This window comes from Triticum aestivum, chromosome 3D, assembly GCF_018294505.1.
Source record: "Triticum aestivum cultivar Chinese Spring chromosome 3D, IWGSC CS RefSeq v2.1, whole genome shotgun sequence".
Taxonomy (NCBI): Eukaryota; Viridiplantae; Streptophyta; class Magnoliopsida; order Poales; family Poaceae; genus Triticum; species Triticum aestivum.
The window spans coordinates 188,883,352-188,955,440 of record NC_057802.1 but is presented as its reverse complement, the minus strand read 5'-3'; the positions used below and the strand labels follow the sequence as shown (position 1 = coordinate 188,955,440).

The 72,089-nt window shown below is 48.3% G+C and overlaps 2 protein-coding genes across 4 annotated transcripts; one reads left to right on the top strand and one right to left on the bottom strand.

Moving 5' to 3' along the window:
- Positions 1-36,696: 36,696 nt before the first annotated feature.
- On the top strand, positions 36,697-38,333 carry LOC123078207 (eukaryotic translation initiation factor 6-2). Of its 3 annotated transcripts, none has more exons than XM_044500626.1 (5): positions 36,697-36,863; positions 36,969-37,061; positions 37,127-37,257; positions 37,339-37,580; positions 37,671-38,333. In XM_044500626.1, the coding sequence occupies exons 3-5, from the start codon at positions 37,185-37,187 to the stop codon at positions 38,016-38,018; spliced, it is 663 nt and encodes a 220-aa protein (XP_044356561.1). In that variant the 5' UTR covers positions 36,697-36,863; positions 36,969-37,061; positions 37,127-37,184; the 3' UTR covers positions 38,019-38,333. The 3 variants fall into 3 exon arrangements, with proteins under 3 accessions (XP_044356561.1, XP_044356560.1, XP_044356559.1); XM_044500625.1 differs by having other exon boundaries at positions 36,698-36,863; positions 36,969-37,035; XM_044500624.1 differs by having other exon boundaries at positions 36,698-36,863; positions 36,969-37,057.
- A 417-nt stretch (positions 38,334-38,750) lies between these two features.
- Positions 38,751-42,057, bottom strand: LOC123078206 (pentatricopeptide repeat-containing protein At1g80270, mitochondrial). The gene is made up of 3 exons (XM_044500623.1): positions 41,797-42,057; positions 40,616-41,171; positions 38,751-40,192 (listed from the first exon to the last, which is right to left on the bottom strand). Exons 1-3 carry the CDS (start codon positions 41,829-41,831, stop codon positions 38,942-38,944), a joined length of 1,842 nt encoding a protein of 613 aa, XP_044356558.1. The 5' UTR covers positions 41,832-42,057; the 3' UTR covers positions 38,751-38,941.
- Positions 42,058-72,089: the final 30,032 nt, after the last annotated feature.

Here is a 72,089-nt window from a genome sequence, read left to right as displayed (position 1 = left end):
TTGATCCATCTATTCTGGAATTGCTCCTTTTTTCTCAACTGCTGGTTCCATTTGCTACCCACCAAACAAAGAGGTATATCTGCATATGATGAGATTCTGCTGACCTTGAGCAAACTTTCTAAATACATTGCTATGGAGATCATAATTACAGGGTGCTGGTGTATATGGATGGTAAGAAACGATAAAATCTTCAAATCGGCAACACCACACCTAAACTCCTAGAAGTTTTTACCTGAAAGAACGGCTTCAGAATGTCAAGCTAAGAGCCAAGCAAGTCAAGGCAGAACAGATTGATCAGAATGTCGGCGTCCTGGGAACGGGGTTACCCAGACCTGCCTGCCTGCGGCCCACGACACGGCTCCACCAATGGCCTGGTACGGCCCATCTTCAGCAGCAACCACTCAAGACCCTCGCGAGGGGCGAAGCCTCGTGAGGTGGACGACACCAAGGCCTCCTCAGGGGCAGCCTCACTAGACTGGCTCCCGAGGAGCGGAGATATCTATGCAAGGGGCACCTCGCGAGGTTCGCGTGACGTGAGCCATGGCGACCAAGGTCAGGCGGGCGCCAGCGGGCGTAGAGTACCAGTTTCCTCTTTGGTGCTAAAGAGGCAGGCGCAGGCGAGGAGTCCCGAGGCGTCAGGCAAAGGTTTCCATATCGGTGCAACGAGACCAAGACCAGCAGGACGGCAGGACAGAGGTCATCGCGGAGCCCACAGCTACATCAACACCAGAGCCTTTCGCAGGAGAAGACCATCTTTTGTCAGGATAGCTTGTACTAGTTGTCTCCCTTCGAAATTGGCCGTTGTGGGATCCCTTCCCGCCTAACATTTGGGAAGAGGACCGGGGCCTCTATAAATAGGACTAGCCACCACCATAGGAGGCAACTCATCTTGGACGGGATCCATTCCGCCAAGGCCATCCCATCAGCTCACCAAGCTCAAGAACTCCTCTCCTCAGGAGGTTGTTCTTACCTTGTACTTGTTCATCCTTGGCCTGCGAGGCAATCCACCACACACACTCGAGTAGGGTATTACACCGCAACGGTGGCCCGAAGCAATATTAACCCTCGTGTCTCTTGTTCTTGGGTTCGTCAAGCTAGGCCTTAAGATCGTTATGCGAGCGAGCTAGGGAGAGAGAGTTCTTCGTGTGCACCCCAGTGTTCAAACCTCAAGGGTTTGCCGGAACCCATGATCCGACATTTGGCGCGCCAGGTAGGGGTGCGCTGAAGCCTTTCCCCCGTTGATCCACGCTCTACTGCTCCGCCGCATTCATGGCCGACGCTCGCCGAGCCCGTGCTGAGCGCCAGGGCGTCCTCGCTGCTCGCGTCGCTCAGACGGCGCCCGTTGGCGGGCCTTCCCACAGTTCTCCATCACCCGAAGCCAACGCTGCCACCGGCCCGACGGGGAACGAGCAGCAAGCTTCATCGTTGCACCCCTCCATGCGGCGGGATGGACGCACCGCCACCCCGTCGCTGACTCCGGCCGGCTCGTCGTCCCACGCTCGTCGCGCGCCCACGGACGCGCAGGCCGCGCTACTCATGGCACGTGAGTTCCTGTGTTACCGCCCGGTCGACGACCTCTACGAAGATTGGCTGGACCGCATCGCCGAGTTCGTCAGCACCGCTGGAGGCTCTCCTGCACCGTCCCTCTCGCTACCTCGCCCACCTCCAGCTGCGGACGACGTTACGGAGCGCCTCCACCACCTCCGCATCAAGACGCCGCCCTCGCACCAAGACACGCGGCCCCGCAGCGCGATCCACCATGCAAGGCACCCGCGCATGAAGAAGGAAGCTGCCAAGAAGTCCCTCGGCCGCAAGAAAACGCTCCTGCACTCCCAGCACCACCGCGTACCGCCTGCGGTGGTGGTGCGTGGATACCAGGACCAGGCTCCACTTCCACGACGGGCTCCGGTGACTACAGCAGGCTGCCGTGCCTTCACTCCCGAGCTGCGCAGCGTCATCTGGCCCGGCAAGTTCAAGCCAGACCTGCCTCCGCGCTACGACGGCACCCCCGACCCTGTTGAGTTCCTGCAGCTCTATGAGCTGAGCATCGAGGCGGCCAACGGCGACGAGAAGGTCATGGCGAACTGGTTTCCCATGGCCCTCAAGGATGGCGCGCGCTCGTACCTCCTGAACCTGTCCGCAGGATCGATCTCCTCTTGGGGCGAGATGCGCGAGCGTTTCGTCGCCAACTTCCAGGGCAATCGTGACCGCCCGCCTGCCGCAGGTGACCTGCGGCGTATCAAGCAACAGCCAGGGAGACCCTGCAGAAGTACATCCAGCGCTTCAACGGTGTCCGCCTCAAGATCCCCAAGGTGACGGACGAGGCCATCATCTCCGTGTTCTCCGATGGCGTCCGCGACGTCAAGATGATGGAGGAGCTCGCCATCCACGAGGACCTATGCACGGCCCTAGAGATGTTCAACATGGCAACCAAGTGCGCAAGGGCTGAGGAAGGGCGCCTTTCTCTCCTCGAGCTCCCAGCTGCCGACCAGGAAGACAAGAAGGCCAAGATCAAGGACGTGAAGCGCAAGGGGGCTGCCATGCTCGCGGCGGAGCCAGAGATGAAGCGCGGCCGTGACCACCCTGAGTCATCCAAGGCCAACCGCCCGTTCTGCGCCTTCCACAACATGCACAGCCACAACACCAACGACTGTTAGGAGCTCAGGGCCATCCGCGATGGATGCTTCAGTCGGCGCCCCGAGCGCAACGACCGGGGCTACGGTCGAGGAGGGGGACGAAGTGGAGGACGCTGGGATGACCGCGGCCCCCGTCAGGAGTGGCGCGACCGACCTCGTGAGGACCGCTGGCAGGACCAGCCTCGCGAGGGCGCCTGGAGAGACCAGCCTCGTGAGGACCGCCCCCAGGGCAACGCTGGCCTCCCTCCGCTGCCGCCTCCACCAAGAAGGAACGCCGGCCATCATTAGGACGAGGGGGCTGGGGGCTTCCAGGAGCCGCGTGCCATCGCCTGCATCTTGGGTGGCGCCCAGGCCCCAGCCTCTCAGCGTATCTTCAAGCAGTTTGCTCGTGAAGTGAACGCGGCCCTCCCCAGGCTCGAGGCCACGCGCCCGCTCAGGTGGTCCAAGTGCGCCATCACCTTCAGCTCGTCAGACCAGCTCAAGTGCGTGGCAACTGTAGGCGCCCTTCTGATGCTCTGCTCACCCATCATTAGCAATGTCCAAGTCACCAAGACCCTCATCGATGGCGGCACAGGGCTCAATGTTCTGTCCGTTGAGACGTTCGACCGCCTCCAAGTGCCATACGATCAGCTACAGCCTACCAAGCCCTTCTCGGGAGTAACCGACGGCTCCACCACCCCGATTGGGCAGGTCCGCCTCCCTATCACATTCGGCCAGCGCGACAATTACCGCACCGAGCTCATTGACTTCGACGTCGCCCACATCCGCCTACCATACAATGCCATCCTTGGGTATCCAGCCCTGGCCAAGTTTATGGCGGTGACCCATCACGGCTACAACGTCCTCAAGATGCTAGGGAGCGGCGGCATCATCACGATCGCCTGTGAGGAAAGGGACGCGGTGTGCTCTCTCGAGCGCGCTTACCAGGCGGCAGCAGCCAAAGACCCAGATAGCGAAGGCGCCCTGCACCCTCCTGAGGCCATCCCCAAGAAGAAGAAGCAACTACTCCACCAAGGGCCTCAGGAGAGCGGCGTTTCCAGCGGCACCACCTCAGGACTTGCGCCCATGGACGGGGTGCCTCCCTCCCTCACATAGGAAGGCGCGCCCGGCGCCCTCCTCAGGCTGGGCTTGGGGGCTCTCTTCTGGAGGGCCTCAGACTTAGCCAACGTCACGAGGGAGGCGCTCGGGCACCACGTGGAGGCGTGCTTCGCAGCATGTTTCCCTCAAGAGGGCACAAGGCGTGGAGCGCCAGGTGCTCAGGAGTTCATCACCAAGGTGACCCAGGAGCTTCAAGAGGCAAGGACCATACGTGGCGACCGCCACCCACCACCCGGCGCAGCTCCCCATCCTGGTGAGGACGGCGGGCTGCGCGTCTGCATCGACATTCCAGGGCTCAACAGGGCCGCATCTTAGGGACGTTTCTGGCCTTCACACGTTGGACGGTGCGAGGGTCCACCTCACAGCTATGTTCGCATGCCATTCAGCTTGCCAAACGCGGCTGTCACCTTCCAGCACCACTTGCGGAGCATTCTGGCGGCTCAGGAGGCCAGGCATCACGTAGTCCTGGCAGAGAGGGCGACAGTTCTTCATGAGCCGCCCGGGCCCCCAGAGCCTCCCAAGGCTCAAGACCCTGGCAACTCGTGAGGAGCAACTTCTCCAGCACGCACCTTCAGCTACTCCAACACCACTCCAGCAACGATATCGGGTGACCCTTTCCAGTTCATTCAGTTGGGGGCGCCCCTCGGACAGCATTATCCCCAAGTAGCACGGGCCTGTCCCTGCGACATGTATCCTTTTAGATCTTTAGCTTACTCTGTTGGGGCTGCCCCTCGGGCTGCATTATCCCCAGGCCGCTCGGGTCCGTCCCAGTGGCATGTATCGCTCTTGCATCTATCTAAACTAGCTTGCCTACTTGCATGATTTACCTTATGATCATCACCTGCTTGTCCGTAACCCCCCGCGGCCACCCGCGTTGCTGACCGGCCTCCTACTCATCCCACAATTACACATGCTGGCACGGCTCTTGTGCTCACGTCCGTCCCTGCAACGCTGACAAACCTGAGTGGTCGAGCTCTGGCTCGCGGCACGCCCCGTGCACGTCACCTCACCAGGCCCTCAGTGCCTTCATCTTCTTGCGGAAAGACTAGTGGCAGGCCAGCAAACGCGATTGCAATCTGTATTCCTCCCTCGCACTAACCTGTAGGAATCCCCGGAGCCTGACAACGGGCAGTGCCGCAGGCTCCTTCCTTTTCTCACGCAATTCGCTTGCGCGTTAAAGGGGGGCTCCTGAGCATCGCGTCTCAGGAGCTCCTACCGACTCTCCAGCCCTCACCCCTTGGCCTTGACCACGGCATCGCGACCTGGCATACCAGCGGCGGCTGAGCTCGCTCGAGGGTCGGGACCCGAGGACGCAGAGCACCTAGAAGGGCGTGAAAAAGAGAGGGAAGCTGGCGCAGGCCTAACCCAGCCATACCACCACCACTGACGCACGAATCAGGCGCTGCACAAGGAAACCGCCTCAGGCTTGATAAGATAAGTCACGCATTCAAGTCAAGCACATCACGTGACTCTAGATTTTTGGCTCCTGCAGCCTTGCTCCAGCAATGTCGCCTTCCTTTTCTACCTTTAGGAAGCTGTTTGCACGCCAAGGGGGACCTCTTGAGCATCGCGCCTCAGGAGCTCTTACCGGACCCTGGGCCGCTCACCTCCTGGCCTTGACCACGGCATCGCGACCTGGCATACCAGTGACGGCTGAAGCCTGCCTGGGGACTGGGACCTGTCGGCGTAGAGCGCTAAGCTGCCGCGGGGACGAAAAGGGGGAACGATGTTGCAGCAAGACGTGCAATCACAAATTTCATAATGGGAATAACATCGCTGCAACAGCACTACAGATTCCTTACACACCCCCACGGGGTTCATCTCGATTCCTCGCAGGGAAAAAAAGAAGAAGGCCTCCAGGAGTCATATCTACAGGCACCACCGTCGACGCCATCATCAACAGTGGGCCACGGGAGGCCGACGCCAACCCCATCCAGATCAGCGACGACGACGAGCAGGCGCCGCTGCAGCGCTCCGGGCAGGGCGAGAGCTTGGGGGCACGTAGCTGTCGTCGCTCATCTCCGGAGTCTCGTCAGGCTCGGGAGAGTCGCTCGACTCCCAGGCGCCGTCGCTGTTGCTGGGGGAGCCGTCGGCAGGACCAAGGGCGGGTCCAGCGCCTGCCCCTGCGCCGTCTTGGTGACCCCCTCCTGGGCAGCACTCCATACGGCGGCCTTCCTCATCGAAGACCTTGAAGAACATCGTGGAGGCATCGTCGTACTCGAAATGGATGGCGAGGGCCCCCTCCGCGCGGCAGGCGAGGGCGACCTCACCCCATCCACGGGTCATGAAGATCTTGCCCGGGGAGACGACCTCGACCTGTGCTCCCGTCGCCGGGGTGCCACACTCGGGGTGCTGCAGTCACAGCTCAAGTGGCCCCCTCGACGGCATCTCTTCAGCGAAGAACAGTGGGAATCTAATCCACGTCCGCGAGAGCAATGCCGCCCACACCACGAATTCACGCGAGGAACCCTCTGTGACACCCAGATAATTAAGCGACAGTAAAACTCTGCTAACGATGCCACGTCACCTCCGTTACTGTTGCTAATCTCGCGTTAGTTCGAAACCAATTCAAATTCAAATTCAAAATCAAGCAAACAATAAAAGTTTTCAAATATTAAACCTAAAATGTTCGGAGTGAACCAAATATTGCATAGGTAATTATGGAGGAGAAACCACACCTTTATAAAATATTTCAATACTATAAGATGAATAAAACAGTAGCGAAAACTATTATTTAAATATTAAATAATTACGAAACTATTTTAGATTGGGTAGCAAGTTAGTGTGGTAGTGGCATATTTGGTAACATCAAAATAGGTGCCATTTTGGTATTTTGCTAAAACAAAATTAAAAGGAACCTAAAAGAAAACAAAAAAGAAAAAAATAAAAAGTAAAAACAAAAGAAAGGAAAACCCCCGGCTCCCCATGGGCCTTGGCCCATCCCACCCATCCGGCCGACCCTACCGAAACGGGCCCCCCGACCCTCCTGCTTAACCCCCTCCCCCAACCCGAACCCTAGCACCACTCCCATGTTCCCCCACTCCCCCCCCCCGCCCCCACGATCTGGAGCGGCCCGACCCTGATCCCTTCGCCGTCCACCGTCGTCGAGGTCCCCGTCGGCGCCGCCTCCTCGCCCTCTCCATCAACGGCCACCTCATCGCCACGCCGGTCGCCTAAACCGACACCTCGCCGGAGCTGCCCCGTCGTCGACCTCGTCCCCGTCCTCCTCCTCGACAACCGCTGCCTTAGTCCCTACGCTCCTGCGGTGAGGCCCTCGGCCTCTTCTCTCCATGTCCCCATACACACGCGCTCACGGCCATGGCCTCCTTCCCGCGCGCCTGGACCGGCGCCCCGATTGCGCACCCCTCCTGCTCGCCCCGGCAAGCCGTTGCTGCTCCCTCGCGCTGCCCGCGCGCCTCCCCCTGCTCTGGCCGCCGAGGCCCGTGCCCGCCATGGTCTCCTCCGGCCTCCCCTGTCCGCCACGCCAGCGCCTGTCGTGTTGCTTCCCGCTCCCCGTGTCGCTGCCCCGCTAGCCCCACCGCACCAAGCCGCGCCCGCGCCCGACACTGCCGGTGCCCACTGCCGCCCACGCGTCCCGCGCCCCCCTGCTCGTTGCTGCGTTGTTGCGCGCCCCTCCTACCGCCTGTTGCCGGCCGCCGACCGCCCCGCCTTCGGCCAACCTCCCCCTGCCGCGTCGTGGCCGCGAGCTCGCGCCCGACCGGCCTCTGCGGCCGCTTGCCTGCTGCGCCCAGTGCCCCGCGCCCATTCGGCCGCTGGTGCTCGCCCGTTAGGGCTCCCCTAGGGCCAATGACAAGTGGGGCCCCGCCCCTAGAACGTTTTAAAAAAAGAGAATTAAAAATAATAATAATATTATTGTTATTATTAATTAGTTAATTAATTAACCTAATCACTTAGTTAACTAATTAATCATGATTAGTTAGTCTAGTCTATGACGAACGGGACCCACACGTCTGTTGACCCAGTCAACAGACGGTTGATTGCTGACATCATGCTGACAACACGCTGATGTCATAATTGCATTTTCTAAATAAATTAATTCTGTTAATTAGAAAATGATGTAAAAACTTTAAAAAATAATATAAAATAAACCGTAGCTCGGATAGAAAAACTTTGTACATGAAAGTTGCTCAGAACGACGAGACGAATCCGGATACGCAGCCTGTTGGCCCTCCACACATCCCTAGCATAGCAAACACGCAACTTTCCTCCTCCGGTTCATCTGTCTGAAAACGTGAAACACTGGGGATACTTTCCCGGATGTTTCCCCCCTTCGTCGGTATCACCTCCTACCGCGTTAGGGCATACGTAGCACCGCGTATTGCCTTGTTATGTTTTGTGATGCTTTGTTTGCTCCGTATTTACTGTTTCTTCCCCCTTCTTCTTCCCCGGTAGACCCCGAGACCGGCGCTGATGCCACCGAGTATGACTACGTCACCGACGACCCTTCTTCTTGTGCAACAGAGCTTCCAGGCAAGCCCCCCCTTTGATCACCAGATATCGCCTATTCTCTCTCTACTGCTTGCATTAGAGTAGTGTAGCATGTTACTACTTTCGGTTAATCCTATTCTGCTGCATAGCCTGTCATTGTTGCTACAATTGTTGATACCTTTACCTGCTATCCTAATGCTTAGTATAGGATGCTAGTGTTCCATCAGTGGCCCTACACTCTTGTCCGTCTACCATGCTATACTACTGGGCCGTGATCACTTCGGGAGGTGATCACGGGCATATGCTATATACTATATACTGTTACATTACTTATGATACTGTTCGGAGATGGGGGCTGAAGGGGCGGGTGGCTCCATCCCGGTAGAGGTGGGCCTGGGTTCCCGACGGCCCCCGACTGTTACTTTGTGGCGGAGCGACAGGGCAGGTTGAGACCACCTAGGAGAGAGGTGGGCCTGGCCCTGGTCGGCGTTCGCGGATACTTCAAATAACACCCTTAACGAGATCTTGGTATTTGATCTAAGTCTGGCCACTGGCTTATACGCACTAACCAACTACGCGGGAACAGTTATGGGCACTCGACGTCGTGGTATCAGCCGAAGCCTTTGTGACGTCAGCGACTCAGTGGCGCGCGCCGGGTTGGATCGCGTAACGCAACTTCCTTTGAAATGGAGGTTGCTAGGTCTGCTCTCCGGCCGCATACGCAACGTGCAGGTGTGCAATGGGCGATGGGCCCAGACCCCTGCGCGCATAGGATTTAGACCGGCGTGCTGACCTCTCTGTTGTGCCTAGGTGGGGCTGCGACGTGTTGATCTTCCGAGGCCGGGCATGACCCAGGAAAGTGTGTCCGGCCAAAGGGGATCGAGCGTGTTGGGTTATGTGGTGCACCCCGGTAGGGAAGTTTATCTATTCGAATAGCCGTGTCCCTCGGTAAAAGGACAACCCGGAGTTGTACCTTGACCTTATGACAACTAGAACCGGATACTTAATAAAACACACCCTTCCAAGTGCCAGATATAACCCGGTGATCGCTCTCACACAGGGCGACGAGGAGAGGATCACCGGGTAGGATTATGCTATGCGATGATACTTGGTGAACTTACCATCTACTCTCTTCTACATGCTGCAGGATGGAGGCTGCCAGAAGCGTAGTATTCGACAGGATTAGCTACCCCCCTCTTACTCTGGCATTCTGCAGTTCAGTCCATCGATATGGCCCCTTTACACATATACCCATGCATATGTAGTGTAGATCCTTGCTTGCAAGTACTTTGGATGAGTACTCACGGTTGCTTTGCTCCCCCTTTTCCTTTCTTCCTGGTTGTCGCAACCAGATGCTGGAGCCCAGGAGCTTGACGCCACCGTCGACGACGACTCCTACTACACCGGAGGTGCCTACTACTACGTGCAGGCCGCTGACGACGACCAGGAGTAGTTTAGGAGGATCTCAGGCAGGAGGCCTGCGCCTCTTTCGATCTGTATCCCAGTTTGTGCTAGCCTTCTTAAGGCGAACTTGTTTAACTTACGTCTGTACTCAGATATTGTTGCTTCCGCTGACTCGTCTATGATCGAGCACTTGTATTCAAGCCCTCGAGGCCCCTGGCTTGTATTATGATGCTTGTATGACTTATTTTATTTTTAAAGTTGTGTTGTGATATCTTCCCGTGAGTCCCTGATCTTGGTCATACACGTTTGTGTGTATGATTAGTGTACGATTGAATCGGGGCCGTCACAAGTTGGTATCAGAGCCGACTGCCTGTAGGAATCCCCCTTCCACACTCCTTGGCCGAAGTCGAGTCTAGACATTACAAAACTTTTACTAACATGGTTGTGTGCCTTACGGGCCCACGTCGCCATTGGGTGGTATTATGATCTTTTATTCCCTCGTCTATACTCTGGGACTCTAATCTCTCTTCTATTTGGGTTAAATGAATTTTGCTAAATCTAGACAATAGGATCTCATGGTCACTTTCACCCGGAGAGCACCTTATTACCGATGATCGTCTGCTGCACCAGAAGATTCCGAGGATACTCTATGACGTTCTCTCGAGACTTTGTGCCATCGCTTTTGCAATTCCCTTCCATCGATAAACCTCTAGGGATAACCACATACACTTGCCATTCATACAATCATTCCCCGTTGATCTTGTTGTTACGAGATACCTCGAAATCCTCTCTATTGTTCCGAGAATACTTTGTGCCTACTGCCTTGTAGTTCTTTGCCACCTGAATACCCCTACGGATAATTTCTCGCACTTATCGAGTATCCGCTCATCCCTAGTTGATTCATGTATTTCACAAAAGTCTTCAAAATACCACTCGATCTTCTGAAAATCCTCAAAAGCCTATTGCTCTTGAAATTCTTGCTTGCTTGCCTTATGGTTAATCCCATAAGGCTAATAATCTTATTGGTATCCTTTACCATTGTCATTTTGAGTATGTTGATTCAATATGTGCGAATGCACGTAATCATCGGTTGATCCTTTTAAATTATCTTTCCGGCTCAGATGCCATTTTGAACATGAGCTGGTTCTCGACCAACCGAATTGCCGTCGGTTGTACCCCTAAGTCTACTCAACTTATCCATCCTTAATCAGAGTGTTTGCTTATGATCCCTTGATTTGGAAATCGCAATTCCTTTGCATTTGAGATTTAAATTAGTTAGTTGTTTCCATAATCGGATCTTCTTGCACTCTTTCTTCCTCTGGTTGAGTACTGATGCTCACATCAGATCCCTTGGGGACCACCAGATCCTTTGTTGGATTTTGTCCGACACCGTCCTTCATATTCATTAAACTTGTGAGCTTTTCATCGGATACATAATGCCTTTGGTAAAATTGTATCCTCTGCTTTCTCAAGCATGCTCTACTATCGAGCTTGTGTTATTTATTCTTGAAATTTATGGTATATGCTCCTAAGATGCCCCGATGGGTTGAACTTATACCTTCTCTAAAACCATGTGAACCCGAAAGTTTTCACGAGTCATACTCTTCTGGTGCTTCACCGGATAAAATTTCAACACTGCAACTTCTTCGAAGACGAGAAGTGAATGAAAGGTTATGCATTAAAGAAGTGGGAGTCGACCTTGAACTTTGTGTTCATGCCCATGGACCCGATGTGGAACTTATCATGGAAGCTTCTTGTAGTAATAACTATTTCCTTGATATAATATCCTTTGGTATTGGTGAATTTATCCTTTTGCAATCGTGGTTCCGAACATGTTCTCCTTTAAATACCATTTCTCGTGCAAGTTTAAGCACTTGTCTTCTGCAGAGCAATACCCCAGTCCAACCTCTACTTTGATCTGTCGTCGAGTATTACCCCCTGGTATCTCGAGATTATCACGAAACTGCATAACTTCTTATGAGTTCTTCATCAAGTACTACAGTCTCACTGATTCCAATTTTTTCACGGGCTCTGAGTTATTAAACACTCAAAGACACGGATAACTGAATCGAGTTCGCACCACAATTAAACAACTCTTGGTAACCTTCATTACTTACGAATTTGAACTCGATCACGTAAGTCCTAGCATGCTCGGCTATATCATTATCATGCCGATTTTAACTGTGCTACCTGGTCCTTAACCCTGGAGCACAACTTTCGATGATGATCTAAGCTTACGCCGATCTTCCTCGTCATACCATTTCGCCTTGAACAACAAGCTTGATTTCAAGTTTGTGTCGTATCCATGGTTCAAATAACCCTTGCTTCATCATCCCTTTGACTTGATGTCATCGCTGATCGATTACATCCTCATGAAATCTCTCGACAAAATTTGCCGTGATCATCATCAACATTTGACTCCCTTCAGGATATCGATCGAATTCATGATGATAAGTACCATCCTCGTCCCTTGGTAATTTGAGTTGCCACCGACAACATCCTTACTCCCTTTCATCACAAACTTTTTCAGGTTATGGATGCAAGTTTCTTTCCTGCTTGTATTATGTTCTACCTTGAAGTAGTACTGTATTTTATGTCAAGGATGTTGTGAGGATTGCTCCACCTCTTAAGAATTCTTGGTATAGTGATACTTCTCACCATCACCATTCTTTCTTGGTCCCCGTGTTGATTCCAACAAGTGAACGGTGTTGTTTGGATTCTTTCCTTCTAGCAACCCTATTGCTTTGAAGTTAATGGTCGACATTTCATTCTTAGACCATTGGTTATCGAATCACCATTATAGCACCGGTCATGCTACCTAAGCTCATATTTCGGGTGCACCTTTCAACCAATGTTTAACTGTGTATGGTTTCCTCGAGCATACCTCATTATATCATTTGATCTGACAAATGTTATCTCCTTGTTCACATAAGTGTGGAAATTCATCTTTTGAAAATCTCAATGAATTGTCGCTGAGTTCATCAGCCACCTCCTCGTCCTCTCCTTGGTTGAATGATGAACTCATGATTCAGAACTTGCTTCCATAGTTCATTGCCCGAGAATCTTGAAACTCCATCTCGTCAAATTGTGTTGCACCCCTTCCTTCTCAGGCATCATGAGTCTGAGGTATCCTGACACCAATCAGAACTGAATCTCGGCCAAAGATGATGGTTGGGAAATTTTCCAAAAGCCGTAACATTGGACTTTGTATAGCCCAGCAAGGTGATGTCATGCCTAGCGCACCGGGCCGGAGGACCCATTGTTATAGTTTTCATTTTTAGCAAGGTTATCCATTCTTTCCATGAGGAAATTGTAAGAATTATTCTAAAAGTTATTCCTAATGGATCCTTTGTGTTTCCAAAGTCTGATCTTCACCTAATGACCATGTCAATGCTATCTCGAAGCATGCCTATGGTACTCCGATTTTCAATAAGAACATTTGAAGCACAATGTTAAATTTCCTTATCAATTATCCAAACACCTTTGTATGGCATGTCATGAAATTTCTCTCCTCTTACCTAAAGGGTTTTCTATATTATATCCTATCATGGATATCATGCCCTGCTTGTCCTTGGGAAGGATATACCACTGAAATATGTGTTTAAACACATTTTCCCTTCCATTGTTTTGTTTAATCTGATAATCATATTTTCATTTCCATTGTTTGATTTAACCTTTCTGGTGATCTATACTATTTAAGCAGTAATATTCTCCTGCTTATGTAAACACCTCGTTGTACAATTCTGTCAGCAAGACCATGTTAGTATTGTTGATGACATTCCGGTAACCACCGATGGACGAGAACTTGCCTACTGGTCCGCCTCGTTTCAATGAGCAGGAAAATGGTTCTCTTCGTCCCTCGCCCTTGGTACCGACATTGTTGCCGACATAACTGATAGGCTACCCTCTGACATGTCTTTCATGACCGTGCAAGATGTCAATGCCCTTCCTACTTTCAACCACATGGTGGGCCCATAACCCACAGTTCCACAGGATCGAAACCTGACTCTCCTGTACACCCCCTGTTCCCAAAGTTATTCCTCGTGCGTGGCCTCGTATGTAATTCACGGGCCACCGTCCTAGTGATCTATTCTGGTAACAGACGCAATACTCAATCTCGTTGCTCTGGACCCCTTTCGCATGTTGTTTCAGACATCGAAAGATTGTCTATCCGCTCGAAACTTCTCATGATACCTCCTCACTTTGCTCTCGATAATGTCTAAAGTTTCAATTCGAGAGTTACTTTCCGCCACCTTCCCTGATGTTAACTGCTAGATAAGCAAACATTGTAGCGGTCCGTTCTTCCGTAATACCCCATTATCCTTTCGTAAGTACAATGGAGTTCCCGAAGGAAGACAACTTCATCATGATGCATTGGAATAAGGAATTGAAGGCATCAACGAAAGGGATTAACTTCTTCGAGAAGATCCGTTAGAATATCGTAACCAGAACTTTCCCCCTTACTCCCCTCTTAAATCTCGGGACAAGATTTCTTGTAGTGGAGGAGAATTGTGACGCCCGGATAATTAAGCGACAGTAAAACTCTGCTAACGATGCCACGTCACCTCCGTTACTGTTGCTAATCTCGCTATCGTTCGAAACCGATTCAAATTCAAAATCAAGCAAACAATAAAAGTTTTCAAATATTAAACCTAAAATGTTCGGAGTGAACCAAATATTGCATAGGTAATTATGGAGGAGAAACCACACCTTTATAAAATATTTCAATACTATAAGATGAATAAAACAGTAGCGAAAACTATTATTTAAATACTTTTAAATATTAAATAATTACGAAACTATTTTAGATTGGGTAGCAAGTTAGTGTGGTAGTGGCATATTTGGTAACATCAAAATAGGTGCCATTTCGGTATTTTGCTAAAACAAAATTAAAAGGAAACTAAAAGAAAACAAAAAATAAATAAATAAATAAAAAGTAAAAACAAAACAAAAGAAAGGAAAACCCCCGGCTCCCCATGGGCCTTGGCCTATCCCACCCATCCGGCCGACCCTACCGAAACGGCCCACCCGAGCCTCCTGCTTAACCCCCTCCCCCAACCCGAACCCTAGCACCACTCCCACGTTCCCCCACTCCCCCCCCCCCGCCTCACGATCTGCATCGGGCTCGACCCCGATCCCGTCGCCCCTGACGCCCTGCGGCCGACCTTCGCCGTCCACCGTCGTCGAGGTCCCTGTCAGCGCCGCCTCCTCGCCCTCTCCATCAACGGCCACCTCATCGCCACGCCCGTCGCCTGAACCGCCACCTCACCGGAGCTGCCCCGCCATCCTCCCCGTTGTCGACCTCGTCTGTAACGCCCCGAGACCGACACTCTAGATGCCTTCCATGTTTTGCGTGGCCGCCATGTGTTTCATTTGTATGTTGCATTTCATCATAGCATCATGCACATTGCATCTGCATGTTTTCATAAAGTTTGCATCCGTTCGTAGTTGTCGCGTCCCTCCTCGGCTCCGTTGACCTTTCTCAGTCCAACCATTCTTTTGTTGTCCGACCATTTGACCCTCTCTACACAATGCACTGACCCCCTTGCGCGCGCCCGGAAGTTGTCCCTAACCCGACCCGCTGTCATGACCAATGGGTCCGGATCATCCCCTAACATCTACAAAATATCTCTGGCTTCTTATTTGGGCTTCCCTAGCCTATTTTTCTCGACCGCCCGATCTAAATCAGAGGGTCCAATTAGACCTCTATCCAAAAATCCACTTGCTATATAAAGACCAACCCTAAAATCTAGGGACATGTCCCATCGATCCCTCTCGGCCGCCGCCACTGTCTTCCTCGGGATCTCATCCCGATCCAATCCACCAACCAGCGCTCCCCCATGTCCCTCCTCGATCCCCTCGCCCAGCCAACCACCGAAGCCTGCAGCCTCCTCCCACTTTGGGATCATCTGCCGGCCAACCCGAGCCCCTCCTGCGCCCGAGCCCTCCGGCCTCGAGCTCCACCATGCCTCCTGCTGTGCCGAGCACACGCGGGACTCCTCGCTCCTGTCGTCAGCCATGAGCCCCGTCCCTGAGCTCGTACAGCCCCATGGCGCCCCGACCTCCAGATCGAGATGATCTCGATCCTGAGTCGCCAGGCCACACTCCCTCACCCTCTCTCCTGCTCTCCTTCCCTTTCTTCCCCATCTCTCTCCCGTGTTTCACCCTCTCTCTCTCTGTCTCGTTGAAACAGAGAACTCCCGCAGGTTCCCGTCGCCAACGGCCGCCATGGATGCCTCCCGAGCTCCAGTTCGCCACGCGGCCGCCAGGAACTGGTGTCCCGCGGCCGGATCCGTCAAGCTCCGCCCCTCGCCAGGCCTCGCTCGCTCACCGCCATCGCGCCAAGTCCGCCTTCGTCCTTTGCTTCCCCTGCAACGAGCAGTAGCCACTGCCGGCCTTCAACGCCGTCCGCGCCCTTCCCCGCCTCAGATCCGGCTGGATCCGCCTCCTCCTCCAGCCACGTCCCTTCCTGGCCAGATCCCGCCGCTGCGCTGCCGTTTCAGGCTTCCAGCCGCTCAAGTCCCGCCTCGCCGCGCCTCTACTTCGCGTGAGCCGAGACGAGACGACTGCTGCAGCTCGCTCGCCTGGCGTTGACCAGTCGCCTAGGCCACCAGCTCGCCCGTTTCGGCCTGCCTCCTCCACCGACCGGCCTCCAGCCCAGCTGCTACCCGTGGCCCAGCCCCCACCTCTACCGATCTGGGCCGAGCCCAGCTAGGTGAGCAGTCCAGCCGCCCAGTGCAGTATCCAAATTCGGCCCGATGTGTGTTTTTTTCCCTTCTGCGATTTTAGCAATTATCCCAGGATTTTTAGTTTTGCAGAAAAACCCCTAGTGTTCATGCATCTAATAACTAATTAACCATGCATCATATGTAAATAATTTATATATGTAAAATGCTTAGAATTTCATCTAGTTTCATAATAACCAACTTTCATCCATGTTAAAAATGTTTAAACCTGCTGTTTGTTTAATTTTGCATAAATGCCATGCTAAAATGTTTTATTTCATAACTAAATAACCGTAGCTCCGAATTTAATAAACTTTATATGTAAATGGGGTATAAAAATGCATAGATTAACTTGGTGCACCTTGTTTTACTGTTTAACAACAATAAAATATGGTTTTAGGCAGAACAGTACCATATCCAAAATATGCATGTGGGGATTTTCCGGAATTGTTGTTTGTTATTTCCGGCCTCATTTAACTTGCCTAAATAGTTAGTTTACTTATGCTTCACCCCTTGCCATGTTTAATAACATTTAATATTGTTGGGTACATAAACAGGAGAAAACTAAATAATCGTATGTGGTGTTTCGTCAATATGCAACTCGTTGCATATTGAGCTCCACTTAATTTGTAGTGTTGTTTGTTGCACTTTGCCATGCCATGCATCTTTAAACCGGACATGCATCATACTTGGTTGCGCATCATGCCATGTTTATGTGATGGTTGTTTACCATGTTGTTTGCTTCTTTCCGGTTTGCTTCTCTCATTAGCTTCGGTTTCGTTCCGGAGTTGTGAGGATTCGTTCGACTACGTCCGTTTGTCTTCTTCATGGACTCGTTCTTTTTCCTAGCGGGATCTCAGGCAAGATGACCATACCCTCGAAATCACTTCTATCTTTGCTTGCTAGTTGTTCGCTCTATTGCTATGCCGCGCTACCTACCACTTGCTATATCATGCCTCCCATATTGCCATGTCAAGCCTCTAACCCACCTTTCCTAGCAAACCGTTGTTTGGCTATGTTACCGCTTTGCTCAGCCCCTCTTATAGCGTTGCTAGTTGCAGGTGAAGATGAAGTTTGTTCCTTGTTGGAACATGGATATTTTTGGGATATCACAATATCTCGTATTTTAACTAATGCATCTATATACTTGGTAAAGGGTGGAAGGCTCGGCCTTATGCCTGGTGCTTTGTTCCACTCTTGCCGCCCTAGTTTCCGTCATACCGGTGTTATGTTCCTTGATTTTGCGTTCCTTACGCGGTTGGGTGATTTATGGGACCCCCTTGACAGTTCGCCTTGAATAAAACTCCTCCAGCAAGGCCCAACCTTGGTTTTAACATTTGCCACCTAAGCCTTTTTCCCTTGGGTTCTGTAGACTCAAGGGTCATCTTTATTTTAACCCCCCCCCCCCGGGCCAGTGCTCCTTCGAGTGTTGGTCCGAACCGAGCAACCTATGGGGCCACCTCAGGGCAACTTGAGGACTGGTTTTACTCGTAGCTTGACTTATCCGGTGTGCCCTGAGAACGAGATATGTGCAGCTCCTATCGGGATTTGTCGGCACATCGGGCGGCTTTGCTGGTCTTGTTTTACCTTTGTCGACATGTCTTGTAAACCGGGATTCCGAGACTGATCGGGTCTTCCCGGGAGAAGGAATATCCTTCGTTGACCGTGAGAGCTTATAATGGGCTAAGTTGGGACACCCCTGCAGGGTATAAACTTTCAAGATCCGTGCCCGCGGTTATGTGGCAGATGGGAATTTGTTAATATCCGGTTGTAGATAACTTGACACTTGACTTAACGAAAACGCATCAACCGCGTGTGTAGCCGTGATGGTCTCTTCTCGGCGGAGTCCGGGAGGTGAACACGGTTTCTGGGTTATGTTTGGCGTAAGTAGGAGTTCAGGATCACTTCTTGATCATTGCTAGTTTCACGACCGTTCCATTGCTTCTCTTCTCGCTCTTATTTGGGTATGTTAGCCACCATATCATGCTTAGTCGTTGCTGCAACCTCACCACTTTACCCCTTCCTTACCCTTTAAGCTTTGCTAGTCTTGATACCCATGGTAATGGGATTGCTGAGTCCTCGTGGCTCACAGATTACTACAACCACAGTTGCAGGTACAGGTATTGCGATGATCATGACGCGAGAGCGATGTTTACTTGTGTTGGAGTTCTCCTTCTTCTTCTTCGTCGATCTTGGGTTGGGTTCCTGGTCAGCAGCCTGGGCTAGCAGGGTGGATGTCATTTGAGTTTCTGTTTGTGTTTCATCCGTAGTCGGGTGTTGATCTTATGTATGATGTATTGGTGTATTCTTGGGGCGTTTGTGCCTTCTGTATGTATCCCCATCTATTATGTAATGTTGATGTAATGATATCCACCTTGCAAAAGCGTTTCAATATGCGGGTCTATCCTTGGTGGGACCTTCGAGTTCCTCTCGGATAGGGTCGCATATTGGGCGTGACAAGTTGGTATCAGAGCCTCGACCGACCCTAGGATCCCCCTGATTGATCGTATAGTTTGGCCGATGTCGAGTCTAGATCAAAAAAATTCGGAGTCTAGTTATATCGGAGAGTAGGAATTCTTTTTACTCCTCTGCCCCTTCGTCGCTCTGGTGAGAAATCTTGACGTATGTGTTTTGAACTATTCCTCTTCCCCTTCAATTTTTTTTAGGATCACGCGGTTAGTTTTTCGTTCGTTGTCCTTTCTCTTTTCAATCCGGCGCATTTCTCTTCGAGTGGTTTCGATCCTTGTCATCTTTTGCAAGATCAATCCTCAGCTCTTTTCAATCGATGTTGTTTCCCTGTCCGAAGTTGTCCTTGTTTTTCCCACCCGCCCACCCTTCTTCTCGGAACCGGAGTCCGAAATCGAGTATCCATCCTACTCGTACGAAGCCTTTGCATTCTTTCTACCGGTGTTTTCTCTTCAAGCTATTCGTCGGTTCTCCCTTCCAAGTTGCCTTTGTTTTCCCGCCCTCCCACCCTCTCATTCCCGGAGCCTGAGTCTCTTTCGAGCATCAATTTCATTCGTGCGGAGTATCTTCAGTCTTTCCTCAGTTGTCTCAACCGGTGGATTCTCGTCTAGTTCATCATTGTTCGTCTCATTTTCTTTCCAGTGGTTTCAATTCAAGCTTTTTCGATGTTGATCATATTCCTGTCCTCGACTCAAGTGCTTTCTTTGCTCGTTCACCTCTCGCCAGTTTAATCATTCCGGAGTGATGAAGTCATCTCAGAAGATTCATGTTTGCATTCAATTATTTCGAGGTTGTCGCCTCATTCAAATCTTTCAATTGTTCCGGTGCATCATTTCCCATTCAACAATCCTTTCCAACGGTGTTTCTTTTCAGTGGGCCAATAACCCACAGGTCTTTTCCCAGGATCTTACCTGACTCTTCTAATTTTTCGGAGCTACTCTCAAATTCTTCTCCAAGTTTGTCGTAAGAGTGAATTCTCATCAGTCATATTCCTTCTCCAAGATCGCTTTCAAAACATTTTCATCGTTGGTTCATCGTTTCTATTATCCATTGTTCCAGAGTGTCTCAACAATTCATGGTGGTGTTTCTCGTCATCATTCTCGGATTTTGAAGACCGAAGAGGAGTTCCTCTTAAATCCTTACCCGTTCTTCCAAAGATTCATGGTTCTAGCTTCATGCCATCCTCTCAAAATTGTTTTCGATTGTGAGAATTCTTTTCACCCATCCAGAGCAATTCAGGAGTCTTTTCATTTTGATTCTCCGGAGCCCATCATCTCAGAATTATTCATTCTCAGCTTTCAGATATCCTCTAATCAGTTCATGATCTCTTCGTTCTCATGTATCTTAATCTCTCAAGTATCTTCGTTCATTTTCTAATTCTTCCCGGTGTTTCTTTATCTTTTCTTCATTCATTTTCAATTTTTACGGTGGTTCATTCAAGAATTCTCTTCCGTTGTTATCGTATCAATTCATTCGTTCTTTCCAAATTCTCTTCCATTGTTACCGGTGGTTCGTTGAAGTCCTTCTCAAGTTTGCGCTATATCTATCTTAATCCTTTCTACGAGAATACGTAGTATGCCAAATCCGTTGCTTGTCATCAATTTAAATTGGTGAAGGATATGCATAACGCAATTCTTATTATGGTTTCATCCAAGTGATCTAGTTTCTTCTTTCCAGAGTTGTTCATCATGTCACATTTCTCGGTTCGAGAGGCTTCATCTTTTTCTTTTCCGGAGTTCCAAGTTTTCCGCATTATCTCGTCGCGAAGTTCCATCTAAATCATCGCAAGGCTTCACCTTGTGTTCTCAACTTCTCTTTCGTTTTATCATCCTTTTTGCCGGAGTTCTTCATGGAGGCTCTACATGGTGGTTCGTCAAGGATTCTTTTCATTTTTCAATTGTTCTTCAAGATTTCTCTCGAAGTTATGATCCGTCAAGCCATACTTCAAAATAAACATGGTGCTCAACACATGTTTTGTTTTGTGGAGTCCAAGCATTCTTCATCTTGCATTCTAAAGTGCAATTCGTTCTACCTTATCATTTGAGGTGGTGTTATGTCATTCTTGACAATTTGAGTTCGCGTTTCATGATTCACATGTTGTCAAGAATGAGATATTTTAAATCCACCAATCTCTTCGTTGGATTTATCTTGTGTCATGTTTCACCTAAAGCCTTCCCTAAGGAATGTTGCTATTATGGTGCTTATCAATGATCCAAGTTTTCTCCTATCCTCTTGGTGAAAGAAGTTTTTCATCGCCTTGGTGCTCTCACTCAAACCAATGGCTTCCTTTAGTGGCCGTTTCTCACCTCACAATGTTGAGTTGTTTCCATAAGCCCACTACAAGCTTATTCTTTTCGTTGTTTGTTTTCCAACAACTCCATTCAACTCTTCTTTGTAAGGATGCTTTTCAAATTCAAGTGTGATAGAAACTGTCAGTTGTTTCTCCCTTCTTTCTTTACAACAATCTAGCTTCTATCCTTTCATTCCAGAGGCTTTGGGATGTTGTTATATTCGCCCATCATCTCATTTTGGAGATTGCTTATCCATTTAACCGGAGTGTCGTGTTTTCATTCGAGCTCTCCCATCTTATCAAGTTTTGCCTCCTTCCTCAACCAGAGTGCGGTCTGAAATATTTCTTACCCCTTGTGCCATTTTTTCAATAGTTCTGGAGGCAGTGTGTTGTTTATTTCATCAAGTATCATCCCATCTTCTCAAGTTCATGTTAATTCCTTCCATTTTCTATCGGAGTGCTGTCCAAATTATGTCATTCTTGTTCCTTGTTTCTCTTTTCTACCGGTGTGCGTTCATATTAATTTTGATCCGTTAAGCTCTTGTTTCATGTCCTTCAACCTACAAAGGTTCTCGCAATGTTCCTTGTTCCTCTTTGATAACGGAGTGTTTTTAATCTCGTTCATCTCCCTTGTATTCTCTCTTTTCGTTCGTTCAATCTCTCAAGGTTCGTGGTTTCACTCGTTTGTCAAAGAAGCAACTTAGCTTTACCTCTTCTCTTCCTCTTTCGTTTTTCTCCGGTGCCATCTTTAGATCTCGTCCAGATGCCTTCCATGTTTTGTGTGGCCGCCGTGTGTTTCATTTGTATGTTGCATTTCATCATAGCATCAGGCACATTGCATCTGCATGTTTTCATAAAGTTTGCATCCGTTCGTAGTTGCCGCGTCCCTCCTCGCCTCCGTTGACCTTTCTCCGTCCAACCGTTCTTTTGTTGTCTGACCATTTGACCCTCTCTGCACAATGCACTGACCCCCTCGCGCGCGCCCGGAAGTTGTCCCGAACCCGACCCGCTCTGGCATGACCAATGGGTCCGGATCATCCCCTAACATCTACAAAATATCTCTGGCTTCTTATTTGGGCTTCCCTAGCCTATTTTTCTCGACCGCCCGATCTAAATCAGAGGGTCCAATTAGACCTCTATCCAAAAATCCACTTGCTATATAAAGACCAACCCTAAAATCTAGGGACATGTCCCATCGATCCCTCTCGGCCGCCGCCACTGTCTTCCTCGGGATCTCATCCCGATCCAATCCACCAACCAGCGCTCCCCCATGTCCCTCCTCAATCCCCTCGCCCAGCCAACCACCGAAGCCTGCAGCCTCCTCCCACTTTGGGATCATCTGCCGGCCAACCCGAGCCCCTCCTGCGCCCGAGCCCTCCGGCCTCGAGCTCCACCACGCCTCCAGCTGTGCCGAGCACACGCGGGACTCCTCGCTCCTGTCGTCAGCCATGAGCCCCGTCCCCGAGCTCGTACAGCCCCATGGCGCCCCGACCTCCAGATCGAGATGATCTCGATCCCAAGTCGCCAGGCCAGACTCCCTCGCCCTCTCTCCTGCTCTCCTTCCCTTTCTTCCCCATCTCTCTGCCGTGTTTCACCCTCTCTCTCTCTGTCTCGTTGAAACAGAGAACTCCCTCAGGTTCCCGTCGCCAACGGCCGCCATGGATGCCTCCCGAGCTCCAGTTCGCCACGCGGCCGCCAGGAACTGGTGTCCCGCGGCCGGATCCGTCAAGCTCCGCCCCTCGCTAGGCCTCGCTCGCTCACCGCCGTCGCGCCAAGTCCGCCTTCGTCCTCTGCTTCCCCTGCAACGAGCAGTAGACACTGCCGGCCTTCAACGCCGTCCGCGCCCTCCCCCGCCTCAGATCCGGCTGGATCCGCCTCCTCCTCCAGCCACGGCCCTTCCTGGCCAGATCCCGCCGCTGCGCTGCCGTTTCAGGCTTCCAGCCGCTCAAGTCCCGCCTCGCCGCACCTCTACTTCGCGTGAGCCGAGACGAGCCGGCCGCTGCAGCTCGCTTGCCTGGCGTTGACCGGTCGCCTAGGCCACCAGCTCGACCGCTTCGGCTTGCCTCCTCCACCGACCTGCCTCCAGCCCAGCTGCTACCCGTGGCCCAGCCCCCACCTCTACCGATCTGGGCCGAGCCCAGCTAGGTGAGCAGTCTAGCCGCCCAGTGCAGTATCCAGATTCGGCCCGATCCATGTTTTTTTTCCTTCTGCGATTTTAGCAATTATCCCAGATTTACGGTTTTGCAGAAAAACCCCTAGTGTTCATGCATCTAATAACTAATTAACCATGCATCATATGTAAATAATTTATATATGTAAAATGCTAAGAATTTCATCTAGTTTCATAATATCCAACTTTCATCCATGTTAAAAATGTTTAAACCTGCTGTTTGTTTAATTTTGTATAAATGCCATGCTAAAATGTTTTATTTCATAACTAAATAACCGTAGCTCCGAATTTAATAAACTTTATATGTAAATGGGGTATAAAAATGCATAGATTAACTTGGTGCACCTTGTTTTACTGTTTAACAACAATAAAATATGGTTTTAGGTAGAACAGTACCATATCCAAAATATGCATGTGGGGATTTTCCGGAATTGTTGTTTGTTATTTCCGGCCTCATTTAACTTGCCTAAATAGTTAGTTTACTTATGCTTCACCCCTTGCCATGTTCAATAACATTTAATATTGTTGGGTACATAAACGGGAGAAAACTAAATAATCGTATGTGGTGTTTCGTCAATATGCAACTCGTTGCATATTGAGCTCCACTTAATTTGTAGTGTTGTTTGTTGCACTTTGCCATGCCATGCATCTTTAAACCGGACATGCATCATACTTGGTTGCGCATCATGCCATGTTTATGTGATGGTTGTTTACCATGTTGTTTGCTTCTTTCCGGTTTGCTTCCCTCGTTAGCTTCGGTTTCGTTCCGGAGTTGTGAGGATTCGTTCGACTACGTCCGTTTGTCTTCTTCATGGACTCGTTCTTCTTCCTAGCGGGATCTCAGGCAAGATGACCATACCCTCGAAATCACTTCTATCTTTGCTTGCTAGTTGTTCGCTCTATTGCTATGCCGCGCTACCTACCACTTGCTATATCATGCCTCCCATATTGCCATGTCAAGCCTCTAACCCACCTTTCCTAGCAAACCGTTGTTTGGTTATGTTACCGCTTTGCTCAGCCCCTCTTATAGCGTTGCTAGTTGCAGGTGAAGATGAAGTTTGTTCCTTGTTGGAACATGGATATTTTTGGGATATCACAATATCTCTTATTTTAATTAATGCATCTATATACTTGGTCAAGGGTGGAAGGCTCGGCCTTATGCCTGGTGTTTTGTTCCACTCTTGCCGCCCTAGTTTCTGTCATACCGGTGTTATGTTCCTTGATTTTGCGTTCCTTACGCGGTTGGGTGATTTATGGGACCCCCTTGACAGTTCGCCTTGAATAAAACTCCTCCAGCAAGGCCCAACCTTGGTTTTAACATTTGCCACCTAAGCCTTTTTCGCTTGGGTTCTGCAGACTCAAGGGTCATCTTTATTTTTAACCCCCCCCCCCCCGAGCCAGTGCTCCTTCGAGTGTTGGTCCGAACCGAGCAACCTACGGGGCCACCTCGGGGCAACATGAGGACTGGTTTTACTCGTAGCTTGACTTATCCGGTGTGCCCTGAGAACGAGATATGTGCAGCTCCTATCGGGATTTGTCGGCACATCGGGCGGCTTTGCTGGTCTTGTTTTACCATTGTCGAAATGTCTTGTAAACCGGGATTCCGAGACTGGTCGGGTCTTCCCGGGAGAAGGAATATCCTTCGTTGACCATGAGAGCTTATAATGGGTTAAGTTGGGACACCCCTGCAGGGTATAAACTTTCGAGAGCCGTGCCCGCGGTTATGTGGCAGATGGGAATTTGTTAATATCCGGTTGTAGAGAACTTGACACTTGACTTAACTAAAACGCATCAACCGCGTGTGTAGCCGTGATGGTCTCTTCTTGGCGGAGTCCGGGAGGTGAACACGGTTTCTGGGTTATCTTTGACGTAAATAGGAGTTCAGGATCACTTCTTGATCATTGCTAGTTTCACGACCATTCCGTTGCTTCTCTTCTCGCTCTTATTTGCGTATGTTAGCCACCATATCATGCTTGGTCGCTGCTGCAACCTCACCACTTTACCCCTTCCTTACCCTTTAAGCTTTGCTAGTCTTGATATCCATGGTAATGGGATTGCTGAGTCCTCGTGGCTCACAGATTACTACAACCACAGTTGCAGGTACAGGTATTGCGATGATCATGACGCAGGAGCGATGTTTACTTGTGTTGGAGTTCTCCTTCTTCTTCTTCGTCGATCTTGGGTTAGGTTCCTGGTCGGCTGCCTGGGCTAGCAGGGTGGATGTCGTTTGAGTTTCTGTTTGTGTTTCATCCGTAGTCGGGTGTTGATCTTATGTATGATGTATTGGTGTATTCTTGGGGCGTTTGTGCCTTTTGTATGTATCCCCATCTATTTTGTAATGTTGATGTAATGATATCCACCTTGCAAAAGCGTTTCAATATGGGGGTCTATCCTTGGTGGGACCTTCGAGTTCCTCTGGATAGGGTCGCATATTGGGCGTGACATCGTCCCTGTCCTCCTTCTCGACAACCGCTGCCTTAGTCCCTACACTCCCGCGGTGAGGCCCTCGGCCTCTTCTCTCCCTGTCCCCATACGCACGCGCTCACGGTCGTGGCCTCCTTCCCGCGCGCCTGGACCGGCGCCCCGCTCGCGCCCCCCCCTCCTGCTCGCCCCGGCAAGCCGTTGCTGCTCCCTCGCGCTGCCCGCGCGCCTCCCCCCGCTCTGGCCGCCGAGGCCCGTGCCCGTCGTGGCCTCGTCCGGCCTCCCCTGTCCACCACCCCAGCGCCCGTCGCGTTGCCTCCCGCTCCCCGCATCGCTGCTTCGCTAGCCCCACCGCACCAAGCCGCGCCCGACGCTGCGGTGCCCACTGCCGCCCGCACGTCCCGCGCCCCCCTGCTGCCGGCCGCCGACCGCCCCGCCTTCGGCCAACCTCCCCCTGCCGCGTCGTGGCCGCGAGCTCGCGCCCGACCGGCCTCTGCAGCCGCTCGCCTGCTGCGCCCAATGCCCCACGCCCATTCGCCCGCTAGTGCTCGCCCGTTAGGGCTCCCCTGGGGCCAATGACAAGTGGGGCCCCGCCCCTAGAACGTTTAAAAAAAAGAGAGAATTAAAAATAATAATAATAAAATTATTAATTAATTAACCTAATCACTTAGTTAACTAATTAATCATGATTAGTTAGTCTAGTCTATGACGAACAGGACCCACACGTCTATTGACCTAGTCAACAGATGGTTGACTGCTGACATCACGCTGATGTCATAATTACATTTTCTAAATAAATTAATTTTGTTAATTAGAAAATGATTTAAAAACTTTAAAAATTAATATAAAATAAACCGTAGCTCGGATGGAAAAACTTTGTACATGAAAGTTGCTCAGAACGACGAGATGAATCCGGATACGCAGCCCGTTCGCCCGCCACACATCCCTAGCATAGCAAACACGCAACTTTCCCCCTCCAGTTCATTTGTCCGAAAACGCGAAACACCGGGGATACTTTCCCGGATGTTTCCCCCCTTCGTCGGTATCACCTCCTACCGTGTTAGGGCATACCTAGCACTGCGTATTGCCTCTTTATGTTTTGTGATGCTTTGTTTGCTCCGTATTTACTGTTTCTTCCCCCCTCTTCTTCCCCGGTAGACCCCGAGACCGGCGCTGATGCCACCGAGTACGACTACGTCACCGACGACTCTTCTTCTTGTGCAACAGAGCTTCCAGGCAAGTCCCCCCCCTTTGATCACCAGATATCGCCTATTCTCTCTCTACTGCTTGCATTAGAGTAGTGTAGCATGTTACTACTTTCGGTTAATCCTATTCTGCTGCATAGCCTATCATTGTTGCTACAATTGTTGATACCTTTACCTGCTATCCTAATGCTTAGTATAGGATGCTAGTGTTCCATCAGTGGCCCTACACTCTTGTCCGTCTGCCATGCTATACTCCTGGGCCGTGATCACTTCGGGAGGTGATCACGGGCATATGCTATATACTATATACTGTTACATTACTTATGATACTGTTCGGAGATGGGGGCTAAAGGGGCAGGTGGCTCCATCCCGGTAGAGGTGGGCCTGGGTTCCCGACGGCCCCTGACTGTTACTTTGTGGCGGAGCGACAGGGCAGGTTGAGACCACCTAGGAGAGAGGTGGGCCTGGCCCTGGTCGGCGTTCGCGGATACTTCAAATAATACGCTTAACGAGATCTTGGTATTTGATCTAAGTCTGGCCACTGGCCTATACGCACTAACCAACTACGCGGGAACAGTTATGGGCACTCGACGTCGTGGTATCAGCCGAAGCCTTCGTGACGTCAGCGACTGAGCGGCGCGCGCCGGGTTGGACCGCGTAACGCAACTTCCTTTGAAATGGAGGTTGCTAGGTCTGCTCTCCGGCCGCGTATGCAACGTGCAGGTGTGCAATGGGCGATGGCCCAGACCCCTGCGCGCATAGGATTTAGGACCGGCGTGCTGACCTCTCTGTTGTGCCTAGGTGGGGCTACGACGTGTTGATCTTCCGAGGCCGGGCATGACCCAGGAAAGTGTGTCCGGCCAAAGGGGATCGAGCGTGTTGGGTTATGTGGTGCACCCCTGCAGGGAAGTTTATCTATTCGAATAGCCGTGTCCCTCGGTAAAAGGACGACCCGGAGTTGTACCTTGACCTTATAACAACTAGAACCGAATACTCAATGAAACACACCCTTCCAAGTGCCAGATATAACCCGGTGATCGCTCTCACCCAGGGCGACGAGGAGAGGATCGCCGGGTAGGATTATGCTATGCGATGATACTTGGTGAACTTACCATCTACTCTCTTCTACATGCTGCAAGATTGAGGCTGCCAGAAGTGTAGTCTTCGACAGGATTAGCTACCCCCCTCTTATTCTGGCATTCTGCAGTTCAGTCCATTGATATGGCCCCTTTACACATATACACATGCGTATGTACTTTGGATGAGTACTCACGGTTGCTTTGCTCCCCCTTTTCCTTTCTTCCTGGTTGTCGCAACCAGATGCTGGAGCCCAGGAGCTTGACGCCACCGTCGACGACGACTCCTACTACACCGGAGGTGCCTACTACTACGTGCAGGCCGCTGACGACGACCAGGAGTAGTTTAGGAGGATCCCAGGCAGGAGGCCTACGCCTCTTTCGATCTGTATCCCAGTTTGTGCTAGCCTTCTTAAGGCAAACTTGTTTAACTTATGTCTGTACTCAGATATTGTTGCTTCCGCTGACTCGTCTATGATCGAGCACTTGTATTCGAGCCCTCGAGGCCCCTGGCTTGTATTATGATGCTTGTATGACTTATTTTATTTTTAGAGTTGTGTTGTGATATCTTCCCGTGAGTCCATGATCTTGATCGTACACGTTTGCGTGTATGATTAGTGTACGATTGAATCGGGGGCGTCACACCCTCGGCGTGAGTTCGTGGCCTGACGGTGCGGGCCGCCACAGCATGGCCACCGCGGCCGTGGCGCGAGCGGCGCGGGCCGCTGCCTCCTCCTCCGGAGCCTTCTGTCTGGGCGTACAAGGGCAGCGAGTAGCCGGGGGGGAGGTCGCTCGTACCAAGGCCTCGTCACCTCCGGCCTCACGACGACGTCACGGGGGCGAGCCAACCTCTTCTTCGACGGAAGTAGCCCCTGCTCTCCACGGGTGCTCTTTCTTTCTCAGCGGCAGAGAACCTCCTAATCGGCGCCATGGGTGTCGCAGCAAGACGGTGGAGCAAGGTGGAAGAAGAAGAAGAAGGCAAAGTGGAGAAAAGAGATGAGCGACGGGGGCTCTGCCCCTCTCCTCATTTATAGCCAGAAGGAGGCCGACCGCCGGCCTCCACGATCGCAGGTAATGATGGTTTTCTTCTGCATGCAGCAGGGTCTCGTTAAGTCGAACGGTTGCCGAGGCGGCGTGGGGAAGCGGAGACGCCCACGTCCCGTCAGTCGCCATGTGTCAATCAAGGCCGCAGGCGGTTGGGGCCCGCCGCGCTCCGCACTTACCCTCTGGATTCGCCTCGAAGCCAAGTCCGAGCGCGCCTTGGCCCGGGGGCTACTGTCGGCGTCCTGGGAACGGGGGTACCCAGACCTGCCTGCCTGCGGCCCACGACGCGGCTCCACCAACGGCCTGGTACGGCCCAACTTCAGCAGCAACCACTCAAGACCCTCGCGAGGGGCCAAGCCTCGCGAGGCGGACGACACCAAGGCCTCCTCAGGGGCAGCCTCACTAGGCTGGCTCCCGAGGAGCGGAGATATCTATGCAAGGGGCACCACGCGAGGTTCGCGTGACGTGAGCCATGGCGACCAAGGCCAGGCGGGCGCCCGTGGGCGCAGAATACCAGTTTCCTCTTTGGTGCTAAAGAGGCAGGCGCAGGCGAGGAGTCCCGAGGCGTCAGGCAAAGTTTTTCATATCGGTGCAACGAGACCAAGACCAGCAGGACGGCAGGACAGAGGTCATCGCGGAGCCCACAACTACATCACCACCAGAGCCTTTGGCAGGCGAAGACCATCTTTTGTCAGGATAGCTTGTACTAGTTGTCTCCCTTCGAAATTGGCCGTTGTGGGATCCCTTCCCGCCTAACATTTGGGAAGAGGACCGGGGCCTCTATAAATAGGACTAGCCACCACCATAGGAGGCAACTCATCTTGGACAGGATCCATTCCGCCAAGGCTATCCCATCAGCTCACCAAGCTCAAGAACACCTCTCCTCAGGATGTTGTTCTTACCTTGTACTTGTTCATCCTCGGTTTGCGAGGCAATCCACCACACACTGGAGTAGGGTATTACACCGCAACGGTGGCCCGAACCAATATAAACCCTCGTGTCTTTTGTTCTTGGGTTCGTCGAGTTAGGCCTTAAGATCGTTGTGCGAGCGAGCTAGGGAAAGAGAGTTCTTCGTGCGCGCGCCAGTGTTCAAACCTTAAGGGTTTGCCGGAACCCACGATCCGACAACAGAACTCATAATTTAATTTTTATGCTGCCTAGAATTGGAATTGGGTGATTTTCCCGTTTGTATTATTGCTTGTAAATATTCTACGGTCACAGGTTCAAAAAGACACAGACGATATCCCACGCAGCCGCAGCTGGGCACTCAGCATCAGAGCAACAATTATATAAGGTCTGATAAGATGCATGGTGAATTTTGCCTAGCTCTTTGATTGTGGTTTTAGGCCAGAAGAAAGAACACTCTAGGAAGTTGATGTAGGTAATCATGGCCGCTAGTAGTTGAGGATAATATAACAGAACAAAAGAGTATCGGTTTCCCAGCAACGTGGCAGTTCAACCACCGAACTAACAGCCTAACATTCATGTTGGGATACAAAATACGGAGTAGTACTCTGATAATAGTAGATCAATTCCATATGAAGATGACTACAACCGGCCAGCCTTGTCGTGGATTCGCTTTGTTTGTATTTGACGGAACGTGTAATGCATGATTGATGACTCGCATAATTAAGAAGCTTAGAGACGCCCCCGCAAGATGAAAAAGAAGAAGCTTAGAGACGATGATGAGTGTGTTTCAGACGAAATGCGCTGTACTAGGTCTAACAGAAACACGTCACGGATCGAGCATAGTTTAGTGAGAGACGGCGGAGCAGTACCATCATCACTCTGCAGCAGATGGAATGGATAGGCAATCCCCATGAGAACCCTGGATAATCAATCACATTCCAGATTACAGGTACGGCCAAGCTGACGGGGCGCATCTAGATTTACACGCACGATTAGAAGACAGTGACCGGTCAGCCTGGTGCAGCTCCATCGTAAAGAAAAAGGTCCGGTGGGGCGGGGGGAGTTGAGAGAAAGAAGAAGGGGCGAGGCATCTATCTATCCATCGTCAGCGGGGCACGCCGTTTGGGCAGGTTCACCGCACGCACGCACCAATTCCCATACTCTCTGTGCATGTGTACGCACGCCTTGCCTGCCGGGCGGACGGACGGAGTGCTCCGGGGGGTGGAATGGGGTGCCGCACCTGGACAGTTTTGCGCGCTGGCGCGTCCGTTTGCTGTCGTGCGATCCGGGTGAAGCAAGAGATGGGCGCCGCGGATCTGTTTTCCGGATTAGATTATGTGATCCGAGAGAACCCAACAACTTGGGGTTTGTGTGGCTGCGTCAAATTGCAACGTCGGAGCAACTCCAACGGCCCGACTTAAACGGACGGCGATTTCGTCCGTTTTTTATCCGTTTGGGTCGAGCAAACGGACACGGATGCCCGCTTCCGCATTTGGGTCGGCGCGTGCGTCCAACGCTGGTCTGAGACCCATTTTGACGGCGCTAAAAAAATGAACGCATGCATATTAAAAAAATAAAAACAACATTAATTAAACATTAAAGCCGGCCACGAAGGCCGGCGAGAGTCCACGCGTCCACATTTGCATTTAATAAAAAAAGAAAACAGCACTACGAGGCGGCGCGCTGCCCTAGGCGTCGTCGTCGTTGTCCTCGGGGTCCGTGAGGTCGATGAGCGTCGGCGCCGGCCCGGCCCAGGCGGACGCCGTGTTCCAGAGCGCCGCCATGTCGGGCTGTGCCGGCGCAGGCAGTGCCGGGGCGGGGGGGTGCGGCCGCCTGTGCAGCCACAGCCTGGCGCGCCTCCTCCTCGGCCTCGCGCTGCTCCTCCTCGAGGTCGCGCTCGAGCATCTCCTCGTACTCGCCGCGACGGCGCTCCTCTGCCAGCCGCCGGCGCCACATCTCGAGGTACGCCTGCTCCTGCGCCGGCGTCGCCCCCAGCCAAACCGGTGGCGCGGACACCCACTCGCGCACCACTCCCCTCCAGGAGAAGCGCGCGATGGGCTCGGGCTCGGGCTCCGACTGCGGCTCCGGCTTGATGGGGGCCGGCGGGGCCACGCTGTCGCCCGCCGCGGAGAGGGCAAGGGCATGCGCCATTGCCGCCTCGTACCGGGCTTCCTCTTCCGCCTCCGCCGCCTCCGCTCTGCGCCGCTCGTCCTCCTCGCTCTCCCGGTAGACGGCCGCAAGGGCCGCCTGGTCCTCCTCGCGGACGACGAGCGGCCGGTCGACCTCGCGCACGCCCCGTCGCCTCGCCTCCTCGTGCTCGAAGGCGAACCACCTCGCCCAGTTGGGCGAGTCGGTTGCGTAGGCCTTGTCGAGGCGCTGCTCCGGCCTCAGCAGCGCCCGCAGGCGCCGCACCTCCTCCGCGTGAACACGAGCCGTCCGCGGCACCGTCGGCACTGGGATCCTATCTGGATCCAGATGCCAGTCGTGCGGCAGCGTCACGTCTGGATACGGCAGAGGCTGGCGGTTTTGCCAGTGCCACTCCGCCTGGTGCACTGGCACGTTCACGCGTTGCCTCTGCCGGCGAGGCGCCGGCGGAGGTGGGAGGAACTCTGAGGGGAAAGGGGTGGCGGGGGACTTGCCCTTGGCCTTGCTGCCGCTGACGCCGGAGAAGAGGCCCATCTAGCTGTGGTTGTGGTGGCTAGGGTTTGCCGGCGATGAGGGAGCAAAGATGGGCTGATGTGGACGGCGAGTTTGGATGAGGACGGCCCCGCCGCACGGTCGGCTTAAAAAAGGACGAGCGTCGTCGCTGACACGTGGGCCCGTCGTCATAAATTAAGCTGACCGCGTGGGCAGCGGGTAGTTGGACGGCCGCCATGTGGGGACGCGGCGGATAGCGAGAAGGCGCGCGAAGCGTCCGTTCGGCGTCCGCGCCGACGCATTTGGGGCGCAAATTTGGGCCGCAAATGCGTCGGCGCGGACGCGACGCAGACGTGATTTGGGTTTGGGTCGGCGCGTTGGGCCGCCACTGTTGTCCGCGCTGACCCAAACGGACGCAGGCGGACGAAATGGATCGGCCCTTTGGAGTTGCTCTCAGAGCTTCGAAACGACGGGCAACTTTTTTTTCGGGTCAAACGACGACGGGCGAGTTTGTTAGAAAATGTTGTAGCAACAACTTTTTTTTGAAAAAACTCAGACTTTATTCATTTGTAAGTAGTACATCATTTGTGAGGATCATTACAATTTCATTTAAAGGCTCCTCAAACCAATCAGAAGTCAAAGAAAATCTAGCTAATCTAGCAAGCTCATGAGCTACTTTATTTGCTTCCCTATTATAATGCTCAAATATAGCAATAACGAAATCACAAGCATAATGAAAACAGTCATCAAAGATTGCTGCCGCTGCATCCGTCGATTGTCCTCCACCATTCATAGTATCAATCACCTCCAAATTATCCGAATTTATAATAAGGCGCTAAAGCTTCCGCCATCAACATATTTGCGCAAAAATCTATTTTCTCATTCCCTCCAGCTATGAACCTGCCTTTGTCGTCTCGAAGGACCGCTTCCATGGAGCCCCTAAGAAGATCGTGATAAAAAAGTATCAACATTAAGTTTAACGAAACCTTTTGAAGGACAAGACCAACTCTCCATTTTGATCGACGCCTTGGTGATAATGCATTAACAAAAAAAATTGTTAGAGCAAGAATCCCAATGAGATCTGAGTTACATTTTGAGTTTTTTCATTGTGTACCAGCTTCCGTTTCTCCCATCATAGGTACCATGTTGAAATGGCAATCATCTCACGTACATTATGGTAACCCAATATCCACAAATGTTGATCTGGTAGGACTAGTAGATACTCTAACACCGCCTCTCCCACACGGTCAACTTCACAAGCTTTATCAATAATATCATCCATCCCTAGCCTCTTCCAGACCTCCTTTGCTTTACTACAGCGGAAGAGCATATGTTTTGTATCTTCTAAACCCTCCAAGCACGTGAGGCAGATGGGTGAGATCTTCATATGTCTGTTTGCTAGCGTAACTCGGCATGGGATTGTACCATGTAGCGTACGCCATAAGAAAATTTTAACTTTTGCCGGACAGGCTAACTTCCATATCTTACTCCAAATAGGGTTAGCTGTGGTTCGCCCCATCCCATTAGAGTGTTTCAGTTTACTTCCATACTGGTGATCCCACTCCAGAAAATAGGCTGATCGAACCGAGAAAATACCATTTTTTTGTATAATTCCAGGCAATGAAATCTTGCATATCATGTTGCGGTAGGGGAACTAAAAGAATCCTTTGTACATCGATTGACCACATAGTTTGTTCAATCAGGTCTTCATCCCAAGTATTAGAAGCAGGATCAATGAGATCACCTACCTTAGTTATCATGTTCCCTCCGTTAGGCGTTACAATTTTCCTAGTTGCATTGTTTGGGATCCAGGTATCTTCCCAGATATTGATGTTGTGTTCGTTCCCCACTCGCCAAATGTAGCCACGTTTCAGTGTATTTGTGCCTACCATTATACTTTGCCATGTGAAGGAAGAGTCTTTTTTTAACTTTGCATTTAACAGATCATCATCTGGGTAATATTATGCACGTAGGATAGAAGCGCACAAGGAATCAGGATAAACGGGCAGTAGAAAAACGAGGTAGAACCAAAAGCTCGCCCGCGCAGCGCCGTGTCCATGGCCAGGCCCAGGCGGCCTGCCACGAGCTTATAAAAACTGCACTGCTCTTTTTTCAGTGAACACATGTGGGTCGCAGTGGCGGCGGGATCCAATCCTGATGGGGCAAGCGCCTCTCTTATTTGGTTTTTCTGTTAAGTCTATATGAAGTTGAATCTTTTATGCCCACAAAAAAAATGTCTTTTATTGTTTTGTTAGTTCTATAAAAAAATTGATTGCATATAAAAAAGTTAAAAAGGTATTAAAAATGTACCTGATATATACAAAAAATGTACAATGTATATGAAAAAATTAGTCATCAAATATTTGAACAAAATGTTAATCATCTATTTAAAAATATTAAAAGTGTATAAAAAATGTTCCTTATGTATATGGAAAATTTGAAACGTGTATTAAAAAATTGAACAACAAAACATAAACTTTTGAAAAATGGTGATCGTGTAATGAAAAAATTTAATCATATATTTCAAAAAAATTGAACTTATATTAAAAAAATCCCGGTGTATAAGGAAAATATACAATCTGCATGAAAAAAGTAGTTGTCAAACATAAATTTGCAAAAATAAATGTTAATCATGTATTTAAACATTCCTGATGTAGACACAAAATGTATGAATATGAAAAAAAAAAGTAGTCATCAAACACATATATTTAAAAAAATATCAAGTAAACTAAAAGAACTAAACTTGTATAAAAACATGTTGTTGATGTATACGAAAAATACATACATCAAAAATATTTATTTAAAAAAATTAGCTGGGTACTTTTAAAATGTTTAACATGTATTAAAAACCAAGAAAAAAGATACAAACAACACATAGAAAACAAAAAAATGACAATCAAAAAGGTTTTTAAACTAGTGAAAACCATAAAGAAATGCACAGAAAAAGAAATAAATAAAAAACCCGAAGAAAACCAAATAAATTGGTGAAAAAGAAGATAAATACAAAAACCAGAGAAAATAAATGAAACCGAAGAAAGATAAAAGAAACAAAACAATGAAAACAGAGAAAAGAAAATAAAACCAAAAGAAAAACAAAGAATAAAAGAAAAGAAAATAAAAACAAGTGAAAACCATGAAAAGCAAAGAAAACAAGTGTAATATAAAGAAAACTGGAATTATAACGAAGAAAAGGGAAAAGAAAAAATGGTTAAAATATAAAAAAATAAAAGAAAAATTAAAAATTAAAAATGGGAGAAAACCAGAGCAGAGCGAACATATAGTGAGCGAGTCCTACACTAATATGCCGGCCGGCGCGTGTTGTGCCTGACGCGAGAGCAGCTTCTCTCTCGCTATAAGTGAGATATAACTCTTGCGGAAAAACAGTAGTTAACCATGAGGAGTCACGACTTAGGAGGGATACGCCACCAAAGAGGCCCACACGTTGCACTAAGGGTATTATTTAGTCGACCGGCCCAACATTCAACAGGTGGCCACCAGAGAGGCCGACATGGTGAAAAAAAGCAGAAAAGAAGAGAACAAAAAGATTCCCTCACCCGCGAGAGTGGTCGCTTGCCAGCCCGTTTGGGGCCTTGGACCATAGGCGAGGATCTGGCGGCTCACCATCTAGCGCGTAGCAAACCTCGTCGCCTTTCCTACCCCCCCCCCCCCCCCCCCTCCATCACCAGTAGCAACACTACCATCACCGGCCCTCACTCGTTGTCGTCGGCTTTGCACGACCGTCTCCCAGCAAAAAACAAATTTCAGGAAAGAAAATCTCCAAAAGTCGCCGGTCGCTCCACAAAATTAGCCGGTCCCAGAAAATATTGTCGGCGGTTCTAGCAAAAAAAGATGCTTCCACATCGTCGGCCGCGGCAAAAAATATCGTCAGCAAGGGGCGAGGAATCGGTGGTCACGGTTAGAAGGTAGTTCGTCAGCACCAGCCTCCTGGAGAACGTCAGCAAGACAACATTTTCCTTTTCTTTTGTCACCACGGGGATGACACGAGCTGCCTATATTGGATTTGACCTCCAGGAGCCGCTGCGGCTGGCAGCGCGAGAGAAGCGTGGCGCCAACGTAAACCCAAAACGACTGAAGCAAAGCAAAAGCCAAGAGCAGATCCGTGGTGGGCATAAACTTGGAGAGAACGTAACCACGGCACGTGCAGACTGCGATGCGTATTATAAGAGGAGTTCACCTCCATCACCCAAATATATTGAGTTCTTGACCAACTGCGCGCACCTCATCGAGCCTGCCTAACCCCGCCCGCCCGCTAAACCCTACCCTACTCACCGGCGGCAGAGGTTTTCGTGAGCTCGTCCGACAATGGCGTCCCGTAAGTCCCCCTCCGATCCAGCCTGCCTTGATCAGATTTCCTCTTTTTCTTAAAAAAAAAATTGATCGATGCGATGATGCTTTGGTTTGGTTTGGTGTCTCTCAGTTTGAGAACTCGTGCGAGGTCGGGGTGTTCGCGAGGCTCACCAACGCCTACTGCCTCGTCCCGGCCGGTGGGGCGGAGAATTTCACCAGGTTGGTTAATCGCGACCCCTGGTGGCTTCTTGTCTTCTAATTGGTCCTCTCGTTGTCTTGTGGTTGCAGTGTGTTTGAGGCCGAGCTCGCCGACACCGTCCCGGTGGTCAAGGCATCCATCGGCGGCATGAGGATCCTCAGGACATTGTGCGTGGGCAACAAGAAGGGCCTTCTTCTACCACACACCACTAACGACCAAGGTAAGAAAGGAAGGTCCTTCCTTGTCCAGTGAGTGAGTCAGCAGTGACCTGACATGGGTTTCAAATGCCTGCCTGCCACAGAGCTCCAGCACCTCAAGAATAGCCTGCCTGATGAGGTGGTCGTCCAGCGTGTCGACGAGCGGCTCTCCGCCCTCGGCAACTGCATTGCCTGCAACGACCACGTGGCTCTCACAAAACCAGATCTCACCAAGGAAACCGAGGAGATCATCTCGGACGTTCTTGGGGTGGAGGTGTTCAGGCAGACCATCGCAGGGAGCATCCTGGTCGGCAGCTCCTGCGCCTTCTCCAACAAAGGGGGACTTGTACGCTACGCTCCTCATCACACCCTACCTACGATTCAACCTCACTGCTTGATTTCTGAAACTCGTCGACCTGACTGTGCGTGTGTGTAGGTTCACCCGCAGACGTCGGTGGAGGACCTGGACGAGCTGTCGACGCTGCTGCAGGTGCCCCTCGTCGCCGGCACCGTCAACCGGGGGAGCGATGGCATCGCGGCCGGCATGGTGGTCAACGACTGGGCGGCCTTCTGCGGTTCCGACACCACGGCCACCGAGCTCTCAGTGGTGGAGAGCGTCTTCAGGCTGAGGGACGCCCGGCCGGGGGCATTGGGCGCCGACGTCAGGAAATCCTTGGTTGAAAGCTGCTTTCTTCAGGGGAATTTTGCCTTCCCTTGCTGTATCTGTGTTTGTCATGAAATATTCTCAACTAGTACTCCCTCCGTAAACAAACAAGTAATGTAAACGCTTTTATATTTGTTTACGGAGGGAGTACTTCGCCAATCTGGATAGCTTCTTCGTAGGATTAAGCTCGTGATAAGACTTTCAACTAGCAAAGGCTGGAGGGTTTATCTCTCAAGACCTGAGTTATAAACAATAATGAGGGGCACAAATGACAATGCGATAGCCAAATGTTGCGAGTCCTACACTTCTGTTTTTCAGCTTAATTCCTCTTTGGAGGAATAGGAAAAGTGAGATCACTTTAGTTCTCGGAGTATCTCAATTGCCTATAGTATTAAAGAGATGTCGCTTGATTCATAAGATATGAATTTTTAATTTGGTTCTAGACTATTGTCCTTTTTTCCTTTGAAATATGAAGGATTTGTTCCTATCCTACATAGGAATAGGAATCATTCCTACAAACTTAAGTGCTGCAAAAAAAAAAATCCTATCCTTTAGAATTCCTACAGAATTGCTCTAAAACCCAAGTAAAGTTGGCCTAAAATTTTCTTCATAGGTTGTTCCAAAGGAACATTGCAGAATAGACAAGACCACTACACTTTATTATAAGAAGAAATTCCAGGAACAAACTTCAATGTCCACATCCATCATACGAGCATCAGTGGAGAATTCCCACAAAAAGCAATCTAAGGCCATCACCCATCAGTCCTTCAAAAATTGCTGGTAAAATAGGGAATATTTACAGGGAAACAAGTAGAAAGAGACATAATTTAAGGATCAACATAAATAAGAATCTAGGGCAGCAACTCGATATCGATTCCTGGCAGAAAGTTCAGTAGTGCATGAGCACCCAAGTGCAAAACAAACACTAGTGGTTCGTTACATGACCAAAACATTATTATCTCAATCATATACTTTAGCAGAAACCCGTAAGCAGCAAATGTATATTGCATGGCAACGGGATGAACCTAACGGTATTCCAGATCCTACTCGAGCATGTCAGATAATGTCTTCTTCTTGTTGAATGGATCGGTGGCAGCAAGTAAAGACGCGATGACACTGTTGGGGAAAATGTTATCAGCCTTCATCCTCTCTCTAAATCCATAAACAGGTGTCTTTGCATGCACATATGCATTTAGCAGCAACTGGTACTGCCTAACCCTCCCATTATAACCCATCTGCCGCAACTGGTCAAACACCTTCTCTGAATTGTGGATGTCCCCTTTCTTTGAATAAGTATCAAGCAACATGAGGTATGAGCTGTACTGAGGCTTCATCTTGTTACTTTTAGACAGCTTGTGCAGTATAGATTCAGCTTTGTCCACCTCTCCAGCGCCCACATAGAGCTTCACCAGTGAATCAATTGTTGAGATGCCTAGTCTGCAACCATCCTCATCCATGCGCTTTGCTAGCTCCTTACCCTTCTTGAAAAGGTTTTGATCAGCATACACCTTCATCAAAGCATTGTAGAATTTGGAGGAGAGCGTTTTCCATGTCGCAAACATATCCTCAAAGACTTTCTCCGCCCGTTCAACGTCTCCAAGCCTACCAAAAGATTCTATAGCAGACAAGCACTCATCTAGACGAGGATTGGCCTCGCAAACCTGCCACATTCGCTCAACATCATCCTTCTTTCCAAGAAAAGCATATAAAGGTAATAAAATCTTGCAGGCATTGCGGTTTCCTTTGATATCACCACCCTCCATTGACTCCAAAATTGCTTCAGCTTTCTCACGGTGACCAGCAAATATGTAGTGCTTTGCAATTGTTGCTTGAAACAGAAGATCTGGCTCAACACCTTCTGCCTGCATCGACTCAACAACTTTTTCCATACCTGCAATATCTCTTATAGCACCTTTGGTGTCCACAAGGAGCTTATAAGTGAAGAGTGATGGTTTCACATTCTCCTTTTCCATCTTCGCGAGAACATCAGCAATCTTCTTCTTGTCCACCCTTTTGTACAGTAGCAGAAGCTGATTGATAGCAAATACTGTAACTGGGAACCCAAGATCCTTCATCTTATTGAAGACTTCCTCTGACTTCTTCACATTTGCTTCAGACACACAATTAGCTAAAAGAGTTCTGTATACAATCTCACCCCTATGAGATATAGGAATGCTATCTATATACTTTTCAGCTTTGTAAACACCATGAACTTTAGCTACCAAATCAAGGCGCGAAGCATAATCACGTTCTCCCAGATCAATTACTTTGGAATCTTCAAGCCACTCCAGGAGCTGCGTAAAAGTGAATGAATTATCTTTCATGTAATAAGACAAACATGCTGTGATACGCGACTACAATGAGAACAGTCATGTATTCTCATGATACTATAGAGACAAGTAGTAAAGAAAATAAACATGTGGCGATTGACACGGCAAAAGGATATATTAGGAACATGTTTTATTGTTCACAGAATGCTAATTCCATTGTATAGCTATCAAAAAACAAATAATATGCGTCCTATAAATGGTTTGAAGAACAAAAAAGGACTTGAGGTTGTACAAATGCATCCAGTAAAAAGGTAATTTTGACTTCATTTTGATTTAAGCCAGAGATTGCTTGCATGTCTACTCATAATATGAGCATTGTGTAAAAAATAAGAATTCGCAATCATGGGAAAATAGAGAGAAAAATAATAAAGGGTAAAAGTTAAACACCTGCAAGGCTTTGAAGTAGAACTTCCGCTTCCTAAGGTTCATAATGACATAAAAGATATCACTTCTATCAAATGTATTGCCACCATCAAGCCATTTCTTCAGTGTTCCAGAGACACCATTCCTTGGAGCTTCCAACATCACCTTGAGAAGGGGGCTCTGGGAGGCCTTCTTCATTGGCTCCTTGTCAGGTTTTGCATCAGCATCATCTCCCGACAAGCCAATTCCATCAACAGCATCATCATCAGAACTCTCTTCAGATGGCAACTCCACATCCTTTTTATCAGCTTCTGGTGGAACCTCCAGATCAGAAAATCCGTCCTCCAAGTCATCGACCTTGTCACCTGAATTTGCACCAGTCTGAGAAGAGAAACTCCTACTCCACGTGGACCAGCCAGATGAGAACGGTAACCGACAGGCTGGTGGCTTTGGTGTACTGCAGCAACACGATTTCTGGCAACCCTGCTCAGAGTGTTGTTCTGCATTCTTAGCATCAGCACTTAGAAGTACGTCAAGGCTTGCGCAACCCCGGACACTTGCAACTTGGCGGGCACTGACCCTGAATCAGAAGCAAAAAATGTCGGCTAAACCAGTTAACAGAATTAAACTATGTATGCAACACAAGATACATGTTGTATAGTCCTGAGCAAGCAGCCACAGGAAGATAAAATAGGTATAACTGGCTCATTTCATGAAAGGTGGGCACATAATTGGACATCAATCAAGTAAAAGAAAGGACAAGTATGGTACTTCAATCAAGCATCAGAAAGAAAAAAGGAAACGGGGAAATGCCAAGGCTTCAGGTACGTGGATATCCAACAGCATCGTGCGGAAGCAGGGTGTCAGGGTGAGAACTGCGATTTCCGACTACAGAACAGATCAAGGAATAAATGAACCCAACGACGGTGCGAGCTTTCCAACCCCCATCACCTGGAGATGCTATTATCAATGGTTACGATAGATCGCGACCTATTATTAACTGGGGATCGCGCTAGTACGGCACGGGGAATCAAATCAAAAGAATCTATAGGAAGAAGAGATTTAACAGGCGTCGCCGCGACACGACGAAATATACTGAGCTAATGGAACAGATCACGCGTCAGACTGTCCGCTGAAACCAACTGACCTATATCATCCGGGCAAGAGCATCTGAATCCCTAGAGGGAGGCGGGGAAGGGCGGTACCTGAGGGGGTTGGCGGCTCTGCGGAGCGCCCACATGTCTGCGGCACGGGAGACTGCTGGGCAGCGGTGGCCTGAGGCGTTGGGGAAAGGGGAGGCGGCGGTGCGGTGAAGGGAACGCAGCAAGGGGGGGTTGGGAGGGAGGCGGCTAAAACCCTAGAGGAAGACGGGCTGCCTTTTGGGAGCGGGGAGAGGGGAACCTAAAACCCTAGCCGCCCGCGAGAAGAGGGGAATGGATGGGATAGAGGCGCGGTTCGGCGAGGAGAGTTTAGATATTTTTGCTGGGGCGCTAGCCGGAGAAATTACACTTTTCTGTTCAAGTGCAACACTTTGGTACTGCAACTTTAGAAACACAATAATACAGTACGGTTCTTGGAGCAACTCCAACGCGTCGACCCAAACGGACGGCAATTTTGTTCACTTTTTATTCATTTGGGTCGGACAGGCGAACACGATGTCCGCTTCCGCGTTTGTGTCGGGGCGTGCGTCCAACGCTGGCCCGACCCATTTTGACGGCGCTTGGAAAAAAAGAACGCATGTATATTAAAATAACATTAATTAACCATTAAAGCCGGCCATGAAGGCCGGCGAGAGTCCACGCGTCCACATTTGCAATTAAGAAAAATAAAAACAACCTAAACTACGAGGCGGCACGCTGCCCTAGGTGGCGCCGTCGTCGTCCTCGGGGTCCGTGAGGTCGATGGGCGTCGGCGCCGGACCGGCCCAGGTGAACGCCGTGTCCAGAGTGCGTTCATGTCGGGCGCGGGCAGTGCCGGCGCGGGGGGCTGTGCCGCGGCCTGGCGCGCCTCCTCCTCGGCCTCGCTCTGCTCGTCCTCGAGGTCGCGCTCGAGCATCTCGAGGTACTCACCGTCGCGGCGCTCCTCGGCCACCCGGATCTGGCGCCAATGCTCGAGGTACGCCGCCTCCTGCTCCGGCGTCGCCCCCATCCAGACCGGCGGCGCGTGGACCCACTCGTGTACTACTCCCGTCCAGGAGTAGCGCTTGATGGGGGACAGCTCCGGCTCGGGCTCTAGCTCGGGCTTGACGCGGTGTCGGGGAGGGGACGGCGGGGCCACCGGTGGCAGCACGCAGTCGCCCGCCGCAGAGAGGGCAATGGCCCGCGCCATTGCCGCCTCGTACCGAGCCTCCTCTTCCTCCGCCGCCTCCGCCATGCGTCGCTCGTCCTCCTCGCTCTCCCGGTAGACGGCCGCAAGGGCCGCCTGGTCCTCCTCGCGGACAATGAGCGGGGGCGGTGGCACGGTGCGGTCGACCTCGCGGACGCCGCGTCGCCTCGCCTCCTCGTGCTCGAAGGCGAACCAGCGCTTCCAGTTGGGCGAGTCGGTGGCGTAGGCGGCCTCGCGGCGCTGCTCCGGCGTCAGCAGCGCCCGCCGGCGCCGCACCTCCTTCGCGTGAGCACTAGCCGACCGCGGCGCCGCCGGCACTGGGATCCTATCCGGATCCAGATGTCAGTTGTGCGGCAGGGTGGCGTCGGGGTACGGGAGAGGCACGCGGTGCTGCCAGTGCCACTCCGCCTGGTGCACTGGCACGTTCACCCGCTGCCTCTGCCGGCGAGGCGCCGGCGGAGGCGGGAGGAACTCCGAGGGGAAAGGGACGGCGGGGGCCTTGGCCTTGGCCTTGCTGCTGCTGGCGCCGGAGAAGAGCCACATCTCGCTGTGGTGGTGGTGGCTAGGGTTTGCCGGCGACGGGGGAGCAAAGCTTGCTCGATGTGGACGGTGAGTTTGGATGAGGACGGCCCCGCCGCACGGTCGGCTTAAAAAGGACGACTGTCGTCGCTGACGCGTGGGCCCGTGGTCATAAATTAAGCTGACCGCGTGGGTAGCGGGTAGTTGGGCGGCCGCCAGATGGGGACGCGGCGGACAACGAGAAGGCGCGCGTGGCGTCCGTTCGGCGTCCGCGTCGACGCATTTGGGGTGCAAATTTGGGCCGCAAATGCGTCGGCGCGGACGCGAAGCGAACGTGATTTAGGTTTGGGTCGGCGCGTTGGGCCGCCACTTTTGTCCACGCCGACGCAAACGGACGCAGGCGGACGAAATGGGTCGACCCTTTGGAGTTGCTCATATAAACATAAAAATATGTAACAAATACGGTCCATCTACGGTCACCTCGATCGGTCGGTCGCTCTAGTGCCGCCGCGTGGCGCCGCGTTTTTGCGGAAACCCCCTCACATTTTTGGAAATCAACGCGCGCTCCGGTTTGGCACCACGCGCTAGGGTCGTTGTCTCGGACCCACTTGTCGGCACACGCGTCGAGTAATCAAATCGCCGCAACCTTATTCAATAGCCACCTCCACTCCACCACTCCTCTCTCTCGTCGCTCTCTGTCCCGTCGCCTCCCTCCTCGTCTCTATCACCCTCGTCTCTCTCTCTCTCCAATCCCTAACCAACCAATGGTTGGAAATATGCCCTAGAGGCAATAATAAATGGTTATTATCATATTTTCGGTTCATGATAAATGTTCATTATTCATGCTAGAATATTATTGACCAGAAACATAAATACATATGTGAATACATAAACTACACTGTGTCCCCTAGTAAGCCTCTACTAGACTAGCTTGTTCATCAAAGATGGTTAAGATTTCCTAACTATGGACATGAGTTGTCATTTGATAACGGGATCACATCATTAGGAGAATGATGTGATTGACAAGACCCAACCGTGAGCTTGGCATAAGATCGTATCACTTAGTTTATTTGATATAGCTTTCTTCATGTCAAGTATCAGTTCTTCAGACCATGAGATCGTGCCACTCCCGGATACCGGAGGAATACTTTGTGTGCTATCAAACGTCACTTCATAACTGGGTGATCATAAAGGTGCTCTACAGGTATTTCCAAAGGTGTTTGTTGGGTTGCATGGATCGAGATTGGGATTTCTTGCTCCGTGTGACGAAGATATATCTCTGGGCCCTCTCGATAATACAACTGTTGGGAAACGTAGCATGGAAAACAAAACAAAATCTACGCACACGCAATGATCTATCCATGGAGATGCATAGCAACGAGGGGGAGAGTGTGTCTGCGTACCCTCGTAGACCATAAGCGGAAGCGTTTAACAACGCGGTTGATGTAGTCGAACTTCTTCTAGCTCTGACCGATAAAGTACCGAACGTACGACACCTCCGAGTTCTGCACACGTTCAGCTCGATGACGTCCCTCGCCTTCTTGATCCAGCAAGATGTTGAGGTAGTAGATGAGTTCCGTCAGCACGACGGCGTGGTGACGGTGATGGTGAAGTGGTCTCTGCAGGGCTTCGCCTAAGCACTACGAAAATATGACCGGGATGTAAACGGTGGAGGGGGGTGCTACCTCTTGAGCACTGCGTTGGTTTTCCCTTGAAGAGGAAAGGGTGATGCAGCAAAGTAGCGTAAGTATTTCCCTCAGCTTTTGAGAACCAAGGTATCAATCCAGTAGGAGGCCACGCACGAGTCCCTCGCACCTACACAAACAAATAAATCCTCGCAACCAACGCAATAAAGGGGTTGGCAATCCCTTCACGGTCACTTACGAGAGTGAGATCTGATAGATATGATAGGATAATATTTTTGGTATTTTTATGATAAAGATGCAAAGTAAAGAAAGTAAAATAAAAACGACGCCAGAAATAGCTTGTTGTCGGGAGATTAATATGATGGAAAATAGACCCGGGGGCCATAGGTTTCACTAGAGGCTTCTCTCGAGAGCATAAGTATTACGGTGGGTGAACAAATTACTGTTGAGCAATTGATATAATTGAGCATAGTTATGAGAATATCTAGGTATGATCATGTATATAGGCATCACGTCCGAGACAAGTAGACCGACTCCTGCCTGCATCTACTACTATTACTCCACACATCGACCGCTATCCAGCATGCATCTAGAGTATTAAGTTCATAAGAACATAGTAACGCTTTAAGCAAGATGACATGATGTAGAGGGATATAAACCCCATCTTGTTATCCTCGATGGCAATAATACAATACGTGCCTTGCTGCCCCTACTGTCACTGGGAAAGGACACCGCAAGATTGAACTCAAAGCTAAGCACTTCTCCCATTGCAAGAAAGATCAATCTAGTAGGCTAAACCAAATTGATAATTCGAAGAGACTTGCAAAGATAACCAATCATACGTAAAAGAATTCAGAGAAGATTCAAATATTGTTCATAGATAAACTTGATCATAAACCTACAATTCATCGGTCTCAACAAACACACCGCAAAAGAAGATTACATCGAATAGATCTCCACAAGAGAGGGGGAGAACATTGTATTGAGATTCAAAAAGAGAGAAGAAGCCATCTAGCTAATAACTATGGACCCGAAGGTCTGAGGTAAACTACTCACACTTCATCGGAGAGGCTATGGTGTTGATGTAGAAGCCCTCCGTGATCGATGCCCCCTCCGGCGGAGCTCCGGAACAGGCCCCAAGATGAGATCTCACATGTACAGAAGGTTGCGGTGGTGGAATTAGGTTTTTGGCTCCGTATCTGGTAGTTTGGGGGTACGTAGGTATATATAGGAGGAAGAAGTACGTCGGTGGAGCAACGTGGGGCCCACGAGGGTGGAGGGCGCGCCCAGGGGGGTAGGCGCGCACCCCTACCTCGTGCCCTCCTGGTTGATGTCTTGACGTAGGGTCCAAGTCCTCTGGATCACGTTCGTTCCGAAAATCACGTTCCCGAAGGTTTCATTCCGTTTGGACTCCGTTTGATATTCTTTTTCTGCGAAACTCTGAAATAGGCAAAAAACAACAATTCTGGGCTGGGCCTCCGGTTAATAGGTTAGTCCCAAAAATAATATAAAAGTGTATAATAAAGCCCATTAATGTCCAAAAAAGTATATATTATAGCATGGAACAATCAAAAATTGTAGATACGTTGGAGACGTATCAAGCATCCCAAGCTTAATTCCTGCTCGTCCTCGAGTAGGTAAATGTTTAAAACAGAATTTTTGATGTGGAGTGCTACTTGGCATAATTTCAATGTGATTCTTCTTAATTGTGGTATGAATATTCAGATCCGAAAGATTCAAGATAAAAGTTCAATATTGACATAAAAATAATAATACTTCAAGCATACTAACTAAGCAATTATTTGCTCTCAAAATAACATGGCCAAAGAAAGTTCATCCCTACAAAATCATATAGTTTAGTCATGCTCCATTTTCGTCACACAAGAATGCTCTCATCATGCACAACCCCGATGACAAGCCAAGCAATTGTTTCATACTTTAGTAATCTCAAACTTTTTTCAACCTTCACGCAATACATGAGCGTGAACCATGGATATAGCACTATGTGTGGAATAGAATATAATGATGAGGGTTATGTGGAGAAGACAAAAAGGGAGAAAGTCTCACATCAACGAGGCTAATCAATGAGCTATGGAGATGCCCATCGATTGATGTTAATGCAAGGAGTAGGGATTGCTATGCAACGGATGCACTAGATCTATAAATATATGAAAGCTCAACAAAAGAAACTAAGTGGGTGTGCATCCAACTTGCTTGCTCACGAAGACCTAGGGCATTTGAGGAAGCCCATTGTTGGAATATACAAGCCAAGTTCTATAATGAAAAGTTCCCACTAGTATATGAAAGTGACAAAACAAGAGACTCTCTATCATGAAGATTATGGTGCTACTTTGAAGCACAAGTGTGGTAAAAAGGATAGTAACATTGTCCCTTCTCTCTTTTTCTCTCTTTTTTTGGCCTTCTCTTTTTTTATGGACTTTCTCCTTTTTTTATTTCACCTCACTTGGGTCAATGTTCTAGAAAATGATGATCATCACACTTCTATTCATTTACAACTCAATGATTACAACTCGATACTAGAACAAAGTATGACTCTATATGAATGCCTCCGACGGTGTACCGGGATACGCAATGAACCAAGAGTGACATGTATGAAAGAATTATGAATGGTGGCTTTGCCACAAATACTATGTCAACTACATGATCATGCAAAGCAATATGACAATGATGAACGTGTCATGATAAACGGAACGGTGGAAAGTTGCATGGCAATATATCTCGGAATGGCTATGGAAATGCCATAATAGGTAGGTATGGTGGCTGTTTTGAGGAAGATATAAGGAGGTTTATGTGTGAAAGAGCGTATCATATCACGGGGTTTGGATGCACCGGAGAAGTTTGCACCAACTCTCAATGTGAGAAAGGGCAATGCACGGTACCGAAGAGGCTAGCAATGATGGAAGGGTGAGAGTGCGTATAATCCATGGACTCAACATTAGTCATAAAGAACTCACATACTTATTGCAAAAATCTACAAGTCATCAAAAACCAAGCACTACGCGCATGCTCCTAGGGGGATAGATTGGTAGCAAAAGACCATCGCTCGTCCCCGACCGCCACTCATAAGGAGGACAATCAAAGAACACCTCATGTTTCAAATTTGTTACATAACGTTTACCATACGTGCATGCTACGGGACTTGCGAACTTCAACACAAGTATTTCTCAAATTCACAACTACTCAACTAGCACAACTTTAATATCACTACCTCCATATCTCAAAACGATCATCAAGCATCAAACTTCTCTTAGTATTCATCACACTCATAAGAAAGTTTTTACTAGTCTTCAATACCTAGCATATTAGGATTATTTAAGCAAATTACCATGCTATTTAAGGCTCTCAAAATAATATAAGTGAAGCATGAGATAATAATAGTTTCTATAAAACAAAAGGTACCATCGTGCTCTAAAAGATATAAGTGGAGTACTTGAGCAAAAACTATATAACTCAAAAGATATAAGTGAAGCACATAGAGTATTCTAATAATTTCTGAATCATGTGTGTCTCTCTCAAAAGGTGTGTACAGCAAGGATGATTGTGGTAAACTAAAAAGCAAAGACTCAAATCATACAAGACGCTCCAAGCAAAACACATATCATGTGGTGAATAAAAATATAGCCCCAAGTAAAGTTACCGATGGAAGTAGACGAAAGAGGGGATGCCTTGCGGGGCATCCCCAAGCTTTGGATTTTTGGTGTCCTTAGATTATCTCGGGGTGCCTTGGGCATCCCAAAGCTTAGGCTCTTGCCACTCCTTGTTCCATAATCCATCAAACCTTTCACCCAAAACTTGAAAACTTCACAACACAAAACTTAACAGAAAATCTCGTGAGCTCCGTTAGCGAAAGAAAACAAAACACCACTTCAATGTACTGTAATGAACTCATTCTTTATTTATATTGATGCTAAACTTACTGTATTCCAACTTCTCTATGGTTTATAAACTATTTTATTAGCCATAGATTCATCAAAATAAGCAAACAACACACGAAAAACAGAATCTGTCAAAAACAGAACAGTCTGTAGTAATATGTAACTAACGCAAACTTCTGGAACTCCAAAAATTCATCCAAAATAGGAAGACCTAGACAATTTGTTTATTGATCAGCAGCAATTGGAATCAATATTTTATCATGTTCTGGTGATTTTTAACAATTATTTTCGTGAACAGAAAGTTTCTGGAATTTACAGCAGGATCAAATAACTATCATCCAAGAAGATCCTATAGGTTTAACTTGGCACAAACACTAATTAAAACATAAAAACAAGTCTAACCAGAGGCTAGATCAAACATTTATTCCTAAACAGAAGCAAAAATAAAAATAAAATAAAAATAAAATAGGGTTGCCTCCCAACAAGCGTTATCGTTTAACGCCCCTAGCTAGGCATAAAAGCAAGGATAGATCTAGGTATTGCCATCTTGGGTTTTTAATTTCTTAATAGAGTTATGCTCGAATCCGGGAGGTTCTTTAAGCTTCCCTTCATATTCTGATATTTTCAGATCTAAAGAATCCAACCGCTTATTGCAGAGAGTAATCAACATGTTCATGCGGTGAAGACTTCCACTAACACCCTTAAGGGGTTCAAGAGCTTTTTGTAAAATTTTCGTTACTTCGCAAATTTTCTCAAGAACTTGTGTTTCTTCCTGGGTATGATGAGGCCCCTTTTGTTGAGGTAGTGTTCCCACTATACCTTCTATAACTTCATGCGCAATATGGGGATCAATTTCAATAAAATTACCTTTGGCAACGCAATCCAAGAGTTGTCTATGAGACATATTCAATCCAACATAAAAATTGCGAAGCAAAATTCTAAGGTTCACTTCAAAGGTACAATTACGGTAAGACTCCATCATTCTAGACCATGCATCCTTTAAGTTTTCTCCTTGTCTTTGCTTGAAGTGAAAGACTTCAAACTCATGGGACAACGGAGTAGATAAGGGACTAGCCATAACGACAAGCAAACGGAAAAGAGGCGGACGTAAAAGAGAGGGCGAATAAAACAGCAAGGGTGAAGTGGGGGAGAGGAAAACGAGAGGCAAATGGCAAATAATGTAATGCGGGAGATAAGGGTTTGTGATGGGTACTTGGTATGTTGACTTTTGCGTAGACTCCCCGGCAACGGCGCCAGAAATCCTTCTTGCTACCTCTTGAGCACTGCGTTGGTTTTCCCTTGAAGAGGAAAGGGTGATGCAGCAAAGTAGCGTAAGTATTTCCCTCAGTTTTTGAGAACCAAGGTATCAATCCAGTAGGAGGCCACACACGAGTCCCTCGCACCTACACAAACAAATAAATCCTCGCAACCAACGCAATAAAGGGGTTGTCAATCCCTTCACGGTCACTTACGAGAGTGAGATCTGATAGATATGATAGGATAATATTTTTGGTATTTTTATGATAAAGATGCAAAGTAAAGAAAGGAAATAAAACGGCGCCAGAAATAGCTTGTTGTCGGGAGATTAATATGATGGAAAATAGACCCGGGGCCATAGGTTTCACTAGAGGCTTCTCTCGAGAGCATAAGTATTACGGTGGGTGAACAAATTACTGTTGAGCAATTGACAGAATTGAGCATAGTTATGAGAATATCTAGGTATGATCATGTATATAGGCATCACGTCCGAGACAAGTAGACCGACTCCTGCCTGCATCTACTACTATTACTCCACACATCGACCGCTATCCAGCATGCATCTAGAGTATTAAGTTCATAAGAACAGAGTAACGCTTTAAGCAAGATGACATGATGTAGAGGGATAAATTCATGCAATATGATATAAAACCCCATCTTGTTATCCTCGATGGCAACAATACAATACGTGCCTTGCTGCCCCTACTGTCACTGGGAAAGGACACCGCAAGATTGAACCCAAAGCTAAGCACTTCTCCCATTGCAAGAAAGATCAATCTAGTAGGCCAAACCAAACTGATAATTCGAAGAGACTTGCAAAGATAACCAATCATACATAAAAGAATTCAGAGAAGATTCAAATATTGTTCATAGATAAACTTGATCATAAACCCACAATTCATCGGTCTCAACAAACACACCGCAAAAGAAGATTACATCGAATAGATCTCCACAAGAGAGGGGGAGAACATTGTATTGAGATCCAAAAAGAGAGAAGAAGCCATCTAGCTAATAACTATGGACCCGAAGGTCTGAGGTAAACTACTCACACTTCATCGGAGAGGCTATGGTGTTGATGTAGAAGCCCTCCGTGATCGATGCCCCCTCCGGCGGAGCTCCGGAACAGGCCCCAAGATGGGATCTCACGGGTACAGAAGGTTGCGGCGGTGGAATTAGGTTTTTGGCTCCGTATCTGGTAGTTTGGGGGTACGTAGGTATATATAGGAGGAAGAAGTACGTCGGTGGAGCAACGTGGGGCCCACGAGGGTGAGGGCGCGGGGGGTAGGCGCGCCCCCCTACCTCGTGCCCTCCTGGTTGATGTCTTGACGTAGGGTCCAAGTCCTCTGGATCACATTCGTTCCGAAAATCACGTTCCCGAAGGTTTCATTCCGTTTGGACTCCGTTTGATATTCTTTTTCTGTGAAACTCTGAAATAGGCAAAAAACAACAATTCTGGGCTGGGCCTCCGGTTAATAGGTTAGTCCCAAAAATAATATAAAAATGTATAATAAAGCCCATTAATGTCCAAAACAGAATATATTATAGCATGGAATTATCAAAAGTTATAGATACGTTGGAGACGTATCAGGGGGCGCCGCACACGGCTAAGCAATTGTCTGGTGTCTGCTAGGGGCGCCCCCCATATATATATATATATGGGAGGGGGAGAGGCCAGGAGGCGCCCAAGTAGGACTGAATCCTACTTGGGTTCCCCCTTGACCGCATCCCCTTTCCATATTAGCCGGAGGGGGAAGGAAAGAGGTGAGGGGAGAAAGGGGAGGGGGAGGCCGAATCCCCCCTTTCCTTTCTCTTCCCTTCTTTCCTTCCCCCCTAGTTTGGCCCATATGGGGGGCGCACCAGCCCCTGGTGGCTGGTGCGTTTCCCCTCTTGGGCCATATCTTTTGCCGGGGGTGCCCCAGTGACCCGATATGTACCCGGTGTTGGGGAACGTGGTAATTTCAAAAAAAAAAATCCTACGCACACGCAAGATCATGGTGATGCATAGCAACAAGAGGGGAGAGTGTCATCCACGTACCCTCGTAGACCATAAGCGGAAGCGTTATGAGAACGAGGTTGATGTAGTCGTACGTCTTCACGATCCGACCGATCCAAGTACCGAACGCACGACACCTCCGAGTTCAGCACACGTTCAGCTCGGTGACGTCCCACGAACTCACGATCCAGCAGAGCTTCGCGGGAGATTTCCGTCAGCACGACGGCGTGATGACGGTGATGATGATGCTACTGATGCAGGGCTTCGCCTAAGCACCGCTACGATATGACCGAGGTGGATTATGGTGGAGGGGGGCACCATACACGGCTAAAAGATCAACTGATCAACTTGTGTGTCCATGGGGTGCCCCCTCCCCACGTATATAAAGGAGGGAGGGGAGGCCGGACGGCCTCTCTAGGCGCGCCAAAGGGGGGAGGAATCCTCCTCCTAGTAGGAGTAGGATTCCTCCTTTCCTAGTCCTACTAGGAGGGGAAAGGAAGGAGAGGGGGAGGAGAAGGAAAGAGGGGGCGCAACCCCTCCCCTAGTCCAATTCGGACTAGGCCCATGGGGTGCGTGCGGCCAGCCCTCGTGGCTTCTCCTCTTTTTTCCCTAAAGCCCACTAGGGCCCATATGTACTCCCGTATTCCCGTAACTCCCCTGGTACTCCGAAAAATACCCGGATCACTGGGAACCTATTAGATGTCCGAATATAGCCTTCCAATATATCGATCTTTACGGCTCGAACATTTCGAGACTCCTTGTCATGTCCCCGATCTCATCCGGGACTCCGAACAACCTTCGGTACATCAAAACGCATAAACTCATAATACTGATCGTCACCAAACGTTAAGCGTGCAGACCCTACGGGTTCGAGAACTATGTAGACATGACCGAGACACGTCTCCGGTCAATAACCAATAGCGGAACCTGGATGCTCATATTGGCTCCTACATATTCTACGAAGATCTTTATCGGTCAAACCGCATAACAACATACGTTGTTCCCTTTGTGATCGGTATGTTACTTGCCCGAGATTCAATCGTCGGTATCTCAATACCTAGTTCAATCTCGTTACCGGCAAGTCTCTTTACTCATTCCGTAATGCATCATCCCACAACTAACTCATTAGTTACATTGCTTGCAAGGCTTATAGTGATGTGCATTACCGAGAGGGCCCAGAGATACCTCTCCGATACTCGGAGTGACAAATCCTAATCTCGATCTATGCCAACCCAACAAACACCTTCGGAGACACCTGTAGAGCATCTTTATAATCACCCAGTTACGTTGTGACGTTTGATAGAACACAAGGTGTTCCTCCGGTATTCGGGAGTTGCATAATCTCATAGTCATAGGAACATGTATAAGTCATGAAGAAAGCAATAGCAATAACTAAACGATCAAGTGCTAAGCTAACGGAATGGGTCAAGTCAATCACATCATTCTCTAATGATGTGATCCCGTTAATCAAATGAAAACTCATGTCTATGGCTAGGAAACTTAACCATCTTTGATTCAACGAGCTAGTCAAGTAGAGGCATACTAGTGACACTCTGTTTGTCTATGTATTCACACTTGTACTAAGTTTCCGGTTAATACAATTCTAGCATGAATAATAAAAATTTATCATGATATAAGGAAATATAAATAACAACTTTACTATTGCCTCTAGGGCATATTTCCTTCAGTCTCCCACTTGCACTAGAGTCAATAATCTAGTTCACATCGCCATGTGATTTAACACCAATAGTTCACATCGCCATGTGATCAATATCCATAGTTCACATCGCCATGTGGCCAACACTCAAAGGGTTTACTAGAGTCAGTAATCTAGTTCACATCGCCATGTGATTAACACCCAAAGAGTACTAAGGTGTGATCATGTTTTGCTTGTGAGAGAAGTTTAGTCAATGGGTCTGCCAAATTCAGATTCGTATGTATTTTGCAAATTTCTATGTCTACAATGCTCTGCATGGAGCTACTTTAGCTAATTGCTCCCACTTTCAATATGTATCCAGATTGAGACTTACAGTCATCTGGACCAGTGTCAAAACTTGCATCGACGTAACCCTTTACGACGAACCTTTTGTCACCTCCATAATCGATGAAACATATCCTTATTCCGCTAAGGATAATTTTGACCGTTGTTTAGTGATCTACTCCTAGATCACTATTGTACTCCCTTGCCAAACTCAGTGTAGGGTATACAATAGATCTGGTACACAACATGGCATACTTTATAGAACCTATGGCCGAGGCATAGGGAATGACTTTCATTCTCTTTCTATCTTCTGCCGTGGTCGGGCTTTGAGTCTTACTCAATTTCACACCTTGTAACACAGGCAAGAACTCTTTCTTTGACTGTTCCATTTTGAACTACTTCAAAATCTTGTCAAGGTATGTACTCATTGAAAAAACTTATCAAGCATCTTGATCTATCTCTATAGATCTTGATCCTCAATATGTAAGCAGCTTCACCGAGGTCTTTCTTTGAAAAACTCCTTTCAAATACTCCTTTATGCTTTCCAGAAAATTCTACATTATTTCTGATCAAAAATATGTCATTTACATATATTTATCAGAAATGCTGTAGTGCTCCCACTCACTTTCTTGTAAATTCAGGCTTCACCGCAAGTCTGTATAAAACTATATGCTTTGATCAACTCATCAAAGCGTATATTCCAACTCCGAGATGCTTGCACCAGTCCATAGATGGATCGCTGGAGCTTGCACATCTTGTTAGCACCTTTAGGATCGACAAAACCTTCGGGTTGCATCATATACAACTCTTCTTTAAGAAATCCATTAAGGAATGTAGTTTTGGCATGCATTTGCCAGATTTCATAAAATGTGGCAATTTGCTAACATGATTCAGACAGACTTAAGCATCGCTACGAGTGAGAATCTCATCGTAGTCAACACCTTGAACTTTGTCAAAACCTTTTTCGACAAGTCTAGCTTTGTAGATAGTAACACTACTATCAGCGTCCGTCTTCCTCTTGAAGATCCATTTATTTTCTATGGCTTGCCGATCATCGGGCAAGTCAACCAAAGTCCACACTTTGTTCTCACACATGGATCCCATCTCAGATTTCATGGCCTCAAGCCATTTCGCGGAATCTGGGCTCATCATCGCTTCCTCATAGTTCGTAGGTTCGTCATGGTCAAGTAACATGATCTCTAGAATAGGATTACCGTACCACTCTGGTGCGGATCTTACTCTGGTTGACCTACGAGGTTCGGTAGTAACTTGATCTGAAGTTACATGATCATCATCATTAGCTTCCTCACTAATTGGTGTAGGAGTCACAGAAACAGATTTGTGTGATGAACTACTTTCCAATAAGGGAGCAGGTACATTTACCTCATCAAGTTCTACTTTCCTCCCACTCACTTCTTTCGAGAGAAACTCCTTCTCTAGAAAGGATCCATTCTTAGAAACGAATGTCTTGCCTTCGGATCTGTGATAGAAGGTGTACCCAATTGTCTCCTTTGGGTATCCTATGAAGACACATTTCTCCGATTTGGGTTTGAGCTTATCAGGATGAAACTTTTTTTCATAAGCATCGCAACCCCAAACTTTAAGAAACAACAACTTTGGTTTCTTGCCAAACCACAGTTCATATGGTGTTGTCTCAATGGATTTAGATGGTGCCCTATTTAACGTGAATGCAGCTGTCTCTAACGCATAACCCCAAAACGATAGTGGTAAATCGGTAAGAGACATCATAGATTGCACCATATCTAATAAAGTACGGTTATGATGTTCGGACACACCATTACGCTGTGGTGTTCCAGGTGGCGTGAGTTGCGAAACTATTCCGCATTGTTTCAAATGAAGACCAAACTCGTAACTCAAATATTATCGTCCACGATCAGATCGTAGGAACTTTGTTTTCTTGTTACGATGATTTTCCACTTCACTCTGAAATTATATGAACTTTTCAAATGTTTCAGACTTATGTTTCATCAAGTAGATATACCTATATCTGCTCAAATCATCTGTGAAGGTCAGAAAATAACGATTCCCGCCGCGAGCCTCAACATTCATTGGACCACATACATCAGTATGTATGATTTCCAACAAATCTGTTGCTCGCTCCATTGTTCCGGAGAACGGCGTTTTAGTCATCCTGCCCATGAGGCATGGTTAGCAAGTACCAAGTGATTCATAATCAAGTGATTCCAAAAGTCCATCAGAATGGAGTTTCTTCATGCGCTTTACACCAATATGACCTAAACGGCAGTGCCACAAATAAGTTGCACTATCATTATTAACTTTGCATCTTTTGGCTTCAATATTATGAATATGTGTATCACTACGATCGAGATCCAACAAACCATTTTCATTGGGTGTATGACCATAGAAGGTGTTATTCATGTAAACAGAACAACAATTATTCTTTAACTTAAATGAATAACCGTATTGCAATAAACATGATCAAATCATATTCATGCTCAACGCAAACACCAAATAACACTTATTTAGGTTCAACACTAATCCCGAAAGTATAGGGAGTGTGTGATGATGATCATATCAATCTGGGAACTACTTCCAACACACATCGTCACCTCGCCCTTAACTAGTTTCTGTTCATTCTGCAACTCCCGTTTCGAATTACTACTCTTAGCAACTGAACCAGTATCAAATGTCGAGGGGTTGCTATAAACACCAGTAAAGTACACATCAATAACATGTATATCCAATATACCTTTGTTCACTTTGCCATCCTTCTTATCCGCCAAGTATGTAGGGCAGTTCCACTTCCAGTGACCATTTCCTTTGCTGTAGAAGCACTCAGTTTCATGCTTGGGTCTAGCTTTGGGCTTCTTCACGGGAGCAGCAACTTGCTTGCTGTTCTTTTTGAAGTTCCCCTTCTTCCCTTTGCCCTTTTCTTGAAACTAGTGGTCTTGTCAACCATCAACACTTGATGCTTTTCTTGATTTCTACCTTCGTAGATTTCAGCATCACGAAGAGCTTGAATCGTTTCCGTTATCCCTGGCATATTATAGTTCATCACTGTAACGCCCATGATGCGGCTATATCTCCCACGTGTCGAGGCACGACTTAGAGGCATAACCACATAGTGGTTTTGTCGCAAGAAGGGTCATCTTCACACAATCCCATGTAATGAACAAGAATGGGATAAAGAGTTGGCTTACAATCGCCACTTCACACAATACATAAATATAATTCATACATCATCCAAAATACACACATAGACCGACTACGGTCAAGATCCAAATGAAAATAAGATAACCCCAAATGCTAGATCCCCGATCGTCCCAACTGGGCTCCACTACTGATCATCAGGAAAAGACACATAGTAACGACCACGTTCCTCATCGAACTCCCACTTGAGATCGATCCCATCATCTGCACTGGCATCGTCGGCACCTGCAACTGTTTTGGTAGAATCTGTGAGTCACGAGGACTCAGCAATCTCACACCCGCGAGATCAAGACTATTTAAGCTTATAGGAAAGGATGGTGTAATGAGGTGGAGCTGCAGCAGGCAATAAGCATATATGGTGGCTAACATACGCAAAAGAGAGCGAGAAGAGAAGCAACGGAACGGTCGTCATCTAGCAATGACCAAGAAGTGATCCTGAACTCCTACTTACGTCATCCATAACTCAAACCGTGTTCACTTCCCGGACTCCGCCGAGAAGAGACCATCACGGCTACACACACAGTTGATGTATTTTAATTGGGTCAAGTGACAAGTTCTCTACAACCGGACATTAACAAATTCCCATCTGCCTCATAACCGCGGGCACGGCTTTCGAAAGATAATACCCTGCAGGGGTGTCCCAACTTAGCCCATCATAAGCTCTCACGGTCAACGAAGGATAAACCTTCTCCCGGAAAGACCCGATCAGTCTCGGAATCCCGGTTTACAAGACATTTCGACAATGGTAAAACAAGACCAGCAAAGCCCCCGAATGTGCCGACAAATCCCGATAGGAGCTGCACATATCTCGTTCTCAGGGCACAACGGATGAGCCAGACGTCAGGTTGGCATAGACCCTGGTTGCCCAGGGGGCGCCGGACATCGCTCGGTTTGGGCCAGCACTCGAAGGAGCACTGGTCCGGGGGTTAAAATAAAGATGACCCTCGGGCTCGCGAAAACCCGGGGGAAAAGGCTTAGGTGGCAAATGGTAAAACCAAAGGTTGGGCCTTGCTGGAGGAGTTTTATTCAAGGCGAACTGTCAAGGGGGTCCCATAAATCACCCGACCGCGTAAGGAACGCAAACTCAAGGAACATAATACCGGTATGACAGAAACTAGGGCGGCAAGAGTGGAACAAAACACCAGGCATAAGGCCGAGCCTTCCACCCTTTACCAAAATATATAGATGCATTAATTAAATAAGAGATATTGTGATATCCCAACATATCCATGTTCCGACATGGAACAAACTTCAACTTCACCTGCAACTAGCAACGCTATAAGAAGGGCTGAGCAAAAGCGGTAACTTAGCCAAACAACGGTTTGCTAGGAAAGGATGGTTAGAGGCTGACATGGCAATATGGGAGGCATGATATAGCAAGTGATAGGTAGCGCAGCATGGCAATAGAGCGAACAACTAGCAAAGCAAAGATAGAAGTGATTTCGAGGGGTGGTCATCTTGCCTGCAAGGTTCTCAGAGTTGTCGAAAGCTTGATCCTCGTAAGCGTACTCAACAGGTTCCTCGTTCACGAACTCGTCTCCTGGCTCTACCCAAGACAAGAACACAAGCAACGGAACCACAATCAATCACGAGAAATGCACAAGCAACATGATGCAAAACATGTATGATATGCAAGATATGATATGCGATGCATATGCGTGCTCCTGAAGGAAAATGATGAACAAGGCAGTAACTTGGCAAACCAAGCATGCCACTGGAAAGATGAGATGATTTCAGTCGAAATCGATATAAATATCACCGGAAACGGATGCACGGTTTGCAAATGGCAAGCAAAACAAGAATGACACGAATCTGTGATTAACAGCATGATAGCACTTAAAATGCAACAAGTAACAATGCTACAGCACTCCAACATAGCAAAAAAGTATATGACAGTAATCTACAGGAGATGCTTGACAAAAGATGAACACTGAGCTACGGCTAGATCACAACATAACAAGCTCAAACAAGCATGGCAAAAGTGCAAAAGATAACAGGTTCACAGACTTGGTGAAATTACTGGACATTGCAGAAAACAACATCAGGTAGCAATGTTCAGAGCACGAAATCAACAAGCTAAAAGAACTTAAGATGGCAAAACAAGGCATGGCAGTATTCTACTAGATGCATATGACAAAAGTCCCTTAGTGACCATAAGCCAAAAAGGACCAGAAGATATGATGGCAAGCATGTAAACATAGCATGGCAGAAAACAGAGCATGGCAGAAACAATAATATGAAGGCATGTTGGTGAGCTTGATGCACTCACCACAAAGCAATGCATGATAAAAGAAGCATACCTACAGCAAGATGGAATGTTTATGAAGCTATACATGAAAAGAACAAGAGCATGGCATGTATGGAACAACTACAACAAGCTTGGCAAAATTGCATATCATGTTAAGAATCTGCCAAAAATATTTTATAGCAAAAGTAGAGCAAGATTGAGTCATGCTATGGCACTCCATAATTGCAACAAAGGGCAGGAATGGATCAATTACAACAATATCTACAAAACATCCTTACTGAACATCTCCAAAATATGCATGGATCTCTCTGTAGTATCAAGTTTACATGGCAACAAAATAACAGCAGACAAAGACTTAGAGAAATTACTAAGTCCCTGAAATCAGAAACATTACGGGGCCTAGTTTGCATGCTTGTGCTAGTCACCACAGAGATCACAAAAATACATGTCATACACCCTTGGAAATATGGCATGGCATACAACAAAACACATGTAGAGCTCATGCCCATAAGATGCACAGATTAAATGATACAAAAATGACAAATCTCCAAGTTCTGCTAAGAATCAGCAGATAACAGCAACTAGCACTCTTGCACCAGAGATTTGAGCATCAAGATGACCTCTAATGAACATGGTGCAATTGAACAAAATGTAGAGCATCACGATACGAACAATTCGATATATTACACGCGCGAAACGGAGCTACATGCAGAGAGTTATGCTATGATGGACAGGGGCACTTATTGTGAAAATAAATGACAGGTTTTTTCAGGGCCCCGGGGAAAGTCAACCTGCTACAGTGCTCGATCCAGATCTGGCGAGCTCGAGCTCGTCGGGGCGGTGGCCGGAGATGGCGGACGGCGACGGAGGAAGGAGAGGAAGGCGGCGAGGAGGCGGCCGGAGGAGGGGGCGCCGGCGGCGGCGGCGGAGGAGGGCGGCGCCGGCCGGGCAGTGCAGCGCGGGGCGGCGCGATGGCCGGCGGCGGCGGCGCGGCGAGGCGGCGGCGGAGGCGCGGGCGGCCGGCGGCGGCGGCGCGGCGAGGCGGCGGCGGAGGCGCGGGGCGGCGGCGCAGGCATGCGGCGGCGCGGGCGGGGCGCGGGCGGCGTACGGGCCCGCGGGCCCGCGGCGGGCCGGCGCGGTACGGGCGGCGGCGGACGCTGAGGTGGCGGTGGCGCGATTTGTCCGGCGCCGGGCGGACGTGTTCGGCACGCGGAGGGACGAGGGTTAGGGTTTGGACTGCATACGTTTTCGAGAGGGGATGCATTTTTATAGGTAGAGGGAGCTAGGAGAGTCCAAATGAGGTGCGGTTTTCACCCACATGATCGTGATCGAACGACCTACAGCATGGAAGAGAGTTTGGTGGGTTTTGGGCTGTTTAGAGAGGGGGTGTTGCTGCAACACACAGAAGGCATCTGCGGTTACCCGGTTAACCGTTGGAGTACCAAAACGACCTCCAAATGGAACGAAACTTGATCGGTGGTCTACCGGTGGTATACCAAGGCCACTTGACAAGCCTTGGTCCATTCCGAGAACGTTTGACACCCGCTCACGAAAAAAAACAAGAGGGGTGCACCGGAGGAGATGGGAGCGCCGGATTGCAAAACGGACAACGGGGAAAATGCTCAGATGCATGAGACGAACACGTATGCAAATGCAATGCACATGATGACATGATATGAAATGCATGACATGAACAAAATGCAAAACGAAAGACAAAACCCGACCACGGAGGGAATATCATAACACATAGCCGAAAATGGCAAGAGTCGGAGTTACAAATATGGAAAGTTACATCCGGGGTGTTACAACACTCCACCACTACGAGAGGATCTCGTCCCGAGATCTAGGACTGAAAGAACTCCGGATATTCGGAACGGAGATGGTCCTCGCGTTCCCAGGTGGCTTCCCGGTCGGAATGGTGCGACCACTTCACTTTCAGGAATTTGATTGACTTGTTGCGAGTCTTGCGCTCAGTTTCTTCAAGAATAGCAACGGGGTGCTCATGATAAGACAAATCTTCTTGGAGGTCAATCTCTTCGAAGTTGATAGTGCGCTCAGGCGTCTTGAAGCACTTGCGGAGCTGTGACACGTGGAACACATCGTGCACGTTCGCGAAGTTGGAAGGAAGCTCAAGTTGATAGGCGAGGTCGCCTCTTTTGCCAATGATCTTGAAAGGACCCACGTATCTAGGGGCAAGCTTCCCTTTGATACCGAAGCGACGAGTGCCTTTCATTGGAGAGACGCGGAGGTAGACATGGTCTCCGATCTCGAAAGCCACATCACGGTGCTTACTATCATAGTAACTCTTCTGGCGCGATTGCGCGGCTTTGAGATTATCACGGATGACTTTACACATTTCTTCAGCTTCAGTGATTAAGTCATTGCCAAGAAGTTGGCGTTCACCAGTCTCTGACCAATTGAGAGGAGTACGGCACTTTCTGCCATAGAGAATCTCGAATGGGGCCTTGCCCGAACTCGCTTGGAAGCTGTTGTTGTAGGAGAATTCGGCATATGGAAGACAATCTTCCCATTTCATGCCAAAGGAAATGACACAAGCCCTGAGCATATCTTCAAGAATTTGATTGACTCGCTCGACTTGGCCACTAGTTTGAGGATGGAAAGCTGTGCTGAAGCGAATGTTTGTGCCCATGGCCTTCTGGAAGGAGTCCCAGAACTTAGAGGTGAAGATGCTTCCACGATCTGAAGAAATCAATTGTGGAATGCCGTGCAAGGAGACAATTCTGGAGGTGTATAGCTCTGCCAACTGAGCTGCTGTGATGGATTCTTTGATTGGAAGGAAATGAGCCACTTTAGAAAGCTTGTCGATGACAACGAAGATAGCATCATTTCCGCGCTTGGACTTTGGAAATCCAGTCACGAAGTCCATTTCGATATGATCAAACTTCCATTCTGGGATAGCAAGAGGTTGGAGGAGACCAGCTGGTCGTTGGTGTTCTGCTTTCACTCTTCGACAGACATCACATTCATTCACGAATTGAGCAATTTCTCGCTTCATTCGAGTCCACCAATACGACTGCTTGAGGTCATGGTACATCTTCGTACTTCCAGGATGAATGGAAAGGAGAGAATTGTGCGCCTCGTTCATAATGACTTTCCTTAGATCACCTTTAGGAACCACAATCCGGTCCTCGAAGAATAAAGTGTCTCTGTCATCAATGCGATAGCACTTGTATTTGGAAAGACCCTTGTCGATACCACGTTTCACCTTCTTCACCATGGCATCAAGGAGTTGTGCCTCACGAATTTGATCTTCCAAAGTAGGAGAGACTATGAGGTTGGCAAGAAAGCCTTGAGGAACAACTTGGAGATTCAGCTTGCGGAAAGCTTCACAAAGATCCGGTTGGAATGGCTTGAGAATTAAGCTGTTGCAATAAGCCTTCCTGCTTAAAGCATCTGCAATGACATTGGCCTTGCCTGGAGTATATTCAATACTCGGATTGTACTCTTGAATCATTTCGACCCATCGAGTCTGCCTGAGGTTGAGGTTGGGCTGAGTGAAGATGTACTTGAGACTCTTGTGATCGGTGAAAATGTCCACTTGTCTTCCCAACAAGAGATGTCTCCACGTTATTAATGCATGGACAACTGCCGCCAACTCAAGATCGTGAGTGGGGTAGTTCTTCTCATTGGGCTTCAACTGACGAGAGGTATAGGCCACAACTTTCTTCTCTTGCATTAACACAGCACCGAGACCTTGGAGAGAAGCATCACAGAAAACTTCAAATGGCTTGGATTCATCAGGAGGAGTCAAGACAGGAGCTGTGACTAGTTTCTCTTTGAGAGTGTTGAAAGCAACGTCACACTCAGGAGACCAGACATACTTCACATGCTTCTGGAGGAGGTTGGAAAGAGGCTTTGCAATCTTAGAGAAATTCTCAACGAATCTTCGGCAATAGCTTGCAAGACCAAGAAAACTGCGGAGCTGCTTGACATTCTGAGGAGGTTCCCAATTCACAATTGCGGACACCTTCTCGGGGTTAACAGCGATGCCCTTGGCAGAGATGATGTGACCAAGGAAAAGAACTTCATCGAGCCAAAACTCACATTTGGAGAACTTCGCATAGAATTGATACTCTCTGAGCTTGTCGAGCACCAATCGCAAATGTTTGGCATGGTCCTTCTTATTCTTGGAGAAGACCAAGATATCATCGAGATACACCAGGACGAATTCATTGGTATAGGGGTTGAAGATGAAATTCATCATCCGAGAGAAAACTGGAGGAGCATTGACAAGGCCGAAAGACACGACAGTATATTCATAAGAACCAAAGCTTGTTCTGAATGCTGTCTTGGGAATATCTTCTTCACGAATGCGAATCTGATGATAACCCATACGAAGGTCAAGCTTGGAGAATACTTTAGCACCTTTGAGTTGCTCGAATAGCTCATTGATGTTGGGAAGTGGATACTTGTTCTTGATTGTCTTCTTGTTCAATGGACGGTAGTCGACACAAAGTCGGTCCGTGCCATCCTTCTTCTTGACAAAAAGAACACCACAACCCCATGGAGAAGAACTCGGTCTGATCAAACCCAGACGCTCTTGTTCATCGAGCTGTTTCTTCAATTCCTTCAGCTCGTTGGGTCCAAGCTTGTATGGACGCTTGCAAACGGGTTCAGTGCCAGGCTCTAGTTCGATAACGAACTCAACTGGCCGATGAGGAGGCATACCCGGAAGCTCTTTTGGAAAGACATCTTGATACTCACAAACGACTGGAATTTGAGAGATGGCATTCAATTCGCCCTTCTCATTGAGAGAAAAAAACCGAATGGTTTCATCACGAGCGGCATAAATAATCACATCCTCAGAAGAGTGTGTCAATTGAATTTCCCTGGCAGCACAATCAAGTTGAGCTTTGTCTTAGAAAGCCAGTCCATCCCGAGAATTAGATCAATATCCGAGTCAGCAAGAACAACTGGAGAAGACAGAAATTTATAGTTCCCCATCTTAATGGAAACATCCGGAACCATAGAGCTTGCGTTCATGAATTTACCCGGAGAGACAACTGATAACGGTCTAGGCAAATCTTGATAAACCAACTCATGCTTAAGTGCAAATGGTCTTGATATGAAAGAAAGCGATGCACCAGTATCAAAAAGAACTTTTGCAGGAATATCATTAACAGGAAGATTACCCATTATCACATCAGTAGATTCCTCCGCTTGAGCTGCATTCATCATGTTCACCTTTGTAGACTTTGGATTATGCTTGACCACTGCATTGCTGGAAGATCTGGCAGGAGGAGGAGGAGGCAGACGCCTTTGGTTGAAGCACTTGTTAGCATAGTGACCTTTCTGCTGACACTTGTTGCAAGTCACCTCTGAGAGTGGACGGTGATAAGGAGCATTGGACTTTGGAGCTTGATTCTGAGACTTGTTCTGATAGCCAGAGTTGGAAGAGTTGGAAGAACCATGGCCACCTTTGTTCTTCTGCTGGTAAGGCTGACGAAACGGAGGAGGAGGAGGCAACCAGAACTTCTGTTGCTTAGCTGCCACAAGTGAGGAAGAAGAAGACTGAACTGCGTCTCTGACTCTCTTCTTAGAAGCCTCACACTTGAGCTGAGCAGCCTCTTGCTTCAGTGCCATGTTATAGAATTGATCAAACTGAGTAGGCTCAACAAGAACGAGAGCTAACTGCAGATCCTCTCTAAGGCCACCTCTGAAGTGATAGATCATGCTCTTTTCATCAGGAACGTCTTGTTTAGCGAAGCGAGCAAGTTTCTGAAACTGGATGTTGTATTGATACACAGACATGTTGCCTTGCTTGAGATTGCGGAACTCCTCACGCTTGCTCTCAACAACACTTTGTGGAATGTGGTGCGCTTTGAAGTCCCGACAGAAGTCAGTCCAAGTGATCACACGACCTCCTCTGGAATCTTTGTATTGTTGATACCAATCAGCAGCTTGGTCCTTGAGCTGAAAAGAAGCGAACTTGACATAGTCCTCAGGCCTGACATTGCTACATTCAAAATGCTTGTTGATGTCCACGAGCCAATCATCGGCATCCGTGGCCTCGGCACAGTAGCTGAAAGACTTGGGCTGATTTGCGAGAAACTGGTTGAGGGTAGCGAAGTGAGGCTGATTGTTGCCTTGACCTTGATTGCCTTGCCCTTGGGTGCGTTCTTGCAAGAGTTGCAGAATCATCTGAGCATTGGCGTTGGTGGCTGCCATGATAGCTTGCCATGCCTCTGGAGGCGGAGGTGGTGGCGGAGGGTTCGCTTGACTCCCTTCATTGCGATCCGGATTCTGACGCGTTGGCGGAGCCATCCTGAAGAGGGTGACATCCGTTAGCATCTTGATAGACAAATAGATAAGTAGAATCAACGGATAGAAATTGCAACATATAGTCTTCACAATAAACATTCGAACGAAGATGAACGAATGAATTCCATAGTAAATCATCACACTTCCATTAGTTGAGAAGCCACTTGAAAAAGATATGGAATCAACATATGACTTCGAAGCAACTCGAATACCACAAATGAAAACAAAACAAAGTATTGGCTTGCAGAATAAGCCGGAACAAACATATGATAGAGATTTCGTCCGAAGTTTTCGTGGTGGGGCCCACACGGGCTCAATCGTACAGCACCATCATGTACAAGGCTGTGCACATGACATACGAAGCGTCCCCGAGTCGGCATAGCCAAGGACTCTTTAAGACACTACGAGACCACTGTAAAACCAACCGTGTACAGGCGAACCACTAGATGTCGAACCCCAATCTCATATCATGCGTCTGGCGGAAAGATATCCTAAGGCTACTTGAATTCCCACTTATAAACTCCCGAAACTTTCTGGTTATGCAATCTGGTGTTGGGGATACAGGGGACACAAAATATATCACCCAAACTAGCAATCCCTAGATCCAGCTGTATCCATCCATCAACACATAACCAAGAAACCTTCGGAAATCGTTTACCTCAACCTTCGAAAAACATCCGTTATACGAGTTATGGCAATACTCCCGAACTCCCGCCCCAGTACTGGGTGGCGTCGAGGTGATCTCACCAACAACTGCATAAAAGAGATTTCAATGTCGGCGAAACTCAGGTATTCCAGAACTGCAACGATAAAAGCAATGCATGACAAAACAAGCATACCTACAGCAAGATGGAATGTTTATGAAGCTATACATGACAAGAACAAGAGCATGGCATGTATGGAACAACTACAACAAGCTTGGCAAAATTGCATATCATGTTAAGAATCTGCCAGAAATATTTTATAGCAAAAGTAGAGCAAGATTGAGTCATGCTATGGCCCTCCATAATTGCAAACAAGGGCAGGAATGGATCAATTACAACAATATCTACAAAACATCCTTACTGAACATCTCCAAAATATGCATGGATCTCTCTGTAGTATCAAGTTTACATGGCAACAAAATAACAGCAGACAAAGACTTCGAGAAATTACTAAGTCCCTGAAATCAGAAACATTACGGGGCCTAGTTTGCATGCTTGTGCTAGTCACCACAGAGATCACAAAAATACATGTCATACACCCTTGGAAATATGGCATGGCATACAACAAAACACATGTAGAGCTCATGCCCATAAGATGCACAGATTAAATGATACAAAAATGACAAATCTCCAAGTTCTGCTAAGAATCAGCAGATAACAGCAACTAGCACTCTTGCACCAGAGATTTGGGCATCAAGATGACCTCTAATGAACATGGTGCAATTGAACAAAATGTAGAGCATCACGAGACAAACAATTCAATATATTACACGCGCGAAACAGAGCTACATGCAGAGAGTTATGCTATGATGAACAGGGGCACTTATTGTGAAAATAAATGACAGGTTTTTTCAGGGTCTCGGGGAAAGTCAACCTGCTACAGTGCTCGATCCAGATCTGGCAAGCTCGAGCTCGTCGGGGCGGTGGCCGGAGATGGCGGACGGCGACGGAGGAAGGAGAGGAAGGCGGCGAGGAGGCGGCCGGAGGAGGGGGCGCCGGCGGCGGCGGCGGAGGAGGGCGGCGCCGGCCGGGCAGTGCAGCGCGGGGCGGCGCGATGGCCGGCGGCGGCGGCGCGGCGAGGCGACGGCGGAGGCGCGGGGCGGCGGCGCAGGCAGGCGGCGGCGCGGGCGGGGCGCGGGCGGCGTACGGGCCCGCGGGCCCGTGGCGGGCCGGCGTGGTACGGGCGGCGGCGGACGCTGACGTGGCGGTGGCGCGATTTGTCCGGCGCCGGGCGGACGTGTCCGGCACGCGGAGGGACGAGGGTTAGGGTTTGGACTGCATACGTTTTCGGGAGGGGATGCATTTTTATAGGTAGAGGGAGCTAGGAGAGTCCAAATGAGGTGCGGTTTTCGCCCACACGATCGTGATCGAACGACCTAGAGCATGGAAGAGAGTTTGGTGGGTTTTGGGCTGTTTAGAGAGGGGGTGTTGCTGCAACACACAGAAGGCATCTGCGGTTACCCGGTTAACCGTTGGAGTACCAAACGACCTCCAAATGGAACGAAACTTGATCGGTGGTCTACCGGTGGTATACCAAGGCCACTTGACAAGCCTCGGTCCATTCCGAGAACGTTTGACACCCGCTCACGAAAGAAAACAAGAGGGGTGCACCGGAGGAGATGGGAGCGCCGGATTGCAAAACGGACAACGGGGAAAATGCTCGGATGCATGAGACGAACACGTATGCAAATGCAATGCACATGATGACATGATATGATATGCATGACATGAACAAAATGCAAAACAAAAGACAAAACCCGACCACGGAGGGAAATATCATAGCACATAGCCGAAAATGGCAAGAGTTGGAGTTACAAATATGGAAAGTTACATCCGGGGTGTTACAATCACGAAGTTATAGTAACTTGGTGATAGTGACTAGAGAACTCTGTCAATCACTATCTTACCTGGAAGATTAACTCCCACTTGATTCAAGTGACTGTAGTACTCAGACCTTCTGAGCACATGCTCACTAGCTGAGCTATTCTCCGCCATCTTGTAGGCAAAGTACTTGTCAAAGGTCTCATACCTTTCGACATGGGCATGAGTCTGAAATACTAATTTCAACTCTTGGAACATCTCATATGCTCCGTGGTGTTCAAAACGTCTTTGAAGCCCCGATTCTAAGCCGTAAAGCATGGTGCACTAAACTATCAAGTAGTCATCATATCGAGCTTGTCAAATGTTCATAACGTCTGCATCTGCTCCTGCAATCGGTCTGTCACCTAGCGGTGCATCAAGGACATAATTCTTTTGTGCAGCAATGAAGATAATTCTCAGATCACGGATCCAATCCGCATCATTGCTACTAACATCTTTCAACTTAGTTTTCACTAGGAACATATCAAAAATAAAACAGGGGAGCTAAACGCGAGCCATTGATCTACAACATAGATATGCTAATACTAGCAGGACTAAGTTCATGATAAATTTAAAGTTAAATTAATCATATTACTTAAGAACTCCCACTTAGATAGACATCCCTCTAATCATCTAAGTGATCACGTGATCCATATCAACTAAACCATGTCCGATCATCACGTGAGATGGAGTAGTTTTCAATGGTGAACATCACTATGTTGATCATATCTACTATATGATTCACGCTCGACCTTTCGGTCTCATGTTCCGAGGCCATATCTGCATATGCTAGGCTCGTCAAGTTTAACCCGAGTATTCTCCGTGTGCAAAACTGGCTTGCACCAGTTGTATGTGGACGTAGAGCTTATCACACCCGATCATCATGTGGTGTCTCGACACGACGAACTTTCGCAACGGTGCATACTCAGGGAGAACACTTATACCTTGAAATTTAGTGAGAGATCATCTTATAATGCTACCGTCGATCTAAGCAAAATAAGATGCATAAAAGATAAACATCACATGCAATCATTATAAGTGATATGATATGGCCATCATCATCTTGTGCCTTTGATCTCCATCTCCAAAGCACCATCATGATCACCATCGTCACCGGCACGACACCTTGATCTCCATCGTAGCATCGTTGTCGTCTCACCAACTATTGCTTCTACGACTATCGCTACCGCTTAGTGATAAAGTAAAGCAATTACATGGCGATTGCATTTCATACAATAAAGCGACAACCATATGGCTCCTGCCAGTTGCCGATAACTCTGTTACAAAACATGATCATCTCATACAATAAAATTTAGCATCATGTCTTGACCATATCACATCACAGCATGCCCTGCAAAAACAAGTTAGACGTCCTCTACTTTGTTGTTGCAAGTTTTACGTGGCTGCTACGGGCTGAGCAAGAACCGTTCTTACCTATGCATCAAAACCACAACGATATTTCGTCAAGTATTTGCCCCCGGTACTCCGAAAAATACCCGGATCACTCGGAACCTTTCCGATGTCCGAATATAGCCTTCCAATATATCGATCTTTACGGCTCGAACATTTTGAGACTCCTTGTCATGTCCCTGATCTCATTCGGGACTCCAAACAACCTTCGGTACATCAACACACATAAACTCATAATACCGATCGTCACCAAACTGTAGCGACCAGACCTCAAACAGTCTAGTCTCTGTGCATCAGTGTCATCCCTGGATCGGTAATGCTGACACGCACAGTACTTGAAGGATTTATAACAGAGTAGCAATCACACACTTATTACATCGAATAGTCTCAAGAGAGAACTTATTACAATAAATATGGCTTAAGGCCATCTTAATACGATAACAGCGGAAGGCTTGGAAGATAAAGTGAGTCCATCAACTCCAACGTCATCACTGAGTATAAGACCACGACCTATGGCACCTTACTCGTCGTCTGAAAAGTCTGCAACATGAACGTTGCAGCCCAAAAACGGGTCAGCACATGGAATATGCTGGCAAAGTAACACATAGAGTAATGAACAGAATAATGCTATCACTACATGCATATTTGGCTGGTGGAAAGCTCTATGGTTACAGTTTTGCGAAAAGCCAATTTTCCCTACAACAAAGGAATAAATTTTATTTAACTATCATGGTGGTTGTTAAACATTGAGAAGGTACCTCCAACTCAATCCCAATTAAGAACGTGATTAACCCAATCAAATTAAATTAAGTAACATGATGATGAGATTCACATGATAATCCAAGAGCTAGATACTCAAGATGTCCATAACCGGGGACACAGCTAACCATGATTAGTTTGTACACTCTGCAGAGGTTTGCACACTTTTCCCCACAAGACTCGATCGCCTCCGTTGGATTTCTCGCACTACATGGTGTTTGAGAAACGGATGACCGAGACACAGACTTTCAGAAGCATTAACTCTTTACTCTGGGTGGACAGTTACACCTACTTTCCCTCTACATCTGCTAGCCCACCACTGAAAGAGGTCACACAACATACTCAACTATGCCAGAGCTCATACTGGCTTGTGGCTGCACACAGAAGTTTCTAGCATGAATAATCTTATGATCCCTTTGAGCCTGGGTGGCGGTCCATAGGATAATCTCACAGGTACTCCGGGATATCCAAAAAATACACGCAACACTGGATTCTCCAGGTGCCTCAATCCACCCAGATGTAAATTAAAGTAGCCACCTTAAGTTGAACCATTAATTAACAATCTCACATCTGTCATGGAAAACTCTCAAACCCAATCCACGTCTACGAGCATAGCATAGCAATATAAGCAAACGTAGAAGTAACTCCCAATGGTTTGATAATAAACAGGGCAATAGGTACTACCTCGTCTACTTCCCAAACCCACATATTAAACAGTTCCTAACCATGCAATAGTTTGAGGGTTGATCTAATGCAATAAAACTGGGTGGTAAAGAGGTATGATCAAAGTGTTACTTGCCTTGCTGATGATCCGTGAAACCTAGACACTCGTAGTAGCGCGCTTCGCACTCCGGGTACTCTATCGCAAACAAACAATACATACATAAGCAATCAAGCAAGGGTGCATAGGTAAAACTTAAAATAAGAGATCTAACCAGAAAGTTCAACTTAAGAACTCCGGTTTGCAAAAGAATCAAATCGAACGAAGCAACGAAACTCAAACGGCGAAAGAAACAAGCTTTGTTTACTAATCTGGACCTAAGTCAAATTTTACAGTAGCAAAAACTTATTTAAGTTGGTTAAATGGAAAGAGGGTTTCGAGACGAAACTCTAGGCGCTTGAATTGCCTGATTCCGATAAACGAGCGAAAAGTTATACTAAAACGAAAAATAGATCGGAAATCTCGATCGAAAATAATCGCGAAAAATCCGAGAAAAAGAAAAACTGACGAACAGGCTAACGAATGAACGTTCGCTGTCTGCGGTTAAACGACGAAAACCGTTCATTAAAACGAACGTACGGACGAACGTCCGCTAACTAGACTAAACCGAAAAAAAACCGATCTAATAAAAAAAATAAACCGGGTTCCTAAAAAAACGACAGTTTTCTCTCAAAAACCGCGGCGGCGGCGGTGACTACCTCTGGC

Bases quoted from the DNA above. Each gene is read 5' to 3' on its own strand.
- LOC123078207 (XM_044500626.1), top strand. From the start codon at position 37,185: ATGAGGATCCTCAGGACATTGTGCGTGGGCAACAAGAAGGGCCTTCTT. The intron at 37,258-37,338 runs GTAAGAAAGGAA...TGCCTGCCACAG, and splicing joins ACACACCACTAACGACCAAG to AGCTCCAGCACCTCAAGAAT. The intron at 37,581-37,670 runs GTACGCTACGCT...GCGTGTGTGTAG, and splicing joins TCTCCAACAAAGGGGGACTT to GTTCACCCGCAGACGTCGGT.
- LOC123078206 (XM_044500623.1), bottom strand. From the start codon at position 41,831: ATGTGGGCGCTCCGCAGAGCCGCCAACCCCCTCAG. The intron at 41,172-41,796 runs GTACCGCCCTTC...CTTCTGATTCAG, and splicing joins AGAGCCGCCAACCCCCTCAG to GGTCAGTGCCCGCCAAGTTG. The intron at 40,193-40,615 runs GTGTTTAACTTT...ACTTTTACGCAG, and splicing joins TCTACTTCAAAGCCTTGCAG to CTCCTGGAGTGGCTTGAAGA.